The 69101-nt window shown below is 41.5% G+C and overlaps 6 protein-coding genes across 17 annotated transcripts in view; 4 read left to right on the plus strand and 2 right to left on the minus strand.

Moving 5' to 3' along the window:
• Positions 1 to 2510, plus strand: part of uap1 (UDP-N-acetylglucosamine pyrophosphorylase 1) — a 12983-nt gene extending 10473 nt beyond the window's left edge. The window contains exons 8-11 of one of the 2 annotated variants that reach the window (XM_007576749.2): positions 318 to 506; positions 725 to 766; positions 2248 to 2314; positions 2418 to 2510. In XM_007576749.2, coding sequence (XP_007576811.1) covers positions 318 to 506; positions 725 to 766; positions 2248 to 2314; positions 2418 to 2510 — 391 coding nt within the window. The remainder of the gene's footprint in view (positions 1 to 317; positions 507 to 724; positions 767 to 2247; positions 2315 to 2417) is intronic. The other variant, XM_016663356.1, reaches the window with a different exon arrangement.
• A 1925-nt stretch (positions 2511 to 4435) lies between these two features.
• Positions 4436 to 36419, plus strand: ddr2a (discoidin domain receptor tyrosine kinase 2a). Of its 2 annotated transcripts, none has more exons than XM_007576751.2 (17): positions 4436 to 4939; positions 17224 to 17342; positions 24065 to 24167; positions 24677 to 24908; positions 26352 to 26499; positions 27202 to 27304; positions 28562 to 28745; positions 28836 to 29076; positions 29164 to 29208; positions 30544 to 30704; positions 30812 to 31028; positions 32256 to 32488; positions 32596 to 32723; positions 32853 to 33050; positions 33128 to 33362; positions 34007 to 34156; positions 34243 to 36419. In XM_007576751.2, exons 2-17 carry the CDS (start codon positions 17258 to 17260, stop codon positions 34372 to 34374), a joined length of 2595 nt encoding a protein of 864 aa, XP_007576813.1. In that variant the 5' UTR covers positions 4436 to 4939; positions 17224 to 17257; the 3' UTR covers positions 34375 to 36419. The 2 variants fall into 2 exon arrangements, with proteins under 2 accessions (XP_007576813.1, XP_007576815.1); XM_007576753.2 differs by having other exon boundaries at positions 30568 to 30704.
• Positions 36420 to 36467: 48 nt separating this feature from the next.
• On the plus strand, positions 36468 to 41579 carry hsd17b7 (hydroxysteroid (17-beta) dehydrogenase 7). 2 transcript variants are annotated; one of them, XM_007576754.2, is made up of 9 exons: positions 36469 to 36887; positions 38415 to 38621; positions 38771 to 38863; positions 39094 to 39208; positions 39882 to 40076; positions 40158 to 40271; positions 40379 to 40435; positions 40520 to 40618; positions 40720 to 41579. In XM_007576754.2, exons 1-9 carry the CDS (start codon positions 36853 to 36855, stop codon positions 40834 to 40836), a joined length of 1032 nt encoding a protein of 343 aa, XP_007576816.1. In that variant the 5' UTR covers positions 36469 to 36852; the 3' UTR covers positions 40837 to 41579. The 2 variants fall into 2 exon arrangements, 1 of the variants encoding a protein (XP_007576816.1); XR_001659387.1 differs by lacking the exon at positions 40720 to 41579 and having other exon boundaries at positions 36468 to 36887; positions 40158 to 40292; positions 40520 to 40541.
• Positions 41580 to 44145: 2566 nt separating this feature from the next.
• Positions 44146 to 50143, plus strand: serbp1a (SERPINE1 mRNA binding protein 1a). Of its 7 annotated transcripts, none has more exons than XM_007576755.2 (9): positions 44146 to 44525; positions 45816 to 45999; positions 47003 to 47143; positions 47277 to 47348; positions 47461 to 47535; positions 47647 to 47818; positions 48765 to 48812; positions 48931 to 49134; positions 49222 to 50143. In XM_007576755.2, the coding sequence occupies exons 1-9, from the start codon at positions 44267 to 44269 to the stop codon at positions 49276 to 49278; spliced, it is 1212 nt and encodes a 403-aa protein (XP_007576817.1). In that variant the 5' UTR covers positions 44146 to 44266; the 3' UTR covers positions 49279 to 50143. The 7 variants fall into 7 exon arrangements, with proteins under 7 accessions (XP_007576817.1, XP_016518839.1, XP_016518838.1 ...); XM_016663353.1 differs by having other exon boundaries at positions 47280 to 47348; XM_016663352.1 differs by having other exon boundaries at positions 44147 to 44525; positions 48768 to 48812.
• A 2944-nt stretch (positions 50144 to 53087) lies between these two features.
• Positions 53088 to 64344, minus strand: il12rb2 (interleukin 12 receptor, beta 2a). The gene is made up of 16 exons (XM_007576760.2): positions 64168 to 64344; positions 63769 to 63898; positions 62193 to 62459; positions 61656 to 61779; positions 61393 to 61562; positions 61010 to 61155; positions 59854 to 59998; positions 58437 to 58507; positions 56816 to 57020; positions 56534 to 56710; positions 55529 to 55630; positions 55258 to 55404; positions 54716 to 54847; positions 54392 to 54488; positions 54103 to 54190; positions 53088 to 54009 (listed from the first exon to the last, which is right to left on the minus strand). Exons 2-16 carry the CDS (start codon positions 63830 to 63832, stop codon positions 53548 to 53550), a joined length of 2397 nt encoding a protein of 798 aa, XP_007576822.1. The 5' UTR covers positions 63833 to 63898; positions 64168 to 64344; the 3' UTR covers positions 53088 to 53547.
• Positions 64345 to 66901: 2557 nt separating this feature from the next.
• il23r (interleukin 23 receptor) overlaps positions 66902 to 69101 on the minus strand; it is a 15868-nt gene continuing 13668 nt past the window's right edge. For all 3 annotated transcript variants that reach the window (XM_016663338.1, XM_007576763.2, XM_007576762.2), the window contains exons 17-18: positions 68068 to 68158; positions 66902 to 67771 (exon numbers count right to left, since the gene is read on the minus strand). In XM_016663338.1, the coding sequence (XP_016518824.1) occupies positions 67169 to 67771; positions 68068 to 68158 (694 nt within the window). In that variant the 3' untranslated portion in view covers positions 66902 to 67168. The remainder of the gene's footprint in view (positions 67772 to 68067; positions 68159 to 69101) is intronic.

Here is a 69101-nt window from a genome sequence, read left to right on the forward strand (position 1 = left end):
TTTGTGGCTTAATTATTAACCACAAACAAGGAACACTTGTGCAAACCATCGATTTCTTATAAATGAGCAAATGGACATTCATACCAGCAGTACCTAAAACATAATAACCGACTCCAATTATCTAGTGGTACAACAGATGAAATATCCTTCAACTATTCCCAAAAGGTAGTTGCAAAAAACACAAAAAAAACTTGATAATTTTCATCCCTTGGGTTCAGAGCTGCTGAATAAAAGTCCTCCGGGTCTTTTCCGGCTGCGCCCTGCTGCTTCCCTGTTGTGCTTGCACGCTGAAGTGACGCCGTGTTCTCCCACAAAAGGACGTTTGTGGTGTACGAGGTTCTGCGGGAGGACGAGTTCTCCCCGCTGAAGAACGCGGACGCCCAGGACGGGAAGGACACGCCCACCACAGCCCGACACGCCCTCATGTCCCTGCACCACCGCTGGGTCCTGAACGCCGGGGGCCACTTCATCGACGAGAACGGCAGACGCGTGCCCGCCATACCCAGGTAAGCAGCCGCGGAGCATGGAGCATCACAGCGTGGCACGAACACCAAAGCGGGCTCTTCCTGGTCGTTCCCGCCTTCCCGACACGCCAACTCTGCGCACCGGCCTGGATGTGTTTTGTGTGTTTAGACATCTTGTTGTTTTTAGCTTCACACTCTCTCCCCCTTCCCCTTCTCTCATGCTCGGTGTTGCACCTGCGTGTCCTGTACAATATTTCCAGAGACGGAGCAGCGGGCAGTGTCACAGATGATGGCAACAGAAAGTAACTATTCCCCTGCTGTCCTGAGTGCATGGTGACGGGATTTTGGCTTCTTTTATCCTCTCTCGCTCAGATGTTAACGCTTTTGATTCTTTATATCAACTTCCTTCATTTCCACTGATGAGTAGCTTTATTCTTTTGTATTTTTATCTTTGTTCCTTGTAGAAGTACTTGTACCTCTTGGACATTGTTTTTATTTTTTACATATTGTTAAACTACAAAAAATGTATTTTATTGTGATTCTTTTTTTATTTCTTGCACAAAGTAGCTCATGATTGAAAATTCTAACACAATTCATCATTTTCATTCCACTTCACAGTCATGTGCTACTTTATGTTGATCTATCACAAAAAAAAAAAAAAAAAAAAACACTCCCAATAAAATACACTGAGGATTGAGGCTGGATTATTTAGCACATGTGAAAACGAAAAGGTTTAAGAGGTGTGAATACTTTAAGGGACCATATCAGTTGTTATGAAGGATTTACTTTAGTTTCGTAGCGGCTGGTATTCTGTCATATTGATCTGATGGCAGATAATTTATCCTCTGAAGGCCTGCGCTGAGACCCTTGCGTGCGTAAAGGACGTATGCACCTGTTGCATGCTGGGTAATGGGAACCACTCCTCCTGTCTGTCAAACCTGAACCTGCTGATTTGTTTATAAGATCATTACAGGCTTGTCTGTTTTCTGCTTGTTTTAACTTCACTGGCTTGCTCAGACATATAGAGCCTAAAAAGGTTTTCAACCCCTTTGATTTTTTTCCCCCTCTTTATTGCTTCTACAAATCAGTCCTGATCAACAAAGTCTGCCTTATTTGAGAAACAAAATTAGAAAAAAACTATATGACGTCAATGCAGTTGTTTATTTTATATTAAATATTTTATTTTCTAGGTTTTTTTTCCCCGTAATCTTATCAAAAAAAGACATATTTTGTCAATCTTGACTCATTTGTAGAAGCAATAAAGAGGATAAAAACATCCAAAGAGTTGAATGCTTTTTATAGGCAGTGTGAAAACACAAGCATGTGCCTCTTTGACATTCATTGGTGTCACGAATGTGTTTAAGGATCCTAATGCTTCTCTTTTAGTCATTCACCTTCTCTTGCAGCTCAACCTCTGACTCTCCAGATGTGGGGATCTGTGATTGTTGTCTGGAATAATTACCCTGAAGCGGGCATGATGAGTGAGGGTTTGTGTGAAATGCCCCCAGTATTTCAGAAGCACTGGGTGGAGACATTGCCAGGCACTCATCTGTTTGCTTCTGGAGGATGTGTGTTACGGGTCAGAGGACTAATCACTGGTTGCGATGAACGTCTGATTATCTACCTTTGATCACTAATCACAAGCCTTAGTAAAAGCCCAGCTGTTTTTCAGGATTTACTGCCGCTTCTCTAAGCTACCGTCCCTCTTGTCTTTCACGAGACGGTCTCTCATTCCGCTTCTGTTTTTCTCCTTCCTCTGAAAACGCTTCTTTCTCCGACGCAGCCTCAAGGACGGAACCGACCTTCCGATCAAATGCGAGATCTCTCCGCTGGTCTCCTACGCAGGAGAGGTGAGGCCAGGAGAGTTTAACAGAAAATCCAGGTGTTGTCCCAAAATCTCTCCTTGACAGTGTTTTCCACTTTTTTTTTTCTTTCTTTTTTTTTTTTTTAAAGGGTCTCGAGAAGTTGGTGAAGGGACGAGAGTTACAGGCGACCCTGATGATCGACGAGCACGGCGTCCACGAGCTGGTGAAGAACGGCGTTTAATCCAACCAAGGAGAGACACGGGAGAACAATCCAAAGATCACCTCGTGTTTTTTGTTGTCCTGAGTTTGTTTGGAGAAACTGTGATGCCATCGTCGTGCAATAACAATCGAGTCTCCCTGAAAGGTTCTTGAAACTGTCTGAAGTGAATGAGGCTAATGAAGTACGCAGTCTTTTCTCTGTTTGTATGCCAACACCATACTTTACCTTTCTTTCATAGAGCACTTGAACACATTGTGAAATTATGAATGAAATCCTTGTTGTCTGGACGATGCATTCGGCAAGTGCATCTATTTATTTTGCTTATGAGACTTATTTTTATACGTCCTGATGAATGCTGTTTAGATGGACTTTACCATCTATTTTAACTGGTGATTTTTGTACAAGAATAGGCTGAGATGAAGTAATCGGTATGTCATGAGGATACATGGATCGGGATGTGGGGGGTATTTATAATATCTGCTTCTTTTGGTTGTGTAATCATTAAAGATTAGATGGATACAATGGCTTCTATCTTTTACTAAATGCACTTTCTATGTGGAAACCAAGTTGTTTTGTCAATACCTCTTTATAAACTTTCAATTTGCACAACATTGGAATATGCATTTCATGTTATGACTGCGGAGTGTTTTCATTGCATCATAGTTCCTATAGTCACTAATCAATATCTAGAGTTTGTCTGATTTTCAAGATCTACTGGAGGAAGTAATGCAGATACTACAGTGCCTTTAAAAGGTATTCACACCCAGGGAGGTTTTACCCTTTTTATTGCTTTTGCAAATCAGTCACAATCAACAAATCCCAAAGTGAAAAAGGTTTTCTGAAAAATAATTAAAAGAAAACATTTAACTTCAGTGATTGCATAAACATCCAAGTCCTTCAAAGTTACTGAGCTAAGTCAACAAAGGTCCAGCCAGTTGGTGCTTGTAGGCTCACGGTGAATGGACGAATGGCAATTCAATCACATACGTACATCAAGCAGTGTGCTCTATCAAATAAAACCCAGTAGATTTTATTGCATAGAGTTATTATCTTGCAACATTCACTCCCTACGAGAAGCTAGCGACAACAGCTAATCACTTCTGTCATTGTTCCTAGCGTGGAAGAAAATAAATGACTCTTCCTTACAAACCAGTCAGTTGTCTCTCAAATAACGCTCTGAGTTGTTAGTTCAACTTTCCTAGTGCCATTTTATTTCAAGTATTGTAAATATACCCTTCAAAAGAAAATTCCACAATTAGGGCAATTTTTCACAAATAATTTGTCCCTTTAAATGTAGGATGAATTTCAGTTTTAAATTTGAAGCGATGTTAAATATTTTAGAATTACTCTGTTGCTGCTCAGGGTGTATTTTAAATAAGCTTAGCTTTTTAAAAACAATGTTTAGGTAAGGTAAGGTAATTTTATTTATATAGCACATTTTCAGCAACAAGGCAGTTTAACAATATTTATCTCGGTACGTGCGAATCCGGGTGCTCTAGAGCTACTTACAGCTGCTTCAATAAAAACCAACTAAGTTTAATATTTAGCTTTTTGAAAAATGTTTAACTTCAGCTTGAGTTGAATGAGTTGATGATCCTTAGTTGTCAGGGAACTGACGGTACAATTATGACATAAAATTATGACAAACTGACATTTTCAACCAGCCCCATTTCTGCAACTGGTGAAAATCTCTACATAAGAGGGCAATAAAATCAAATCCTTCTGCTTTTATAAATCCTTGTCTCCGGAGTTACTCTTACCACAGGCTAGAATGACGTCATCATAAAACAACTTTGCAAGTCAAGTCAAGATTACCAGAATATTGTAAAAGAAAAAAAATACAACAAAAAAACAACAACTTTTCCATATCAGATAGTTAAGGTTTGTCTAAATCTATCCGGACAAAACAGCTGCAGAAGTTGTAAAATATCAATAAGGGACTCCTGCCTGATGCGTTGACTCACATCTTTCTCTTTCTGTATTTGTCGAACTGAGACCCATGCCTGGACTCAGTCCTGTTTCTACGCAAGGCAGTGAATGAAGTGATTAAAGCGCACACGTTACTTTCTATTAAAGTTGCTTCAGTCTCTGCTTGTCAAAAGAAAGCCTCTTTTCAGGTGGACGAAAGCTTTCTGATTGAGACTTGGATTCAGCCTTAATTGAAACCATATGTGTGGATTTCTGGGACTTTGGCACATTCCCAGGAATCCACAGAATGTGAGGGTTTTTTCCTCCTTCTCTCTCTGCCTCACTCCCTCTCTCTCCCTCCTCTGGTTCTTTTCTTTCTTTTTTTCCACAGTGCAGAGGCGTCTTACATCAGCCGAGTGAGTCCTGCTGAAGGCAGCTGACAACTGGACGACGGAGGACCGAAGCATTCAGCCGCCACGCTCCTACTGGAATAAACTAAACCAATCTTTGAGCAAATGGTCTGAAGACAAAGAAAGACAAAAGTAAGTGGTCTCAATTTCTTGGTTTTAATTTTTGTAAGTTTTGCCGTTTTCTCCTCCGCTTGAACCTTCACATTTTGTATCAGCCTCACTGAAGCCTCCATGACAACTTTAAGATTTGATTGATGCATTTTTTTTTAGTCTGGGGCAGCTGATGCGTCTGAACCTTTTCAGTAAACGAGAAAGCGATGCAGAAACTCATCTACTCCAGATGCTTTCCACAGAAGCCGTTGCATACGGTTTCACTTTGTTATGGTTGTCACAAATGTGATTTATGTTCATTCCTGCTCTCAGTTTTTCTCTTATTTGACTAAAGAAAAAAAATGTTCTCATGGCTGCAGGCCTCATCAAATCCTAATTTATTTCTTTACTCTGAAAACACATTAAAGTTTCTTTCTTTTGTGAACAACAATGACATCGACGACCAACCCTCCAGAGAACTAATATAAAATTCTTTGTGTTTCAAATAAAATCTCAAAGTCTCAAGCCTGGAAATATTTGTGCTGCTTTATTGTGGCTTAAATGTGTGTGGTTTTTTTTGTTTTGTTTTGTTTTGTTTTTGTTAAATTTAGTTAAACACTTTCAACAATAGCTCCATAGAATCTCATAAAGATTCCCTGTGGTCTGCTGAAGCTCTTTGCTCATGTCTTTGTGTTGGCTGGTGCGCTGTGGGTGTTACACGCGGCAGGTATGCGGGTATCCTCCTGTGGTATGTGGCTAAAAGACGTCCAAACAGAGGACTCTTTTGCTGCCCGGAGTCCTGGATTTGCATGAGCTCACGGCTTTGACATCTGACCCGCGTCGCTCGGTGAGCTGCAGAGTCAACAGCAGACCCCGGAGAGATGGCTCTGATCAATGGAAATATTGTTGCAGGAAGGTCGAGCTGAAGAGTTTGTCCTGCTGCCTGCCTGCGTGCGTCCGACTCCGTAGGGAAGCGCAGTGGATGCAGAAGTTAGTCCAATCTGACCAGCAGTTGGCAGAAAATTAAAAGCATCCTGCTTTTAATTGTTTAAAAGTGATCCCCGCCCCCCAACCCCCCGTTGATTTATCTATCACAGATAACACTTCTAGACTTTTTTTTCCCGCCTGATCACCGAGAGCCATTCTAGCACACGAATACACGTCGATCTGAAAACATTATGTTGTAGCTCTGCCAAACCTCTGGCTCTGTCACATGCCATTCTGCAGCTTGTGGAGGTTTTCCTACTATGACCAGCCTCTCTGTCTCTGTGTCTTGAAGAAGCACATCCCTACAGCACGATGGTGGCCTGACTATTGCCTTTATGTGAAATTTCTCTCGAAAAACATTGTCGCTTCCAGCACGGCCCGGGCTTTCTCCCCTTCACTTGGATTGTCTCCGGTTGACTTTTGACTGGGCCAAACAGGGAACAGAAGGAGAAGTTGTGAACGATGATTTGATTTATTTTTTTTTGTTGCGCTGTTTTGGAATTGTAGTTCATCTGTAGTTTTAGCTCCAACAAAGGAGGAAGTGAAGGAATCTGTTCAGTCCGTGTTGGCCACGATTACAAATATTAGATTAACTTTGGGATCGGCGCTTCTCCGAGGGATGCGTTGCATCAAACTGGCGCATTACATACATCACAGACAAATGTTAGCAATTGGGTAAAATTTAAAACACAGTCCGAGCCTCTCGGAATCTTCTCAACGGCCTGATCAATATTCTTTGTTTCATCAACAGATTTAATTTAAGGATTTAACCACAAATTAATCCCAGAATGTCTTTATCTGTCGAAACTAGTTATTTAAGCCTTTCTGATTCGTGCAGCTTTGTTCTCATTTACCCTTGTTAATATTCAACTCTTTCTTCTCGATGACGGATAAAATAAAAAGGTTTTTGGTGAAAGCTGAGTTAAAAGACTCTTGTTCATGACAGATAGGTGAATGTACCCAGAAACCACACCGATGGGTTGAATTTAAAGGAACAATCTTTTTTTTGATGGTGTTATCGTGATGTGTCTGTTATTTTAACCAGCCATCCCATCCCTCCACGGCCTGGTGGCTGACTGACATCCTCTCATGTAAGCCTTAATCACGCACAGCAAAGGCTGCAATTTCAGCCCCACATTCAAAACGCTGCACCACAGCTCGGCTGTAACTCAACACAGACGTCTGTCTGATTGAGAGCATTCTCAAATCAATCCTTCTGGGAGCAGAGAGCCAGCTGCTCTCTGGCTTGTAATTTGGTATAAATAGTGACATTTTCAAAAAAACATCGAGCCTAAAATACTGCAGTGTTTTTGTTTGCACTTTAACCTTATTTGGCCCATACCGTAATCACACTCATCAGCGACGTTGAGATGGATAGGGTTACATGTAGCCTGAAGGGTGTTTTGTAATTATTCCAGGTTTGAGTTTGGGGAGTTTTGTTTAACCTCCGTCCAGAGATTCAGCTCAGGTTGCACAAGATGTTTGATTCCCTGCTGTAATCAGTTCCCTCATGTTACAGGTTTAATCTGTGCACACAAATGACCGTAAGACTAAATATATGAAAAAGGACGTTGTAATCTAAGTCATCCATAACTCACACTAGTTACCGACTGTGTCTACGTCTGTTTGTACATGTGGCCTTTGTGTTTCATTCTCCCTGTCCTGTTTACACGTGGCACTGTGTTTCTGTTTGTCTGTTTGATTCTTGTTGCCTGGCTCCACCTTACTCCACCTTACTGTCTCTCAGTTTGTCTTCCTTTGATTATGGGCTGTCAGCAGTCGTTTGAAGAGAACAATTTTTACAGCGAGCAGCCACAAGAAATTCGATCTTAGGTTGTGATTGAATGGATTTATCGGGGATATTCACCGCCGGATCAATTTACTAGATGTGCTTTACTTGTATCGAGTTGGACTTGCTTAAACCATAAGAGGTGCCTCGGTTCTCTGTTGCACAGTTCGAACAAGGTGTTGGAAGATCTGCGGTGGCAGCTGAAAGATTTGATGGCTGCACTTCCACAACGTGAGTCTCCGGTACACCCCAAAGTGTTGTTTCGAGAAGTGGTGACTGTGGAAGTCAATGGAGCGAAGTTCAAGAAACCAGTTTGGGATCATTTGTGACATGGTGCGTTACGCTGCTGGAGTTAGTCTTAAGAAGATGGACACATTGTGTTGGGATGTTGAAATGATGGGCACTACAGGTCTCAAAATGAGCAGAAAGAAAAAAACATCCCCCTCATCACCACCAACTTGAACTACTGATACGATGAAATTCTCATCGTCTTAATGTTGCAGCCGATATTCAGGCATTTCCATCCTCACGGCACGGCTCACTGGATATTTTCTTTTTTTCTTTGTAAACCTGAAAGAGTTTGTGCTTGGAAACTTTTAGTCCTCTTCTCCTTTACATTGAAGACCTATTTACAATGCTACAGAAAACGCATATGTTCTGTGACATACATTATCGCATGTGAACCAATGCCCTGTTCACAAGTAACAAGAAGTTAACTTTTGATGGAGAATAAAAGAAAAATATACAATGAAACAAAACTTATATTGATGAAGCATTAAGTATCTTCCTTCACAGATAGAAAGCTAACAAAGTAGCCAATATGGCTCCTTGATCAGCATTTTCCGTCCACTAGACAGCATCCGTGGTCTCTATGGTGACCAACTGCTATACCGGCCAATAGGAGGCGGTATGGTCACCTCTTGGGCTTTGGGCTTTAGGTCAGGTATTCACATCAGTATCTGGGTACATCTTTATCCTATCGAGTGGATTGAAACGTGTTACCTGCCAGAACATCTCGTACACCCAGCTTGGATTGAGACAGGTTGTGATGACGAAAAAGCTGAAACTGAAGCTGTTGCTTACATTCAAGTTTTCATCCTACCAGTGTACCTGCAGTTGTAAATAATCTATCCTGTCTTCCTTAGATTATTTCATATTAGCAACAAAAAGCAGTGGAATAGTTGTTTCCTGCCTCACCGGCAGATGACTCCTCCACATTTCATCCATTAATATCCATTCAACATTACTCTCCTTTGTAAGATAAAAAAAAATATATTGCATCATAGAGTGTACAGCTTAAAAATTAACATCAAATAAAGGGTGAACATACATACATTCTTTGATATTTAATAAGCAGCTTTAGATTATCTAAAAAGCAAAGATTTTGAAAATGAAAGAAAGTCATCACTGCTAAATAGAGAAGATACAATAGCATATATGCAAAAAAAAAAACCCCGGGAATATTTCTAAAACTGTCAACTATGTCAACAACAGATGTGACTCTTCAGAGTGTGTCCTTACACACCAGGGTAGTCTTAGCAGAGTGATGTAAAAATGGGGGGGAAAAATGGAAAAATTAAGCAAAGTGCAGCAGAGAGAAGTCTATCTTAACAGAAGAGATGGAAAATAAAGGGGGTTTTCTTGGCATCGGTTTGTGTTTTTCTCAATCTGAAAGTGTAACTGTAAAATGTTTGAGCCTGGAAATTCCATCAAAATGAATCTCCAGAGAAAGATTTCAGCCTCCTCTCCTTACATAACAAACACAAGCTCCGTCTTTGCACGGTTCTGACGCTGAACACTTTGAGTCTTTGTGAGATTAATTTGCTGGGTTTTACAGGATTGAGATCGGCTTTTCCGGGCATTTTTACAGGTGAGCTGAGCTGGCGGGTGTACAGTTTCTCGTTTTCTGTCTCCCTCAAGTCTTCTGAATATCAGCTGGCAGCCTTCAGCGCCCGCCTGTGCTCTGGCTTAAGCGGCTAACGTCCTCAGGCAACCCGACGTCTTCAAAATAAATCTTGAAACAAAAGACACGCTATAAAAATCAAATTTGGAAAAACTCAGAGAGGGTAAATAAAAAGGCCTGACAGACACTGATTTTTGCCATGAGACCCCATTGCGCCGCCCAGAGAGTGTAACTTAAATTTAACTAACGTTGTGTTTACATGGCTCCACCTGGGTCTGATTGGGAAATGTGGTTCATATTTCATCCTTTTCCCGTAAAAATGAAACGTGTGATGCTTTATTACAGCCTTAAGGTAGGACTGAGAGGATTTAATAGGAAGCACATGTGAGGGGTTTCGGTGCAGAGCGCACAAGCAGACTGCATAACAACGACGACACTGACAGTCCACAGTAATACTCATGGGCAGAAACGTGTGCTCTGAATTAACAGGCTTCCTAAACAGGTATAAAAATAGGTGAATGGGTGCTGATGTTTATAGGAATCGTTAAAAGAAAAAACCCTTACAGGAAACGCACACTTAAAAACCAGAAGTTTACATATGGCCCTCTTTTCCTCCCCTTAAGCGTTAACTGCCATTTGGGTGAACCACATATTACCTATGAAAGCGTTTCACGGGGTATTTCGCAACATTTGAGTGAACGTGAGCCACAGCCTCGGGGCGTGTGTGACGGTAACACCTCAAACATACCGCCTCCTTGTGTGGCGTCATTAAAGGAGTCAAAAGAGACCGACGCAGATACTACGAAGAGAAACGTGGACCTCCACAAGCCTCGTCATCAAGATTCAAGCTCCATCTGTTCAAGCAATGACATGGTATAAACCTTATGGGAATATCCAGCCAGCACAGCTTTCTGGGAAGAGTTTCAGTGGATCAACCTCAGAACAAAAAGCAAAAACAAAAAAAAAAAACAAAAAAAGAAAAAGAGAAGAAAGAAAAAGAAAAAGAAAAACCCCAAAAAAGATGTGAAGATGTTGAATGAAGCAGGTTAGTGATGGTCATTGTCTGTACTGTAATGAAACAGACTGAAAGGCCACCTGGTTAGGAAGAAGCTGTTACTTCAAAAGCAACATAAAAGAGACATCTGTCTGTTTCCAGACTGAAAATCAGAGGCAAATATCTTCATTTTTCAGGAGACATTTCCTTTGGTCACAGGAGGTTAAATTTACTGTTTTTGGCCAAAAATAACTGTTGTTACATTTGTAGGAAAAAGGAGAAACACCATACCTTATTGTATTATTTTAGTATTGTATTATTTTAGTATTGTGTTATTTTAGTGTTGTGTTATTTTTGGCAGTGATATGTATGTATTTTGGCTTCAAGTGTTAATGGGTTTCATTCCCGGAGAGAAAATCAACATTAATTGAGAGCAATGGTTATACAGATACGAGGGAAACTAGTCCAGAATCCAATATTTTATGCCTAATTTGGAAATTAGACTATCCTGTTGCCGTTTGGATTTGGTGCAAATTTTCCAACTATGTGCAATTTAATGGATTAACATAAATTCTAATTCTATGTTGTAATCTCTCCTCTTTTTGCTCGTCTCCCGGTATCTGCTGACCCATACCAGTTCGTGGTGGACTGATGGTCGACTTCACACTCTGCTCTCTCAGCCTCTGTAATTTCCTCTCCCTCCAAAGCCTCATGTAAAACCCCTGAATATGTTTGCGTGTGCATGCGAAGAAGAAGAAAGAAAAAGAAAAGACAGAGGCAGGGAGTAGAGCTAAGTAAACCTGTGTGTTTACTTTGCAGGCTTTCCCAGGCTGCAGGACCTGGCTAGTGCGCCGCTTCTGCTCTCCATCACTCCTGAGAAAGTCATTTTTATCTGTACAGGCATCGCAGTAACACGGCTTTGATGAACGCTCTTTATTAAAACTCCAGACTGAGTTCTCTGCGAATGCATTGACTGTGCTTACAGCGGAGCTCCAGGGAGGTTGGTGTGAGCTCTGATACTGAGGTCCGGACAGTGATTCCAGCAAGCAGTCAAAATGTGAAACCTCATCAAATTTGGATGAGTCCAACATGAAGGTACACAGTGTGCATGCTTATTCCCTGCTTTCTGCAGGCCTGTGGGCAAGTGAGGGGAGTTTCTGTCTTTCACCACTTCCTGAACGTGTCTGCAGGGACCTAATGTTTTTAGAGAACAGAACTCCCCCTCTCTCCACTCCCCACATCAACCCACAGAAATTAACATTTGATAGTATCTGCATTTATAGAAACATCTCTGATAGACTCTTCACATGTCCGTTCTTCCTGGCGTTCATAATAATCTGCTAGAGATCGGAGTCGCGCTCCATGAGAAATGGTCAGTGTTGATGCTGCTGTGATTCGATACTTTAGCCCAGGATATCTCGGACTGCATCTGCGCACAGATGTTATTCTAAGGTGGGAAGCTGATGCATCAAGGATTGTGGTGAATGTGAAAGGGCGTGCAGCAGCTCCCGCTGGCTCCACATTTACAAACATCAGCCGGAGGGAGGACGCTTTTGTCCTCATTTCTGATCTTTGCTGAGAACACGGTGGCTTCCGCAATCCCACAGTCGTCTTGTTTCACTGCGTATGCTCCACGCTTCGTGTACATACGTCACCTTGCAAGCGTAATAACAGACCCTGGGCTTTTTACACTTTTGCTACTTGTAAATACAGTGAACTTGTGTGTAATTTAATCTTGAAACTCTGGTATTCGTTTTGAAGCGGCTCTTTTCTCAGAATCACTGTCGTATTTTGTGTTTCTCTTTAGTTATTAAAGTGACAAATCCCAGAAATAAGCAAAACATTTTTCCACTTTTCCCACATAATACAGAGTTGTAACTCAGGATACAAATGACATTTGGGCCTTTGTGAAAGCACGTGTTTTTACACCCCAAACTTGTACCTGTAGCAAAAGAGAGAAAAGGTAGGAAATTTTGGTAACACTTTATTGAAGGGATGTGCACAAGACTGACATGATGCTGTCATAAACAGGAGGGAGTCTTCATGAATGTTTATGACACTTTTAATGCAAAGTTGCTCTGAAAGTTGCATTAAAAGTCCATTACAAGTGTCAGCTTTTCTTTAACTTTGCTTTGCTTTAGGTATGCCCTCTATCTAATAGTTACAGTAATTGAAGCAGTAATATTTTTTGACAGATCCAGTTGGTCTCCTCACTGCAAAGATGACACTGCATAAAGCCAGAGCTCCTTTTTGAGGTCCTGCAGGAACAAAATCTAAAACTCAACCAGTGTTCTTTTTGAACAAACGTTTTGCAAGCACACACACACACACACGCACACGCACACACACACCGGTGAAGTAATGTTCTTTTCCATCTCTTTTATTGTTCCATCCGGTCTTCCTCTGTTATGTAAAGATTTAGCCTTTTTTATTTATTTTTTTACAGGGACTCTTAAATGAGTGTTTAATAAAAAAATGATCCCCAGAACAAACTGAAATTTGTCTGACATAGTATATGACATTAAAGGGGACGGGGGAGTATGTTTTGGTTGCTTTACTCTCATTCTGCTCCGGTTTATTTGTCTGGCCCTGTTCTGAAAGCTCCTAAAGGTGTCAGTGGTTTATTATCTCATATGTGACCCAGAGGGAGAGGTGTGTATGAGCAGCAGCCTTGAAAAACAATAGATGAGAGTTTAAAACATTCCAGCAGTATTTGCCATCACTAGAGGAAAAAAGGGCTGAAATGATCCTAGCAATACGTTTGGAAGGTCCAGTGAGGACAGAAGAGGTCATAACAAAATATTCTTTTTCTCATAATTTGTTGTCCGAGTGAAATTTTTAAAGCGCCACCTTCAATAAATGAATGTGTTCGATCTGTGTTACTCCCGTTGCAGCTTCACTTCCAATCACACCATTTTTCTGAGTTTAAGCTCTCTGAGTTTTCCAGTCATATTAATATCCTCTCTGGCAGCTATGGGGGTCAGCTATCAAGCACACTGTTCCTGGAAGGAGATATTATTTCCATTATTAAACCATTTATTTCAGCAAAAAATCACTTCTCTGAAATGTTCTGTGGTCTGCTGAGGCGCTTTAGGTCGGAAGAACTCGGGATCTATGAAGTTTATGTGCAAATATGAGAACGGCCTCCGTTGCAGCTCTCGTACTTCTAAGCACCTCTCAACATCTTTCTAGTTATCTACAACACATAACAAAATGTCAGATGACAAACAGAAGATGATCAATGGAACTACCACTACGTTTCAATAACATTGATCTTGTAACAGACAAAATATTTTTACGAGGTTTAGAGTTTTTTTCCCTCCACAGAACTTTTGTACTTTTCCACATTTTGTCACAACACTACCACAATCCACAGAGTTTATTGGGATTTTATGTAGACAAAAACTACTTAGCATATAATTGTTAAGTGGAAGGAAAAAACGAGTTATGGTTTCCAAAAAAAAAAAAGAATAAACTTGCTTTAATGTTCAGCCATTTTACTTTGACACTGCTGAATAAAATCCAGCGCAATTATCTTACTAAAGTTGTCGTCAGTAATAATCTGATTCCTCTGTTAAGGCTACGAAGCAAATATCACTGAATAAACAAAGTTGTTTATCACGAATTTTGAAAATTTCATTAAGCACTGATCAGTTCATCTGGAAAATGTGTAAACTATTCAGTCCAAAAGAGCGCGGCATGACAGCAAACCTACAAAGATACGGCCTCCCACCTCAACTGGCAGGAAGCAGTCGGGATAAGCATGGTTACTCTGGAGGAACTGCAGAGATCCACAGCTCAGGTTGGATTAATCTGGGTGTAAACTCCACAAATCTGACAACATGTTGGCAGGAGCCAGAGAAGGAGTAGCGCCAACCAGAAGGAAGATGCTCTGCTCAGAAAAGATGTACATTTTCCTCTGCTCAACAACCTCCCACTGAAACATGGTGGTGGCAGCGTCATGCTGTGAGCAGCTGTTCAAAGTTGACAGGAAGATTGATGGAGATTATTGTAGAGCAACAACTGGAAGAAAATCTTTAAAGTTTTAAGGGCCTCAGCTCCGTTTGGATCTCCACCGCTGAACACACAATCAGAGCTTGAATGCTGACAAAAGTTCAGGCAGTGACATTGACGTGTCAGAGTGGTGCAGTCAAAGTCCCGACTGAAATTCACGTGTAGCTCAGTGGCAAAGCGTGAATGCTGACGGTGACGGACGCTCTGTCTGACTGACCTTCGGATATTTTTCAGAGAAGAACGGACGACACATGTGCAAAGCAGGCAGAGAAAACGTCCTAAACTTACAACAGCTGTAAACGAAGAGAACTGTTTTCCTTTAATCTATTGACTCAGGCTGCCGAAAACAGGCGCACCAAACTTTTCCGATATTTATTCACATAAAACTTTATACTGAAAACCAGTTTTTATGCCTCATGTTTTTCTCACTTCACAAATCCTAATGAAACACATTGGAGTTTGCGGTTGTAACGTCACAAGCTTTGGTCAGAAGGGTGTGAACACTTTTGCGAAGGCCCGGCTTTTGCAAGTGAAAAGCGCATAAAGTCCCGTTTGACTCAGAAGCGAGCTATGAATAAGTTTTTCCTGCGGCTCCATCAACCTGTTTACTGATCTCGTGTTGCTGCAGCGGAGAACAGATGTGTTGGAGCAGCTGTTATCTTCATACTGAGAGCACAGCTGGGACATGGAGATGCTGCATCACAACACATGGGAGGCAGGAAATCCATTTCAGTACAACACTGGCACAAACAAACGATATTCCAAGACGAGAACATATTTGCAAGGAAACGTTACGGATCCCGGAGCAGACCTCGTCGGATTCGTCATTATTTTCCCTGTTTTTTTTTCTGGATCAGAATTTCCAGAGATGCTTGTCATTTTATTGTCATCTGAGGTTTTCACTGTGTTTTTGGATATATTGTTTAGGGCATTCTTAAAATGATGGGAAAACAACCACATGTACTGGTTTCAAAGTCAGGGAAGTTGTCGCCTTATTTATAGCGATGCCAAAGTGACTACATGAGGCCTTGGACTCAAAAAGTCACTTGAGATGCTTGTGTGTGAGTATGAACACACCTGTATGTGCACCGCTGAGTCTTAAAAGGAGCAAGTGGGAAAGGGAAATTTTAAACTTTGGGCGATCGGTAATGAATGTTTGAAGCAGAGGCAGGTCTCTCCAGACCCCATGTGCAACACAGGCTGTTTTTAACGTGTAATGAACATGATAAACATATGTTTGACTTCCAAATGCAAAAACATCAGCTGCTTGTGTTTCATCATCACTGAAAACAGAGGAATTTGGCTTGGTAGAGGTTTCTTAGTGGTAAATACTTGGGATGAGAGGTGGCAGGAAAAGGCAGTGAAAAAGCAAAACAATTTTGTGGAAAGTGGCAATAATGGAGTTAAGTCAGAAATGTTGCGAAATCGAGCAAGTTTGAGATAAGAATTCAAAAACTTAGAGATCTTAACTGAGTCCAAGAGCTGAGACGTTTCTTCTTGTGTTGACCAAGAGATTCTTCCAGATTATAAATGTTCCTTGTATGAATGACAGAAACCCTTTTTTGACCCTCAATATTCATTAATTAATATAAGGACCTGTTCAATACCATTGTTCAGTTCTGGTTTAAGCTTTATTTTAGATTAGAAACAACTTTGGGTGCTCATCCTCCACAAAGCTTCCCGAAAATCTAAAAACAAAAAGCATGACTAACAGTTTTCTTTTTTGAGCTGCTAATGCCACCCTCCAAGTCATGCCACCCTGTGTTGTCAGCCATAACAAAAAAGTGCCAGTAGTCTGAAGATGAGTCAGCCAGAAAGTCTGCAGAAAACAGCAGTGCACATAGAGACTCATCCACATGTATCCATTTATGTTCTCACGTTAAAAAATTGTGCATAAATTGCAGCTAAACTAGCAAACAGACAAACCAGATTATGTCTCATTCCCAGTTTATTTGTCTGCTCAGAAATATCTATTGGAGTTGTTTTTCTACAATACTGAAAGTGAAAAAGTTGTTTGTGAGGCTCCAGCGGATGACGGCTTTTACGTAAAAGACTCGCATCACGAATGAAACGCGGACACAAACCGGTTGTAACTGGTTTCCGAGCTGCTGGACCGAGTGGTCAGTCGGAGGTGGCTTCTTGGCTCCGTGTCTGTCCGGCTGAAGTCATGTCTGTGATTTAAGGCCTCGGCGTCTCCTCCTCCTTCCCTCTTTCATTCATCCAGGCGTCCTTTACTTTCTCAGCTCGGGTTCATATTTGAATATCAAGAAGCTAACTCACAACTGAGCACGCGGAGCTGTTTCGTCTCATGTGGTTGACGGCGCGACGTCACTGCAGTTTTGGGTTTAATCGTTTTTTGTTTTTTTTTTGTTTTTTTTTTCCCCTCATTGGATAATAAACTGGTTGGTTAATGGAAATTCCACTGTTTGCTGGTAATTACTGCGCTTTTTGTTACTGGTTGTAAAAAAAGCATTATTCTATTTAGGCTCCCATGTATTCTAAACGAAAGTCTTGTTCCCATGAATACCAAAAAGTAAACACAAATGGGTGGGATTTTTTTTTTTTTGGCTTAAGTGGTTAAGTAACGCTGGAAAATCCATCGGACATGTCTGACCTGCTGTTTTCATCTTTTCCTCCAGGTTGTGGACGTCTGTCTGTTTTCGTGTGTTCACGATGATGAGGCACCTGTCGGACTCTCTCTTCCTCCCGCTCATCGTCATCCAGCTGCTGGGAACCGTCACATCGCAGGTCAACCCAGGTTTGTGCCGCCACAGGAAGCCGTCGGAATTGGACTCGGCATTTGAGTCACGCAGGAAGCTCGGATTTGGCACAGGTTGTGCTTCGTAAGAGTCCTGCGGTCCTGCGTCTCGCTGGCTTTGACTCCTCTGATCCGAGGACGTTCACCTTCCTTCCAGCTCTTTCGAGCATCTGCGGTTGTGGTTTTCTTGGAATCAAGTGAAATATAGATCAATGTTTTTTAACAAGTAAATTGAGTGGGAAAGACGGAGATGGAATTAAATTGAAACCGAAATGAGTTTTTAGTTATAGCTGACAAAATGGAAGAACAGGAGATATTTGCCAGTGAAAACCTCGAGCTGGCAACACAGAGCCTCTCTCATTAGGGTGAGATTCCTTTACTGTTGAACAAAAATAATATGAGACACATACACAGATCTGAACTGCAACACATGGCTCCGGAAAAGTGAGATGATACAGTGATCTGCAAAAATATTCATAGCTGTTGACGGGTTTTGTTTTGTTTTTTGTTTTTTTCTTCACAATTTTTGTGGTTTTACGCGACACGTCATTTTCCGTTTCTCTAACAAATGAAAATCTGAATGTATTTATATTAAGCCCTCCTGAGTCGGGAATTTGTTGACTCAGCTTTTGCGGAGTGACTCTACAAGTTCTGCAACAACTACAAACCAATGCGACTCCCTGGGAAATGGCTAAAGCTCAGTCAGACTGGATGTGCTGAGTCTTTAAAAAATCAGTTCTCAGGTCTTGTGGCAGATTATCAATCAGATTTCAGGATGGACTTTGACTGGGACATTGTGCTGAACTCTTCCACTGCAGCCCTCAGTGAATGTTTTAGGGTTTTCTTTCTGCCGGAAGGTGAACCTCCTCCTCAGTCTCAGCTCTTTTGCAGTCTTTCCCTTAACTCCATTCATATTTTCATCAACCCTGACCAGCCGCACCACGGCACACTGACGCCACCACCATATTTACAGTGGGGTTGGTGACTTCAGTGTATAGTTTCATATTAGTTTTCAGTGACATTTTCCTTTGACTTTCCTTCATCACATAAACCCCGATGAAGAGTGTGCACTAATGCGAAAACAAAAAGTGCCCTGAGGCACGAATACTCTCTTCGCCATGGTCACAGAGGAGACACATAAAAATTAGCCCATTGCCTTTGCCAGCTAACTCCACCTCACTTTTACTTGTAAAGATTTGGCTTTTTACACCCCCACCATTTTAATAGCCAAAACTAAAAGCATTAAAAAAGGGTTGTTTTGAACAAAAGCAATTCTTGACGATAAGATACTCTTTGTGTAGATAGCCACTGGTTTATCTTGGATTCAATCTTTGTGCCCAATCCAAGATGGGAGCACAATTAACAAGGAGATGTAGGGGAAAAAAAGAGAAACAGTGCCTGTCCAACGCTGGGACAATTCGATTAGCGAGCCTTTTGGCTAGCAGCCTGATATCCCGTAAATATCATTCATGTTCAGACATCTCTGCATCATAGACAGTTATTACAGCATACACTTAATTCTTTGATGAGAATGGTTACGCTACTAATATAATTTTGCTTAGAAAAAGCTCTGACTACAGTGTTTTTATTTTTAAAAAAAATATTGTGTTTTGTTTTTTAAAGAAAAAACTTTTGCCATTTGTTCACACAAAAACTTTGTAGTCCTGACTCGCATGAGGAATATTATTGTTTTCATTGAAACTCCACCAATTGATAGCAGCTGCTTAGTTTGCTTTGCCTTGGCGTGACTTTGGTATAAATGTAAAAAACAACAACAAAAAAATGGTAGGATAGTCAAGTTGACGCTAAGCTGAGCATGCTACCGCTAATTCTTCTGCCTGTATCTCCATCCCTCTATATGTAAATGTTTCTGACCTATTTGGCAAAGTGTGAACCGTAGTCTTGTTTGACTCTGGTGAACCCTCTTACTTTCACTCTTTGTTTTTGTATGTTGTTGCGTGTGTGCGTGTGTGTGTGTGTGTGTGCGTGTGTGTGTGTGTGCTACTACGCCTGCTTGCATGGATTTGCCCTCATGCACATGCATGCTGTGGATCCAGCTATCCCACTGGAGTCTGTGGCTAATGCATACCAGACATTCTGACAGCAGGAAAGTCCATTGAAATTCACTGTCTTTCTTCCACAGTGTTTATGTGTCTTTTTTGTTAGTGTTTCTGCACAGGAGTGTCCGGTGCGTGATTCCCCTTGTTTGACCACTCATAAGTCATGGAAAGGACTGTTTGCGCATCTAATTGTGGTCACGGTTCAACGAGGTTCGCCACTCGAGCAACGTTTCGCGTGCAATGTCCCACCCAAGTCTGCATCCACGCTTTTAAAAAAAAACAACAAAAAAAAAAACAACATCTCTCCCCCTGTGGGTCTCAACCTGCTCTGATATATTGACGCACCTATAATTCTCTTGAATGCTTCGGTTCTGCTGCATTGAGAAGATGGTAATTTTTCCACAGTCTGGAAAGATTCATGGCTGAATTTAGCAGAGCCGAGTTGTTGAGTGATGCCAACTTTCCCCTATTTAAAATTCCCTAGCAATGGAGTTATACCATCCCTGTCTTTCCCATTTTGCTTGTGAGTGGGCGAACTTTATTTCGCTGTGGAGAGAGGCAGGCTCCAGGGCAGGCCCCGTCCCAGCAACCAAATATTAAGCAATGGCTTTACAGACTAGGCCTCTTGAGGGGAGGGCGCTTAGAGAGCATGCTGACTGAATGCCTACATTTACTGGCTGATTCTGATCCCAGCTAATATTGGATTTTTGTTTTTTTCTTTTTTAGATATCGTATTATCTTTTATTGCTTTATAAATGGGACCAAAGTCACGTTCTGTCCTCTGCTGAGTTGAGGAGACTCAGCTTAATTTTCCTGATTTATCTTCATAATCTGCTTCAATGCCGCAAGAGGACATATCCGGGTCTGCTTGCGTTTTATTATATTAATTTAAAATACGTTTTTCTTTTTTTTCTTCTTTTTTTTTACTTTTGCAACAGTGTGGGACAGAGTGTACCTCAGATGATATACTTGCTAGAAGACAGTTGTGCTTCACTAAATTAATCAAATCTATTCAGAAATATTGTTTCCATGTGGGGAAATTGTGTCGTGTCGGGGCTTTTACTGTGAAAGAGACTTGGCATTTATCACCCTTAATAAGTTTTGATGTTTAGCCACGAATCAGAAGAAGAAACAAAATGCTATTTATCTTTATACTGCTGCCACCTTTGGTCAAAATCTGTTTGAAGAAAAACGATTATGGACACAAATCATGGCAACATGACACGTTACGCGTTTGGCTACACGTCACTTTGCCCCTTTTCCAATTTCTACCCCCGTCCCTCACCTCTTATAGTTTTTCCCCTTTTATTTGTAGCTTTTCCTTTCAGTTGTTGCATTGTTATAATTAATGAAATTAAAAAGTGGAAAATGTGCAAAGCTCCCCTTTCATTTGGCAGGGGGGGATGTCATGTATTTTCCAGGCACTTTTGTAGCAATATTATTTCACAATCAAGTATGCTCCCCTCGTTTGTTGTAAAAATGATATATAAATCAAGCATGACTCAAAGGAGACTTGACTTTCTCATTTATTTGAAATTTATCCACAACACAAGGCGTACACTTTTCCACCTGAGAGGATATTTTTAGCTGGTGGTTGAGTAAACCCACATATGTGTGCTTGCCTCCAACCAGGCACTCTCTGATGCCCCCACAACTCGCCCCCAGAGTCACCTCTGAGCGGGCCGGGTAGGTAAATAAACACAGCGAAAACCAACATTTGGAGGAGCGGTCATATATCCTGCACAACATCCTGAAAACCACCTCCCTCTGCCTTTGACTTACTATGGGATGTGGTGGCCATGGCGACCGATGACGGGTTTTATGGACAGTCGTGGGCAAACAAATTTGAGTGTCGCAGCTTTAATGTGAGCCGAGAGGGAAATTAACTGAAAGGTCCTGGTAGTCGAATCAGATAATTAGTGGATCAGCCAGTGTGGCAGCATTTTATAAATGCAGACGTTCTGGCAGTTTGTTGATGCCAAGACGGAAAGACATCAGCAGTGACTAAGAGGTTTTTCAGTGAAGTGGTTGGAAATAGCGTTTTTATTGCCACAGCTATNTATGTTTAACAGTAGAGATAACAATTTACCTTTTCCTTTATAAAACGCCAAATTTAAATAAAAATAATAATTTTTGAAACAGGAAGTTACCCGCTGTTTACAATGGATCTGCCGTCTTTTCAAAATAAAAGCTGGTACTATTCAGATGAGTTCCTACTGGAATAGCGTTGCACTTGGCAATCTAGTGTAATAACATCACACTGCTACACTGGCTCCAACTGTATTCTTTTTGCAATGCCTTGCAAAAAAAAAAAGTTGCTTCTTGAAATTTTTCACATTTTGTCATCCTAATAGAAAACTCTAATGTTTTCTCTTAGATTTTATGTGACAGGCCAAGACAAAGCAGGAAGGATGCACAGTTTTTAAGAATTACATATATGTTAATAAAACATTACTAGTCATTCAGAAGTGCCTAAATGCTTGTTCTCACCAAGCTCCTCCTTAAATTTGCAGTTTCCAGTCGAGGCTCCTCCTCACAGAGCTCGACTCCTCCACTCAGCTCCTCCAGACTAGCGGCAGCAGCAGTGAGCAGTCACCTGTTGGATCTGAATATCTACGGAGCTCATCATAGGAACTACTTTTCACTTCAAAGCTCCTGAAAACGGTTTTAACGGCATCATGGAGAAACGTGGTGATGACGCTCCGAAGGTTGGAAAGAGCACAAGAGCACTTCTTAAAGAGACAGAGGCCAATTTCAAGGTGTTAAATTGCGAAATCAAATTTCTTTTAAGTCATGTTTGATATATATACAGGATTTTTATAACAAACAGGTGACATGGTCACTTGATGGTGCTATAAAATGACATTATGTGCCTGGAAAATACATAATGCCGCCCCTTTAATTAAAATCAAGTGCATCCAACTGTCTTCAAAAGTCATCAACATAGTAAACAGCACAGAATACAGCTGTTGTTTGAAGGTCTTGTTACAGCAGGCATGTAAGTGATGAACTTGCCAAGAAATTTAAATCAAGATTTGGACATAAAACAACATCGTCCATCTCAAGGTGCCCTATTCAAACTATTATCTGAAAATGTAACTATTGTAAATCTACCTGGATTCTATCCTCACCTAAACTATCAGAGTGTGCAACAGGAACATCCGTCAGAGAAACCGGCAAGAGGCACATGGTAACTCTGGAGGAGCTGTGCAGAGTCACCACTTGAGTAAGATAATGAGATAATGCTCATGTACAGATCCAGTTGCAGCAGAAAGCTAACACTTCACATCAGCCAGAACACACCACTCCCATTGTAAAACATGGTGGGTGGCAGGATTGCGGTGCCGAGATGGTTTTGTTTAACAGGGACAGGGAAGTTGATGGGAAGCTAGCTGAGGCTCAGTGCAGAATAGTCCTGGAAGAAAACCTAATACAGGGAGCAAATTACCCATGACTGGGTTAGAGGTTCACTTTACAGCCAGAGTTTGATTGATTCTGTTTATAAATATTTATGCCTTTATTAATCTGTAGAAGTAAAGAAAGCAAAACTAGGGTGGGTTATATATATGTATATATATATAAAAAAAACAAAACAACGGCTGGAGTATTCGGTCATCAGTCCAAACTGTGTTTCCACAAAGTAAAACTGTAAGCAAATATTTGGAGGAGGTCAAGAAGAGAGGAAGAGATGATTATAGGGTGAGATTAAGAAAAAAAAACAAGAAAAGGAGAGAGCTGGAGAAACAGAAAAGGTCTTGAACCTCAAGTTCTGCTGTTGCTGGCATCTTCTCAAAGGCTTACTGTAACACATGGGGCCAGGCAAACAGGGCCACACTCCCTTTCACCGCCACATGCAGCTCAGCTGTAGACGTCAGCCCAGGCCAATCACAGCTATGTGAACCAAGACTTCCCAAAGGCCCTTTCATCTAAAACATCAAGTTTCACTCTGCAGAGCTCACACCCTCTGAATTTCAACTCCTGAATGAGGCTCTTTTGCTATTCAGCCCGACGACATTTGCATTCACCGTTGACCATGTTTGTCTCACTTAGCCGGTACTTTAGAGAGTCCTAATCAGTGGAGGATTAGGTAAAATCACAACTTTCGTTTCAGACTTACTAAGAGACCACACAGGAGGGCAAGAGACAGAAAAATGGAAGATGAGGGTGTGGGATGGCATGCAGGAAATGGTGGGGGAATATTGCTCCTATTGACCACAGAGCAAAGCCACAAGGTAGCTGCACCGGTCTTGTTCACCCAGCACACTTACTTTCCCGCTAACTTCATGTGTCTGAGTGCTGGGGTTTATGTAAAGTTTATTATGAGAGCTCAGAGTTTGGCTCGACCCCTTCGTCCAGCGTTACCCAATCTGTGTTGGTGGTTTTTATGTGCACGCAAACTTGGATGGAGTGAATGTTTGAGTTAAACTTCAAAAATGTCCCTGCAAACTATTAATCAGAGCAGTGCAAAAGGAGAAATGTCAGGGAAATAATAACTGATCATATCAGGTGTGGAAAAGCTGCTGTCGTCACGCGTCCATTGACTTGTTTTGAGGGTGACAGATAAGGGGTTAAACACTGATCATCTTACGTGTTTTTATTAGCAGTCTGTCTGACTTTCCACAGCGGTAACCCTTGCGTTGATGCATATTTTTGATGTTCCAGGTGTGTGTCGGTACGCTCTGGGGATGTCGAGTGGGCAGATATCGGATGAGGACATCTCTGCCTCCAGTCAGTGGTCTGAATCTACCGCTGCCAGATACGGCAGGTACATCTTACACACACACGCTCAGACACGTGTTTCTTAGCATGATAACGAATGCAACTTGTCCAGCAAGGTGCCTGTGCCTGAGTATGAGACATAAACCACAAACCGGGGTACCGGTTCTGCTCACAGATGTGGTATTAGGAGAGCACGCGTGGGGGGATGTGTGCTAGAGCTGCATGCCATAGAACTTGGGTGGCCTTCACTAAGTATTGGGATCTTGATGTCGTACACTTTCCGCCTCAACTCTGGGTTGAATTTCTGCCTTGGTACCCTTCTCCCTTCCCAGCCCCTTCCCCTAAATTAGCATTTGAACGATTTACGACGCAGCCTTTCACCAGAACGTCTATTTTACAACCGGCTTTAAGAGCTCAAATCCTCCACTCCACCCACTTTTACATTTCTTTCCACGTTTCCTCTTCATCCTGCCGTTTTTTCCCCCCCTCTACATCCTCCATTCATTGGCTCCCTCTTCTTCCCACGTTTTCAAATCGCTTGTCTTTACCTCCAAGATTGGACGGTGAGGAGGGAGATGGCGCGTGGTGTCCGGAGATAACTGGTGAGCCAGACCACCTGAAGGAGTTCCTCCAGATTGACTTGCGTTCGCTCCACTTCATCACCCTTGTGGGCACCCAGGGCCGTCACGCTGGAGGAATGGGCAACGAGTTTGCCCAGATGTACAAGATTAAGTACAGTCGTGATGGCAGTCGCTGGATCTCATGGAGGAACAGGCAGGGGAAACAGGTAACTCCACCTGCTGGCGAGAAATCGAAGATGATATGATATGAGTTGACCCTTCTAACTAGTAGTTAGGCGAGCTGCACTGACTTTATGACTTTAAGTAAGGTAACCCTGGACTTTGACTGGACCACATGGATAGGGTTGTGTTTATGGTTGTTGCCCTGCTGGACAAGGAAAATTTGCCAAGATTTTCTGTCTGTCAGGTTTCCTCATTGAATGCCCTGAATTTAACTCGGTGCACCTTATCCCTGCTGAAGCATCCTCACAGTATGATGGTGCCACCACCACATTTCACCTTGACACATAGCATTTTGGGTTTAATCGGGGGATTAAATAGCACAAAGAGTGACTACTTGAGGCAACCAGTCTTTAATGGATTTTACTGTAGGGTTTCAGAGTAACAAGGGAGCAGGATGAAAGAAGGGTAAAAATAGATCAATGTCTCACTTTTGAGTTTCTTTTTTTATTTTAAAAGTGTGACATTCAGCTCATCAGAACTTTGAACATGTTTGTGCTGGCCCGTGAGATGGATTTTCATTAATCTAGGCCGAAAGTTGTGATTTTTTTCCAAAAATATTTAATGGTGATGTACTCACATTTTGCACATTTATGATTTTTGCACATTTATGATTTCTACTGCTTCTAAAAACAACCCAAGCACTTAAAAAATCTGCCCAGCTAGTTTTTGGCAATAAGTTAATTTTTTTGGTGTCTGAAAAATTACCCGTTTCCAAAACGAATGTAATGTCACAAATCAGCAGGCACGGCCCCTCACCTAGCAACCCCAGCAAAGCCCGGCCCATCGCCTAGCAAACCCAGTGGCGTTCAGCCCGTCACCTAGCAACCCAAGCGGAGCTCCAGCCCATTCGGTCAGCTGGTCTTACTGCTGTATGTGCTGTACAATGGCTGCTGGAAAAGACAAGTGGTTTGTTGATGACTCCAAAAATCACTTGCTGCACTCTTGTTGGTTGTGCAGGAGGTCTGCGTCTCAAAGATGTACGGTTGCGTAATTGCGCATCTGTTTGCAGCCATTTTCACATGCGAGTGGAAATGTTGACGTGGCCAGCAGCAGCTTATTTGAATTTAAAGTGATAAGAGGCCCCAAAACGTCTGATTCTGAAAGGAGCTCAAAGTAGACAGAAGTGAGGAGACGAAAATCTCGTTATCTAAGAATGATTTTGTGCAAAAAATAAAAAATAATAATAATGTAATGAACATGTTTTGTGTAGCCCATAGGCCCTTCCTAACCTGTTTAAGGAAGTATTATAGGTCACCTTCAAGAGGTGGTTAAACTTTTGCTAGGCATTAGTCAATAAGTGACTTATTATTGAGCTTTATTATTTTATGCTTTATTATTGGGATAAAATTCTTACAAAAACAATATAATGACGATCAGATATCAGTTAGTCTGATCTTGATGTCATAAAATGTTTGCTTCGTCTGCAGGTGATTGAGGGCAACAGGAACACGTACGACATCGCACTCCGGGACATGCAGCCACCCATCATCGCTCGTCTGGTCCGCTTCATGCCCGTCATAGACCACTCCATGAACGTCTGCATGAGAGTGGAGCTCTACGGCTGCGAGTGGCTCGGTGAGTTTGAGTTCAAGCACAGAGAGAAACACATTAGGATGCATTTCAAGAAGCGCAACCTCTTAAGGATGATCGTAAAACAGCGAAAGCAACACTAACCTTTGAGCCTCTTGCGAAATGGAGGAACAGCTGATTTCCAGTTACCATTGCATAACAACGCGCTGCGTAAACTCTAATCCAGTAGAGAAGATAAGGATATTATGATAATATAGCACTGACTTTATGGAATGTAACGTCTGTCCCCAAACTATAAATTCATACTTACTGATGTCCCGTTAAGTCTGGTTTCTGTTGTGCAAAGAAGAAAAGCTGCGTTTGATGAAAGAGGTGACGATGTTCATTTCACGCTTTCTTTCCCTAAACCGGGCCCACATTCTTTGATAAATGAAACTCCGCAGGCTGCAAACAAGTTGTCAGTCTGTGGAAAGGACTTTGTTTAAGCTGTTTAAGCCATTTTCCGTTCTCTTTTCCGACGTAGCATAAATATTTTCCATCTCCTTGTTCTGTTTTCTGTTGCTTTGGTAAGTTTTGTTTGAAATTCTCAAAATGGCCTTTTTTTTTTTTCATACATCCTACCTGCATCTTGGTGCATTTGTTACCATGGTGACCTTAAACTGTAGAGTTTAAAACAAACTTTGTGGCTTTCTGAACAATGTCAATAAAATCCCCACAACTGAAGGGCAAGTTGTCATTTCTTCCCAGATGGCCTGGTTTCGTACAACGCTCCTGCAGGACAACAGATGAACCTTCCTGCTTATCCTGTTTACCTCAACGACTCGGTCTACGATGGAGCCATCATCTACAGGTGAAAAGTGCTTTTCCTCCTCATCTTTTGCTTCCTGCGCTAGTTTGATGTAGCTCTCATCACTAATAATCGCTGCTTTTCCTCCTCACCATGTTAATTCGCGTTGCCATGGTAAAAACAAAGAAACAGAGCGTTGTGACCAAGTGGGTTGGGGTGTTTTATTGTTAGGCAAAACCTCCCAGGAATAACTGAGTCAACAGGACCGAATAACTTTAAGACCCAGAATGGACCGATCAGGGCTTTTGTTATGTTTGGATTACAGGGTGAATAATGTCCCCCGTGACACTGAAACACTCTGTTACAGAAACAGTGGAGGAGGAAAGCAGCAAAAATGAGGAATAATAGAAAATCTGACAAATACCTGGAACAGAATGGGTTTTGTTTGGTAATGCTGCCACCTAGTGTTCGGAATGAATTACAGTTTATATATGAGCCAATTTGTTGAAGCGCTGATGAAATCAAACAAGATTAAAGTTGCATTAGGTAACTTTTTATGAAAATGCTTCTTTTATATTTGTTTTGGTCTTTACAAGCATGTAAAAATCATCTTCATAAAAAGTGCAGCTTTAGAACAAGAATACAAATTAACATAAAATATTATGTATGGGAGACCATTCAGTGCGGTGAAAAAAGTATTTATCCCCTTTATAGATTTCTTTATTATATTTTTATTTTCATTTTTTTCGGTCACATTTATGCTTCAGATCGCCAAACAAATTTTAATAGCAGACAAACTTAGTCAACACAAAATGCAGATTTAAAATAAAACTTTATGTATTGAGTTTTCAAAAGTTATCCAAACCATACCTTGTTCTAAGTGAAAAAGAGACAACCTTTCTTGTATTATTGAATTAAATGTAATTAGGAACATTTCTTGATTAGTAGAAATTAACTCTACTTCAAACAGAACCCGTCTGACAGCATGAAGAAGGCTAAAAGTATCAGGCCTTGACCACAGATGGATATGTCTCCCGTCACTGCGGTTCAGCTTCCTGGTGGTGAAAACCACAGATGCTGTGCTTTTCTAAAAAATAAAACAACAAAAGTTTACTGTTTTGTTTGTGTAACCATGGTGAACAGAATCATGACTGGTTTTGTGATTAGCAACTGTGTAAATAACAAACAGGGACGTTTCATTAAAGGACTTAACAAGGAGTTTAATATAATCTTCAAAAGACTGAAAATGCGTCTGACTGGAGTTCATTGGCTCCAGTCAGATTTCATCCCTTTTTACAGATTTGCTTCTGTGTTTCTCAGTATGACAGAGGGCTTAGGCCAGCTGACCGACGGCGTTTGTGGAGAAGACGATTTCACTCTCAGCCACGTCCACAACGGATGGCCCGGGTACGACTACGTAGGCTGGAACAACGACAGCTTCCCCGGTGGATCCGTCGAAATCATGTTTGAGTTTGACCGCATACGAAACTTCACCTCCATGAAGGTGAGAATACCGAGCCGACGCGGCAGCGGCGGCGTTACAGTCCTTGGCGTCGTTCTCCGTCATCACAGAGAATTACCCCCGTGTGCGCAGGTCCACTGCAACAACATGTTCTCCCGGCACGTCAAGGCCTTCCAGCAGGTGGTCTGCCACTTCCGCTCCGACTCCGACTGGGAGACGACGCCGCTCGCCTTCAGCCCCGTGGAGGACGAGAAGAATCCCAGCGCCCGCTTCATCACCGTCAAGCTGGCCAACCACATGGCCAGCGCCATCAAGTGCCAGTTCTACTTTGCTGACGCTTGGATGCTGTTCAGCGAGATCACCTTCCAGTCAGGTACTTGGTGCGGAGCTGATTTGGTGCTGGAGGGAAGTTGTTGAGACGAGTTTTCAGCCTAAATAACGATTGGTGAAACTTTTTCAGATACAGCCATGTACAACACAACACCGCCTTCCACACCTAAGCCAGGTGAGGAACTACGTCTCACATACGCATGCAATGCTTGGTTAATAAAATGTGAGCAACACCTTCAGTGATTTCTTTAAATTGGTTCCTGCTAAAATTGGAAATAGTGTTTGTATAAAAAGGTTTTTTTTAATCTATGTTATTTTTGTTATTTGTGATATATTCAACTAGAGAAATTCAAACTTTTTTTGTGTGTTTTTTTCCTTTGATCGCAAAAAACAAAATTTAGAATAAGTGGGACTCTCCATGAAATATGCTTCCTTAAGAGAGGTTCAGCTATCCATATCTAATCTCTTTTTTTATTTGATGAAAACTTAACCGTGTATTACTCATTAAACGGAATGAACTAAAATATTTTTTTCTAGCTAGGAAAAAGTGAGGACATTGTGCAGTAAAAAGTAATGGCATCCTCTTTGGTTGAAATAACTTCAATCAGAAACACAACAAGCTAAATATCTAAGGTTCTAACAACTTAAACCTCCAAAGTGTTGGGTTTTAATCTTCAATATTTGCAACTAATGTCACACATCTGTATGTTTTATTTAGTGGTTTTAAGTTTAGTAGATCTGGCGATGTCTTAATTTAATCCTTTCAAAAATTACAACTTTTATTTTAATTTATAGAAAAAACCAACATGATATATATAGATTTTGTTTATTTATATGATTTGAACACCTCAACACTGTGAAATTTATACTAAATGTTAATATGTCAGGTTATGTCTCCAATGGCATTAGCGGTTATGGAGAAACCAAATGCAGGCAAGGGGAGGCAGAACAGAAATGAAGCAAAAATAAAACTGTTTAATAGTAAAAGGGAGCTTTAAAAAAATAAAATTAAAGTCCACAAATCGGAAAAGGCTAAAGATAGTTAAAGTAATCAAATGCCAGAGCACAGATGGTGTGTAGACTCTACAGACGTCCAGACTTCAAATGACCTTCAGATTATCGCATTGCCACTGTAAAGTGTGCGTCCCCTTAAAAACACTCCTAAAACCTGTGGAAAACCTTTCCAGAAGAACTAAAGCTGGTACGTCTGGAAACTGTGGACTGCCTTGTGTTTCTAAACTCCATGGATTGAGAATGGGACGTCACCAAATATGTTTGGTGAAACACTGTGGCTCCATGTCAGTTTTGACCTTTTTCACAATAATTAAATAAATAAATAAATAAATAAATACCTGGTTTGTTATGATGCAGGCAAAGCGATATCTCAGCTGGTTTAAAACATGAACGATAAAATGTCTGTTTGATGCTCACACACTTGTGTCTTTTCTTAAAATTCTCATGTAACCGGGAAGCGCGTGAAACTAAAGTCTCTTTTTAAAATCTTTAAAAGGCACCTCTCCTCCTCCCTCACCAGAAGATGACCCAACCCATAAAGTAGATGACAGCAACACTCGCATTCTGATTGGCTGTTTGGTGGCCATCATATTCATCCTTGTTGCCATCATTGTCATAATTTTGTGGAGACAGGTGTGGCAGAAGATGCTGGAGAAGGTGAACGCCTCCCTTTCTTTTTCTTTTTATATATCGACACAACTAACAAACGGTCTCCCTCTCGGAGACGGTCAGATCTGCTCCCTGACACGCGTGCTTTATTCCAGGCCTCTCGTCGGATCCTGGACGACGAACTGACTGCTAGCTTGTCGATACAGAGCGAGACGTTCAGCTACAATCACACCAGCAACCGGCCGGGCACAGCCGGCGAACAGGAGTCTAACTCCACCTATGAGCGCATCTTCCCTCTGGGTCCAGACTACCAGGAGCCGTCGCGCCTCATATGTAAGCTGCCGGAGTTTCCACAGAACTCAGAGGAGCCTGGTAAGCCAGCAAATCTGCTCACACACACATGGATATTAACACACAGTGTTTTTTTTTTTGTTTGTTTTTTTAAAGGTGTTTCCTCAGGAACTTGCTAATTGCAAATTGGAAGTAAAAGCAAGCAGTTTTGATTCTTTTTTGCAAATGAAAATGCTAAAAGTATGGCATACATTTCTGTTCAGCCTCTCCTGAGTTAAAAGTAATTATAACCACAATTCACTGGGTCTCTCTACCACTTTTGCAATACCAATCACTGACATTTTGTCAACTGTATTTAAGTTTGGACTTTGACTGGGTCGTTCTCACAGGCTAATCTTCTTTCAATTGATTATTTCCATTGTAGCTATGGTTTATTTATAGGCTCATCATCTCTCCAGGCCGGGTCTTTTGTAGCCTCTCACATGGTTTCTTCCAGCCCTATTTTTAGCTCCATCTGTAATACCATAAATTCAGAGCAGCTTCCCCGTCCCTGGTGAAAAGAAACATCCCCACAGCATGATGCCGCTGTGGGAGAAGGTCAACTTCGTCCACATGTTTGCTGTCTACCCTTTATGACTTGTAGGAAACAGGACTTCTTCTTGTGCCTCTCTTATCCTCTCTTTCATAAAAGGCAAATTTTGCTTCCTAACTTAACCCTGCTTTAAGCAACACTGACCTGTCTGTTGTGTTTCTTGGTCTTTATGATGCTATTTGTCCACTAAACACTCTTTTAAAAAAAAAAACACGGAGACCTTTATATTAAACTGAGATGAAACCACACATAGCAGTACTGTATTTATCAATGAATTGACAAATGGTTGCAGGGGATTTTATTTTAACCATATGCAACTTTGATCAAAAATATGCTTAACATACTTGTTAAGCATATTTTTCTCATGGCTCTGATTGGCTCTTTCTAGTTAGCACAGAGAGAAGGCAGAAGAGCTTGTTTTTTTATGTGAAATATGGAAATAAAAAATCATTATTTTTCATAAAAGTTACATACTGCAGCTTCAAAGGCGCTGGACAAAAATGTACACCACACTTTTCAGATTTTAAGATGTAATATATGTATGCAAAATACTTCAATCATACTTCACAAAAAAAATGTGTGATGTGTTTGTTACATTCCAATCAAATACATTAAAGTTGGTGGTTATAACGCGAAAAGGTTCAAATATTTTCCCGTGAGAAAACAGCGTCCGTCCTGTTGAGGTTTCAGCTGCTGTGTCTCACGATGTGTTGCAGCTTCGGCCGCCGCTGCAGCTTCAAAGTCCACAACTCAAACTGTGGTGCAGGACGGCGCCCCCCACTACGCAGAGGCAGACATCGTCAACTTGCAAGGCGTCACCGGAGGCAACACGTATGCCATCCCCGCGGTGACGATGGACCTGTTGTCCGGGAAGGACGTCGTCGTGGAGGAGTTCCCGCGAAAGCTGCTCACATTTAAGGAGAAGCTGGGAGAGGGCCAGTTTGGAGAGGTGCGAGTTCTCTACTTTCCTTCACTTAGAAAACAAAAGCACGAGCAAATGTTAAACCCCTTAATTGTTTTGTTGTTGTTTTTTTTTTAAACCCTTTGCTGGTTCAGGTGCATCTTTGTGAAGCAGAGGGAATGCAGGAGTTTATAAATGAAGACTACTTGCTTGACGTCCCAGAGGGCCAGCCGGTGCTAGTGGCTGTGAAGATGCTCCGTTCAGATGCCAACAAGAATGCGAGGTGCGCTGCCGTCGTTGCAGGAGCTGGAAATATAACGACAAAAAAAAAGCAAGCATGAGGTTACGATTCACCTGATTCATATGAAAAATAAACTTAAGCAACTTGCGCGAACTTTTTCTGTGTGGACAGGAATGACTTCCTGAAAGAGATAAAGATCATGTCGCGTCTGAAGGACCCCAACATCATTCGCCTGCTGGCCGTGTGCATCTACAGCGACCCGCTCTGCATGATCACAGAGTACATGGAAAATGGAGACCTCAACCAGTTCCTGTCCCGCCACGAACCCGAGGGACAACTCGCTCTCCTCAGCAACGCATCTACTGTCAGGTCAGCCAGCGACCGTCGCATTTCACTTGCAGTTTTGTCTTCCCACCACATGGTGACGTCTCTCGTCTCCCCTTCAGCTTTGGTGATCTGTGCTACATGGCCACCCAGATAGCCTCGGGGATGAAGTACCTCTCCTCCCTGAACTTTGTCCATCGAGACTTGGCCACACGGAACTGCTTGGTGGGGAAAAACTACACGATAAAGATAGCTGACTTCGGCATGAGCAGAAACTTGTACAGCGGCGACTACTACCGCATCCAGGGCAGAGCGGTGCTGCCCATACGCTGGATGTCATGGGAGAGCATCCTGCTGGTGAGGGCCGCACAAGTTCTCAGTTCCACTGCTTGAGTGGAAGAAATTTTGCTACTGGTCAAATATTACTCCTGTAAAAGTAAAAATAGCTCTGTCAAGTTACTATCTAAATTGTAGTATTGTCGTATGTGCTTTAAGTATTTAAAAATGTGAATATTTTGACACTAGAGCTTAGTGGTATTCTTGACAGATCCCAGATCATCAATAATAATGCAGGAGTCTTACATTTTTCTAGCTTTTTTGGATGCTCAAAGACACTTAGCAGTTTTATGTATTATTCATTCACGTCATAAGGCAACACCACTAGGACAAAAAGGGTCCTTCTTCTTCTTGCGACAGGTTTAAAGCTGCACATTTCCACCCACCACGTAGGGGTGCTGTGTGTAAATTTACTGCGTGTCAGAGTAACAAAATAGATACTACGCAATAAGATCAACATGAAGAAGTAACTCGATGGAAATGTAATGAAGCAAAAAAAATACAATTCTGCAGAAAAATATAATGGAGTGAAAGTATTAAGTTTTCCACAAAAGTTCTTCTCAAGTAAAGTACAAGTTTTCAAAAGCTGTACTTAAGTGCTGTACTCAAGTAAATCCGCTTTGCTACTGCCCACCGCTTACAACGCAGCGTGTCTGTTTGCCCAGGGTAAGTTCACCACGGCGAGTGACGTCTGGGCCTACGCCGTGACACTGTGGGAGATCCTGAACTTCTGCAAGGAGCAGCCGTACTCCCAGCTCACCGACGAGCAGGTGATAGAAAACACAGGGGAGTTTTTCAGGGACCAGAAGCGGCAGGTGAGGGCGACTAAACGGTTTTAATTTCACGAGTGGGATAAAATAATTTGGCGATGTATTTCATGTCTCGCCCTTGGATCTCGCAGATCTACTTGCCTCAACCTGTGCTGTGTCCGGACTCGCTCTACAAGATCATGCTGAACTGCTGGAGGAGGAACGCCAAGGAGCGGCCCTCCTTCCAGGAATTACACAGAGCCCTGTTGGATTTACAGCCTTAAGCCTGCGTAGTGTTCAAGACACTTTAGAGTCTGCGCGCATCTCTGGAGACAAGGGATGCCGCAGACACAGTCCAGGTTTAAGCTACGCTCCTATTCAACAGAGAGACGGGATGGGAGGCCACCTGCTGGCTCCAAGCTACATTTTCGGGGACTGAATACTCTCTCTAAAGGTTGATCTGTATTCCAGTTAATGCAAAAGTTTTATTTTTATGAAGCATAAATTTAGACAAAGTACTTTATCACAGTTTGAAAAGAGAGGCACGACCTGTCGGGTGGGTGTGGAGGAAACCAACATTTAAATGTAGCAAGAGACATCTGGCACTTTCAAAACTAAACACTAAAAGTAGGGACGCTTGTGTCTGGACATTTCTTTCTTTGTTGCAGAATTGTTCTTGGCAAAAAAAAAAAAATAAAAAATCTCATACCTGTTTATGTCCCCTACAGTGGTGCCACATTTGAAAGGAAAATGCTTTTATGGCCAAAGTCACCAAAATAACCACATCGTCCAATTTAAGACATGACAAGGACGTGCCAGGATGCTTCAGTGGCAACATGTCTTGTTTTTTTCAAACCTCCATTCTCCAATCCAATAGATAACAAAATATACTGAAGGGAAGATTTAACTTGTTTTTTTTTTTGTTTGTTTTGTTTTTGTCTTTTTCAAAGTTCAATCCCACAAATTCATAATTCTTACAAATGTGGCCCCCATTTGAGGTGAAATAAACAGGCAATGGAGTAAAATAAGATTTGCAGCCAATGTTCCAGCATTTTTACAAGAAAGCAACAATCGGCCAGACATGAATTTCCTCACTGTTTCTGTTTGGTTTATGTGTAAATCCAATGTGTAATAAGTGGTTTATCTATCCCATGTTACAGTGTTGTTTGAAATACTGCTTTCTTTATCTTTTCTTTTGGAAGACTGCTTGAATGTAGAAAGGGAAAGTGCAGAGCCAACGGTTACTTTCATATTTTATTATATTTTAATAGTTTCATCGTGTTCAGAAAACTTTATAAGTAAAAATAACAATGAGTGCATTTTTTTTCACCTCCCTGCCATTTTCCTGAAGTAGTTTTTTACAAGTGTACATGACTGTGTATGTCCGATAGACATGTTTAAATTTCATGTATCTTTTTTTTTTTTTGTATCAGTATTTATATATTGACTTGTGTTTATGACTTGTTTATAGATGTGCATAAGAGTAATGCGCTCAAACCAGAGCGTCACATTTGGTTTATTGCAGCATTTCTTCTTCTTTGATTTGTGTATGTTTTCTTTCTGTTGCAAAATCTTTAGGGACATCCTTTTGTCTGCCGCTGAATATGCTTTGAAGAAATCCCGTTGGAACTTCGTGCCGGGTCGTTGCCACGTGCCGTGTGTTGATTCAAAGCGTGTGTGTGTGTGTGTGTGTGTGTGTGTGTGTGCAGCAGGTGTGATTAGAGAGACGTTGGTACGTGTTTTCTGCAGGGATCCTAGGCAGTCAGGAAAAGAGCAAAGTTTGATCTAAGTATTTTCCAGAGGAAAGGCATGAAAAGGAAAACTCCTTGGGACATCCATCCATTCTTTTTACAAACACAGAAAAGGGTCACAAGTGGAGAAAGGTAGGAAAATATCATGAAAGATTTACAATAACTCTAGTTCTAGATGTCTATAGCTCTTTCTTGTTGTCAATGAAGCAGAAAAAATTTGGAGTTTCACCATAACAATGAATTTTCTTGGATGGTTGGAAAGGGTACGGTCGATGAAGATCAATTTTAAATACATTAGTTTAGAGCTCATCTTTTACTGGTGCGTCTGGACTTCGTGCTGCATTTGTCTCATTGTTTTTCTCTACTTGTTCTTGCTTTATGTTTTTAACTTTAAACACAAGCCCCAGTCGTCTCACCCGGACCGTGAAAGACAAATGCGTTTCTTTTTCTGCTTAGCAGGGTAAAAAGATAAAAGATATCGAGCTCAGGTTCAAATTGATACACGTTTATGAGTTTCATTGCATTCATTCTCCTTTCAATATTGTTACAAGTGCAAATAAAAACTATGCAAAAACATCTGAATAAAGTACTAGTTTCTTTCATTTTTAGGATATTTTTGTCTGAAAATGGTTGCATTTCTGCAAAATTTTGTCATAGATAGATAGATAGATAGATAGATAGATAGATAGATAGATATGTTGTAAACAAAAGTTAGACCTTGATGGCGACAACCCAAATAAAAGTCCTAACATGTACTCTTTGTCATGGTCAGGACTCTTTGTTTTGCTCCTGTGATCCAATTTTTCAGTGTCTGGAGTGGGCGGGACCTTTGCGGCTGGGCTGAGGCGTAATAAGATCTTATTGGCTGGAGTGCTGCCACAGGATCCAATCAGAACGTGGGGGGTGGAGTTAAACTGTGACTCCACAGAAGAGGAAACCAGTTCCTGAACCAGACACGCAACCTTTTCCCTCCAGTTCTCCTGTCGCGCTACAGGTTTTGGCTTTACCAAGATGAAAAAGGTGGTTTTGGTGACTGGAGCGAACAGGTAACAACCCAGTTTATAACCTCTATTATGAGAAGCCCCGTACTTGACGATACCAATTAAAAGTTCAATCATTTCAGGCAGAGTAATGAATTGTTTCATTAAAGATTGATTATATCAGCTGTGTTGTCATTTTTAGTTAGATGTATACTGATCTTGTTTTTTGTGGCCACTTTCTTTTCTTCTTTTAACCCTTCTGTTATGTTGTTGCAGGTCAAATTGACCCGTTTTAAAGTTTAAAAATGTTTTAAAAATAGTTGGAAGTATTTTTTTTTTTTGCATAAAACCTTTTTCTATTTGTCTTAATAGGTGAACTCTACATATAAATTGAAAATTTATTCATTTTACACATTTGTAACCCCCCCGCCCCCGCGTCTACTTGTTACATTGCTACTGTTCGGGTCAATTTGAAAAAAAAAAATTAATCACTTTCAAGGAAATTATTGTTATTTTTGTGTCTAGATTTTTTTCAGTGGACATAAAAAAAATGTAAATTCCATTTTTATGTCCAAATGAGTAATTGAATAAGTTATCATCATTAATCCTTAATTTCTGAGAGATAAAAAACATCATTGCACAAATATTGATTGAAATGGTTAGTATTGGAGTTAATAATCAGATACAAAAATGTTTTAGAGGATTTTTTTGGTTTCTGACACGATAGCATGACTAAACACTCCCCGGGTCAAATTGACCCACGGACATTATTGCTGTACCTCAGAAACGAACATAACAGGAGGGTTAAGTGTTATAACAGCTTTAAAATATGTCTTTCTTGCGTTCTTGCTGTGAAAGGTCATAATTTTTATAAATCAGGAGCAGAGGAGACGTCACACTGTGTGTGAGAGAGAGTGGTCAGTGTGAAACAGGGTTTTGCTACATTTAGCATATTTGCAATATTTGCATTAAATATTGTTCTCTGTATTTCTAACAAAATTATAATATCTTCCCTTAGATTTGGGGTTTCCACAATCCTACCAACATGTCAAAATCCTACATGTCCCACAAGCAGACTGAGGTTTACAGCCCAAAAAGATTAAGCAACACAACCTTGCTTTAGTATATTTAGTCTTCATGGTATCTCCTGAATCACTCAAGATCCATTTCACACTTCGGTGTTTTAATACACAAAAAAATCCAGGCATGAAACCACCAAAACTGCAGCAGTACGATATGATGGAGCAAAATGACCAGAACCTCCTGGTCTGGTTGTGTTGTGGTAGCCTGAATGCACAAAAGTTGCTGTTATATAAAACACTTTGAGAAAAAAAAAAAAAAAACATCTTCCTATACCATATGTGCTTCCTCTGGCTTCTTTTTTAAACACCCCACTGATCGTGGAAATAGATCACCTTGAGTTTTCTTCACTCAATAACAAGCACAGGTGTGGTGCTTCCACTTATCGGGAAAATCTTGGATATAAGTTTGTATGACAAGTTGAAAATTTCATATGTGAGCGTGTTATTATTATGTTATTATATCCTAATTGTATAGTTGTAATATCAAAACGGTCTAACGGTTCCCCTGCAGCGGCATCGGCCTGGCGCTGTGCGAGCGTCTCCTCTCACACGATACGGAGGGCCTGCATCTCTGCTTGGCCTGCAGGAACGTGCAGCGAGCTCAGGCGGCGCGCGCTGCCCTGCTCGCCTCTCACCCTGCAGCCCAGGTGGACCTGCTGCAGATGGACACCAGCAGCGTCTCCTCTGTTCTCAGGGCGGCACAGGAAGTCAAAGTCAGGTGGGAGGATGGACTTTTATTTTTTTTCCTGCTTAAAGCATTTTCAAAAAAAAAATTGCAGCACACTTTAGTTTACGTCTGCGCCTCAGAAAAGTACTTCAGGATTACATTTTAAAAAAAAATTATTATTATTATTTTGTTGTTTTCAGGTACAAATGGCTGGACTACCTCTACCTAAATGCCGGCATCATGCCAAACCCAGAATTTGACGCAAAGGCCTTTTTTAGAGGCCTCTTCTCCAGGTAAATAACTGATTTCAGTCACTCCAGACTTCAAAGTTCGTATATTTGTAAGTAAGGATGTGTAAAAAAAACAAAACAAAATAAATTAATTAAATTCAATTAATAAAATATTAATGTGTATCAAGGCCTTTTACGGAACAAATTTATCTTTCAAAATTAATTAATAAAAACAATAACTGGTTGTTTTCAAGGCTTTCATCTCATTCATTTTGTCAAATTTGTGCTCACAGTAAGGCGATCACTATGTTTGCCACCGGTGAGGGGATTCTGACTCAGAAAGACGGTGTCACTCCTGACGGCTTGCAGCAAGTTTTTGCCACCAACCTCTTTGGTCACTTCCTTCTCGTAAGTCGCTGCTGCAGGGTGTTTTGACTCCTAAATGATAAAAAAAAAATGGTTTGCTTTCAGCAAGTCTCTGGTTTTCTGCAGGCAGCCTGTGTGTCCTTGATGGAAACAAGCAAGGCTGACACCGAATCCATTTGTCACTTAGCAACTGTCCTCATTAAAAATTAACAGCACATTGAGAGCCTAAGGTCACGGCAGACATTATTCAGCTCAATTTGCTTCTGCAGGGAAATTTATGATTGTGTTAAGTTGCCATCAGTGAGTGAGTTTTGCGAGGTTCATGGTTGGATGTCAAGGAGTCACTGGTGCTATTGGTGCAGTGTAAGATCTGTTTTTTACCCTTTAAGGCTGAACTGATCAAAGACAAAGCTGAAATCAGAGTTTTTCGGGATGATTCTAATTTACGGTTTTCTTTAATCGTTTTTAGCGATTGCTAGTTTTAATAGCTAACAGTGTTCTTTGATGGAGGTAGCTTTTTTTTTATTTTTATTTCTGTGCATGCACTAAAGCATGTATCCCTAATATTTATCCAGTGTTTATTAAACTCAGAAAAGTGCAACTTCATGCTTTTGGTTCATAAAAATAAATTTCAGTTCCTAGTTTGGATAGAAATAACACGATTCTGAAGTTTTGGGGATGCACATCCAGAGCTGATTCTTTTGTTTTGACCCAGATTAGGGAACTGGAGCCGGTTCTGTGCCAAGAAGGACGAACCTCGCAGCTGGTTTGGACCTCCTCCAGTAACGCTAACCGTTCCGCCTTCAGTCTCGAAGACATTCAGCACCGGAGAGGAACTCAGCCTTACAGCTCCTCCAAATACGCCACAGACCTGCTCAGCCTGTCTCTCAATCAGCACTACAACAAGCAGGTTGGAAAATAAAAAAAAAGAAACACATTTAATGTCACTTAACGCTAAAACAAAATTAAACAATGCGGGTCTTTGCTTTAGGGTTTGTACTCGTCTGTCGTCTGTCCTGGATTTGTGATGACAAATCTGACCTTTGGCATTCTCCCGTCGTTTCCGGCCTTTCTGTGGACACTGCTCATGCCTGTCTTTTGGCTGGTGGGTTCAGCTTCATGAAACGTGACGACAACACGAAAAACATCCATGATTTTTTTTTTTTTTTTTTTTATTCTGTAATGACAAACATTTCCTTCTCCTGCCAACAGATCAGGGTGTTCACCAACACTTTTACCCTGACACCTTATAATGGATCTGAAGCTTTGGTGGGTAAAACAAAAATGTTATCACTTAAAAAAAAAAAACAGCTCTGCGCAAATTCACGTTCTGATTTCTACCCTTCTTGGCAGCTTTGGCTATTTAGGCAAAAGCCTGAATCTCTGGACCCTTATGCTAAATACCACAGCTTAACATCAGGGCTTGGAAACAACTACACCCAGCCACACAAGGTGCAGCAAGTAACTGTAGATGTATTTTTTGTTTGTTTTTTTTAAAAATGTGAATTATGTTAAAAACAGCTAAATGTTATGTGGTGTTTTCCCATTTGCAGATGGACATTACTTTTGAGACATCAGAGTCATTATACAGCAAATTACTTCAACTTGAAAGTGACATGAGGAAGAAAGTGGCAGAAACACAACCTGCAGGCCCCTCGCTGAAGACCTGAAGGACCTGAATGATAGCATCTTCTTTCCTTCAGTGTGGAATTTTTTATTTTATTTTTCCCAACCAGCAGCTTGCAGGAAAATTCACACCCACTGAACTTATCTGCCTTTTCTATGTAACCTCAAACTTTAATGTATATTTTATTAGGATTTTATTTTATACAAAAGCGTTAGATAATTGTGAAGTGGATGGGAAAGGATCTATGGTTATCGAAACAACTCAGAAATGTGGCTAACAATTCTATTTAGCCACTCTAGGTTGATAACTTTGCTGCAATTTGCTCCTGCCTGCAGGTATTTTTTTGGGGGTACGTCTGTGCTTCCATTTTTACTCACTCTGTTTTGTAAAATAGCTCAACCTCAGGCATATATTCAAGAAAACTCATCTAGTTGGTCATAAATTGAATGAAAATTATTCATCCCAAAACATTTTAGTGTAGCTTTTGCTGTATATCAAGCAGGAAGGTGGGGCGTTGTCCAGCTGGCAGGTGAACTTCCAGCTCTCTCTTGCATCTAAAAGGTTTTCTTTATATTCAAATTCTCCAGTCAACTTTGGACTCTAAATACTTAGGACATGGCTTTGAGAGGCAATGGCTTGTACTGGATTTTATTTAGGGGCAGAAGAGTAAACTGAGGTGAATGCTAATACCTGCCATCCTGTTAATACCATGAATCATCCCCACTTTACAATGTTAGTCTAAATCCCAACATTAAAGTTTTGTGGTTCGAAATTGACCAAATGTGAAAATGCTCACGGGTTATGAATAACTACTTCAGCAAGGCACTGCATGAAGTTGATTAATTCCCCTTCATTTAGAAACGTGTGTGTGGGACTTTGCAGCAGAATGGATTTTAAGTGTTTTCAAATAAGAAGCTCTATTCTATTTCATTCTGGGTCAGGTGTGATGTAGCAGCAAGGTCATGCATTTTCTGTTAACTGCTGGAGGGGGAAAGAAAAGGCGCAATGCATCTACTTAAATATGGAGCAAATTATAAGAAAACAATAACATAAGAATATTACCGATTTTCTAAGATGTTGGCGTCCAGTCATCACATTGCAATCCAGGAGGGACTGTTTGTAATCTGGTTATCAATCCCCAAATTATCCAGACAAAACGCAGCGCTGTCCGACAGCAGACTTTCATCGTCATCATCATCATCATCATCGTCATCATCATCATCTTCCCAGAAGTTGACATATGTGCTCTGTGTGAGCGTCTCCGCGGTGTACGGCGGCGCGGCCACTTGCAGAAGCCCGGTGGCGCACCTGACGTCCCGCTGTGGAGAACCTGGTGCGCACATCCAGCGGCGCTCTCTCGGCTCCCCGGCTTGGTTTCCAGCGGCGCACTCTTCCTCCTCCGCTTCGCTCACTTTGGGGTTGCAAAAAGCCCACACCATTCCGCAGAAGTAGACGAAAAATGTGCCCATGACCATGACCATGAGCGCATAGGACTCTATCATGGCTTTAGTAACTGGAGACGTCATTTTTCTTCATGGAGAGCAGGAGCATTGATTGTGCTCAGAAGCGGCTGAGCGGGTCATCATCATCATCATCATCATCGTGATCATGAATAAAGGGGGCCGGGCCTTATAAACAAGAGAAAATCTGCTTTCAAAGTAAACTATTACAAGTAACGCTTCTTTTTATTATTATTGTAATGTAGAAACTGAGGGAAAACATAAATAAACTATTACTGAATAGGCCCACCAATTTTTTGAAGTGAATACTTTTGTTCAGTGAAGAAATATTCGCAGGGTTGTAAATCCTCTTACTTCATTGTATGACTTTATGTGACATGGAGGCCAGTTTCACACAGCCACTGATCAATACTGGAAAGACAAGAGAGCATCCCATTCAAGTGTCGATCTTAAAATGGAGACATGGGGAAGCTGCCTCCTTCATGTTGATCAAACCTACAATCAGAGTAATAATTAAAAAGTTTCAAATTGTCTTCACAACAGGGAAAGGTGGTCATAATGGAGGTTTCTACAGAGAAGAGCAGAAAAGATGGACATATTTTGTTACTGCTTGTTTGCATAAAGGGAACCAGTTGTTTGAAAGAAATGCAAGAAAGGTATTTTCTGTCATACCATCACAAATTTAAACGTGTGGAGTTTGTTCATCTGAGACTTTGACTAGAACCTTGTGCTTTGGTCAGATGAAACTATAAGATTTAACTTTTTGACCACAAACACTCCAGATGGTTTTACTGTACAGTGAGAACTTGGGATGCTGTGGGCCTGGTAGGTCATCACTGGGTCCTTTAGTAGAATTATTAACCAAACATACGGGCAAAATCAACAAAATTTACTCACTAGACCACCTTACCAGATCTTAATCCAGTAGAAAAGCTTAACCTCTTAAAATAAATAAATGACTGAATATTTTGACAAATTTTTATGATGGGGAAAAACGTGTAGTAAAGTCTATTAAAAAAAAACTGGAGTTTAATTAATCTATGCACAAGACAGTCATGTGATTGTAAAAAAAAAGTGTGCATTTCTTAAAGTGTGGAAAATGTTTTGTTGAGCTTCTTTCATTACTCCAGATGCACTTCACTGGCATGCTGCATAAGCCTAAGATTTTCTCTCAACGGAACTCTCCAATTATGTGTTTCAATCACATAAATGTGTTTTTGAACCAATTAAATTTTTTCCTCAAAACTCAATTGAGAGTAAACATATTCTATAAAATAAGCAAAGTAAAGCTCCTATCCACACCAATAAAAAAATGTGATGACAGTGAAGAAATACACATTTCTGCAAGTAAAAAAGTTAGTGATTCTGTAATTGCCAAATATAAACGTGCACAGCTGTAGATTAAAAATTACTGCCAAAAGCAAGGGCGTAGCCAAACAAGAGTGAAATAATTTTAACCTGCAGCATAGTTTAAACATCTAGATATTAGTGTGTAGACGTGTTTCTGGGGTAATTTCTTGTGAACGTAATAAATAATTAGGCCCAACTAATTTCCTGTCCTTTTAAAAAACAAATTAACCCCTAATATTAAGATATTTCTTCCTCTGTGGTCTTCAATTATATTAAAGAACTAGCAGGTCATCTTGCTAATGTAAGTTTTAAAATTGACAAACTGCGGAGTAAAGCACTCCTGACAACTAAATAGTTTTTCCTAAAAGTCAAAACAACAACAGAGTGCAGACCGGGGCGACCATGCTTTCCTTTGCAAAGCATTCAAAGAATTTGCATTGTGGGTAATTGAGTTTTTCTTTCATCTACTCCCTAGCTGCTATCATGGCTACGGGTTTCCACGGAAACTACACAACCCACCCGCGCAAAACCCCGAGGTCCCGGATGTCTACCGTGCCGGAAGAGAAGAAGGTCCTTTCCCAGCCATCTTGTGGCTTCATCTAGCGAAGTGCTCGCACCAAGCCTCGTAGAATCGGAGGAAAATCCTGCTGAAGGGGCGCCATCATGCCCGGACAAATGCAAGAAGGTTTTGGCTGTGCCATAACCAATCGGTTCGACCAGTTATTTGACGACGAGTCGGATCCGTTCGAGCTGCTGAAGCAAGCCGAAGTTAAGAAGAAGAAGGAGGCTGCAGCTCCTGGTGCCGCCAAGACTGCTGCGCAGGCTGCCAAGCAGCCCAAGAAGGAGTCCCAAAAAGACAGAAAGATCCCGCTGGCTGATAAGAAGGAGGAAACCCAGGCTCCAGTTCCTCTTAAGAAAGATGGTAATATTTAATGCACGTTTTGGGCTCCAATTAGTCAAAAGAGCAGCCTAGAAATTTAAGCTAACAGGCTAAGTTGCTCGGTTACCAGCTAGCCGTTATAACTGGGCTCAGTGACATGAGGTCGGCTTAACTCGTTATTTTAGTGCCTTAAGATGAGTGACATTTGCAGGAACAACGACTTTTACCCAAACTTAATTTACGACTGGAGACTCGAGGTTGCTGCGATACAAAGATAAACAGTTTGCGGCCCAGCTAGTTTTAGCTTTACACCCCCTAAAGGGCCTGGTTGAACAGAGAGCCTAACTAACAGCATGCTTCAGTTAAATCGTTAGCTCTGCTCAGGAGCCACTCGAAGCCAAACTACTTGTTGCTGCATACATCGGGAATCATTTAAAAATCGAACTATTATTGGTTAAAGCGAAAAAATAATCTCCGGAACATGTGAGAGGACGGTAACACGTGTAGAGAAGATAGGTGTGAGCTTCAGTTTGGGTTTTTGTTTTGGCGGATTTCTCTGCTGACATGCGGAGCTGTCCGCTCCTGCGGAGCTGAACCTCGTGGTTGTAGGGCGTGTTAAGGCACAACCTCCACACTCTTACTTCCTACTGGCGCACAATAAACACTCTGCACGCGGTCGATTTGCAACAAATCGCATACTCTACACGATTAATCGTTTTTGTATCAGCCGGTTTTTGCCCTGCGCTCAAAGTAAGTCGTGACTTTTAGGTGAAAAGGCGCTGGCTGCAAAGCGTAGACTGAATCAGATTAGAATTTTTTTTATGCGTAATTGAGGTTTCATCACATCGAGCTGACAAGTAGGATCATATTTATCTGCCTGAGAGAGAGGATGAGACAGGTGCATTGATGGTGGTTCCACCAGCTGCTGCTGCTGCGGTGTAGTGGAGCGGATCTATTTCTGGATCAGGCGATTTAGTCAATGGGAGGGACTTGTGTTACACTGGGCTGGTGGCTCTGACTCAAGTAGGGGAAAAAAAAAACTGGGTCACCAGTAATCCCAGTAGATCTGGCAAGGTAACTTTATCACAAATTGAAAGCAAATTATGAAACTCACATTAGGGCTGAGAAATAACCTTTCAGAGAAATCCTGAATCACTAACTTGCCAACAACCCCACCCACCCCCACGTTAATTGCAATTATTTGCTCCACTTGTGCAGAACAATGTTTCTTTTTCTTGTCTCCTGACTCAACGTTTGGTGTGGATACGGCGATGCTGCAGGTCATCTAATCACTTTTTATTTTGTATTTTTTATTATTATTTAAATTCCTAGGTGCTGGCATGAAGAGAATGGGCAGAAAACCAGAGGGCGAAGGCTCCAGACCTCAGGGCGGACAGGGAGACGGACGGCCACCCGCAGACAGACGACCCGTGGACAGGCGGCCGCCCCGCCGCTTCGAGCGGCCTGCCGGCGAAACCGCAGAGAAACCCGAGGGCGGCGAGTTCTCCGTGGAGAAGTGAGTTTGGACTGATAACATACCAGCATGAACCATAACTAGAGGGAGTCCAAAAACTGATGCTTCAGTTACAGTATTTTCTTTATTTCTTTTCAGCTAATTACATAAAAGTTTTATTAGTTATCTTTATTCTTAAAAATAGCATAACAGTCATAGACATAAGTAACATTTTCAGTTTGAAATGGTGCTTATTAAATCCTACCCCAGTTGTCTCACCTAAATATGTCCAACATTATGCATATTTACACAACTGTGGTTTTAAAATGCATGCTATATATTTATATATTTTCAAAAGCCCAATAAATCAGAACTTCACGTCGCTGTGTCTGAAATTCATAAAATAGATGATCAGATTGTAGACCATTAGTTTGTTTTCTTTTTACCCTTTTTAATAACTGCATCAAAACTACAAACTCCATCTATAAATGCGACATTTTTTAAAGTTTATTACAGATCAGAAGAAGGTTAGGGAAATGTGCTCTGATGCATATAAATAAATAAACAAATGGGTTTAATCTTGTAGTTCTTAGATTTTCTGTAGGTTTTATAACTACAGCTTCTCACAAGGAACTGGTTTTATCTCTCTTAGAAAAAAAAATAATCTTCAAATCAGATCTTAGTAAAAACCAAAACATATCAGTGAGGAAAAGCTTAGTTTCTTCTATGCTTTTTTTGTTTTTGTTTGCTGAAAGTAGTAAAGACATGAAAAAGAGCTTATTTAGCATTTAGCTGCTGAATTATGAAGCAGATGAACTGCTGGATATTTTATTAAAGACTGCAGGAGCAGGTGTTGGAGTCCAACATAATTTATCATTTAAAGTTGTTCCTGTCGAGATAAGACAGTGAAAGACATGAACATTTAGAAAACTTAGATCCGTAGCAGATAAGAAGCAAAATGTTATTTCCACAAAACTAAATATTGAAGGCAAGTTTAAATACAAATCTCCATAATTACTTGCTTTCTCTTCAAATTGTTGACTGTGTTTTTTTCCCTCCTCCTCAGGCCCGTTGGTGATAGGCCAATGAGGGGTCGTGGCGGCGGCAGGGGAGGTCGCGGCGGAAGAGGCCGTGGCATGGGCCGCAGCGACGGATTCGACTCCAGAGGAAAACGGGAATTCGACAGACACAGTGGCAGCGACCGATCGTAAGTGTTCCTTTGACTCCCCTCATGGTCTGAATGAAACCCAAATCATTTGTGCTCAAGATGTTTGTGCTCATGTTGCGCGTGTGTCTTTATCACGATTGATGTTTCGGGGGGGATTTCTTTCCCTCTCCAGTAGTCTGAAAGGTGAGGACAAGCGTGGTGGGAGTGGATCTCACAACTGGGGCACAGTTAAAGATGAACTGAAGTGAGTGCTTTGAAAAGACGGATACAAAAACTTTACGTGTTTCTAGTTTCTAAGGAAGCCGGAGCCGTGACAATGCAGGACATTGAGTTTTTTTCTCCCGTTTTCTCTGCAGTGAGCTCGACCAGTCTAACGTCACCGAGGAGAACCCAGAGGGAGAGGAGCATCCACCCGCCGACTCTGAGAACAAGTAAGTTGTTGTTCCGATGAAGGAAGACAATGTGGAACGAAAGACACCGATGCTAAACATGTCGACGCTAAACATGCCCATGCTAACATTGCTTTGTGTTTGTGTGTGTTGAAGGGAGAATGAGGTTGAAGAACAGAAGGAAGAAGGGCCTAAGGAGATGACTCTGGACGAATGGAAGGCCATGCAGGACAAAGAGCGGGCCAAGGTCGAGTTCAACATCCGCAAGGCCAACGAGGGCGCTGACTGGAACAAAGGATTTGTGCTGCACAAGTCCAAGGCCGAGGTGAGGCGTTTCCCACAGCTCCTAAAGCCCCACCTCACATTTTAACAGAGGCAAATACTGTTTGTGTTTCTGAAGTCGTTATAAGGATCCTGGCTCGACTTGAAAACTAAACTGCAAACATGATCCAATTAATTTTACTTGAAACTAAATGCAATGCTGCTGATTAGCGCTGTAGTTAGGTTATGTGTACTATTTATTTTTAGCTTAATGGTCAATAAATGTAATAGTTTTTATGAAACATTCATAGTATGAACAAGATTATTTCTATTCACTATTCTGTTATGACACTAAGACAAGTAAACAAGCTGACATTAGATGGTTTATTGCTACAAAACAGATGAGAGGAGGTGAAATTGGGCTTCAGGAAAATCTTGAAATGCCAAAGTGTTTAGCAGGAAGAAGAGTTCATTGTCGGTTTGGGTGACAGGAACGTAGTTTTATCACAATATTTCGTGGTAATATGATAACGGTAAAAATGACCATAAGAAATATTACTTCTCTTTTAGGTAACTGTGACAGCAATCATATCCTCACAAGCACAAATAATGTTCTTGAATTTGTGATGCCTCTTCCCTAGGACACCAGTCACATAAAGAAGTGTGATTTGTATCACTAAACTGCACACAGTAATGACATTTAATCATAATTTCTAATTTATTGATATTTATCAGTACTTTAATTTAACAAACTGTGGAAAAAATGGTAAAACTAGCAGCCCTGACAATACAGACAGTTTTGGGGAGTTTTAAACATCAATTGAAATTTATGACAATAAATCAGATTTCTGATCAGACTAAGAAGTTTGTCATGATAAATAATACAATAAATATGCTTCCCTAATGTGCCGTCGCTGTGCATATTAGACTAGCTGTCAAATGTCTCTAACATTTTAGTACACGCTTATGTTTTTCTGTTGTGATGATTATATTCTGAACTTCTCTTAAAGCAGGACAAGAAAGGTGACCTGCCTGAGCTTGACATCGATGATTCCAAGGTAAAATGTTACCCGTTGCATGCAGCGGCTCAATCTAAACCTGTGTGCAGACGGGGTTAGGACTGCGAGAGCGCGCTTCTAATTAATAAAACGCTCTTCGTTTTTTTCTGTAATTCAGGGCGACGAGGAGCACCACTTCCGGAAACCAGCAAACGACATCACGTCCCAGCTGGAGATAAACTTCGGAGACCTTGGCCGTCCTGGCCGCGGGCGCGGAGGACCCCGCGGCGGCCGGGGAGGCCGCGGGCGCGGAGGGGAACGCGGCGAGCGTGGTGAGCGTGGCGAGCCCACCAGGCCGGCACGCGGAGGAAGGACTGACAGGGTAAATAATCCAGAGCAATGCTGCTGCTTGTTAGCCGTTTAGCAAATTCCCATCCTAACCGTGTCCTCCGTTCGCTCTCGCTTGCAGTCATCTACGTCTGTGCCGAACGTGGACGACCCAGAGGCCTTCCCAGCCCTGGCTTAAGCTGCGGCTGTTAAAACCCCTCAGGCCTTCAGGAGCCTCCTGAGCACCTCCACTACGAGGCTTGCATGTTCCTGGATCCTTCAGCAAAGTCAAATGATGGCGAAGACTGTCATAGCTATGACACTCTGTGAGGACTGAGTTTTATTCAATAAAAACAAAACAAAGATGGAAAAAAAAACAAAAAGAAATTAACAAAAAAAAACACATAAAAACAAAAGGACTTCTTGCTACTCTGGAGCAACTTATTGGTAGAGGTTTTGTACTTTGAAACAAAGTAGCAGGGATGTTTTCATACAGTATTTTTTTCAGAGGTTATGCATCGTCCATTAATAAAGTTTTGTAATTGCTGCTTGAAAATATGCATTTTGAAATGTAAGCATAAGGATATATTTTGGCGTGGTGAGTGCTGTTGCTTGTTTGCTTTAAAGCGGGCGCCGCCGGAGCTCCATCACGAGCTCCGCCTCACCTGGCCGATTTCAGAAGTTACAGCTCCACTCATTGAGATTTATGGGTTTATTCCCCCCACCCCCCCATTCCTTTAGCACTGAGATATTGTTTTATATTTTATAGAGGAGGTCTATTCTTGTATGATCTTCAGCCTGTAAATCAACTATTTTCATAAATTCTTTCAGAGACTGTATTTCACATGGTGCACATAAAAAGGAAAAGAGAAAAGAAAAAACTGGTATTTGAAAGAGATGCTGCCTACATTGGAAATGTATGTGGAAAGGCACGCAATCTGGACTTTTCATTTTATTTTTTACTGAAATGTTCTTAAAAGCTTTTTTTTTTTTTTTTTCTGGTGGAACACATTGGAAACGCGTCCCAAATTTAAATCCCGGTTCAGTTCAATTGAAGAAAAAAAAAAAAGGCTGTGTCCATGCGTTTTGGATTTGCTCGTATCGGAAGGATAATCTTCAGACGTCTCTTCCTCCCACGCTCATTTAATCTTAGGTCATCATCAGCCACGTGCAAATCAGTCGCTGCCTTCCTCTTAGTTCTGAGTGACGAGGAGAGGCGTTTCTTTCGTTTCCTCCCCAACAGCTGAGACGCGACCGGAGACCGCTGGAAAAGCTCCGACCCTTTGTCGTTTACACACTCCGCTCAGCGTTATAAGCTCTGCTCGGCCTCGGGTTTCTTTCGGTCTGCGCTGAATGTTTTTCCTCTGCTGTTGACTTGCTCTGTAGTTTCCACGATGGCGCCACTGCATAATTGCTCTGAATGAAATACAGTTGTCCATAGTGTGGAACAACTGAATTGCTCTACAAATGTGTGAATTCCAGCCCTGCTATTAGACCTCTGTCGGTAAATAAAGGTGGTCAACAAAAAGCTCTTGTCCTGTCGTCGTCGGGGGTTACGAACTGTTGCTCTAGAAATGTTTGCAAATGTTCAGACCGATTTTAATACACCTGCTTCCTGATGAGATTTACCTGAGTATTTTTAAGTTAGGAGTGAAGAACGCTCATTTGTTTTTTATACAGTCTCCTGCAATTTTGAGGTAAAAAAAAGAAAGACTTTTACACATTGGCAACCACTTCATTAGTACCATCAACGGTTTAGGCTTCAGACTTTTTATCTTGTGCTGTTTTAATTATTAGCTGGTTGCATTTCAATCAATCAACTATACTGATGGTTAAAAGGGATTATTGATCCTATAGGTAGCTTTGCTGCCAAAATGGAATTTTGACAAATACAAAATATGACTAAAAGTGAAACTTTGTGCTCAAAATATTAAAAGCCACATTAATAAAATAAAACAGTACCTCAGCACACATGGGCAAGATTAAGATAAATATGTAAATTTTTTTGGCTTTGAAAATTTAAAATATAATTCAAAATCAAACTTCATGTTTTCCAGAGTTTCTTCCCTTTAATTTGGACAAAATATTGTTTAATCTATCGAGTTTCAATCTCACTAAACAGAGCCTCTAACATTCTAATAAAACCTTGAATGACCTCCAGAAATAAAAAATGTTACAAGCACCTCTGGCATGTTGGAAGAAGAAAGTGAAATATCTACATGGTATTTGTCCAGCGTCTTCAACTCAAGCTATCAAAACTTTCGCTGTTTTTGCTCAGATCAGTTTTAAATGCGGCGCCTACCTGGGGCCCCTGGGCTGGAACCAGTTTTGGGGGGGAGGGGCTAGTAGAAGAAGCTTTCTTCTACTAATGAAAATTACAACGCAGTAATATGTAATCCTAGACATGAATTGGTGCACGGGAGGTTTAATAAGTCTGCCTGGTCACTAGCTCCATGTTGTTGTCCCCCAAAAAATGACTATCTTCTTAATTTTCAAATATTTTATTGTTTATGTTAATAGAAATCCCCAAATTTTAATACATTTCACTTGATGTAGGCCTATACGTTTATAAGTTTTATGGAATTCTTATAATATGTAACCCCATATAAGATTATTATTTTTTTTTTTGCATTCATTACACACAAAAAAATGTCTTTGGGGCCTCCAAAAAACTGAAGCCCTGGGCAACTGCCCCTGTCAGCTCTTTTACAGGGGCAGTGAGAAACATTATTTAATTGAGGACAAGCGTCAGAATGCTACACTTTTACAAGCCAGTTTTTCCAGCAACGTGCTAGTTATGTCACATCCCAGTTCTGTTCTCAGTAATATCGTGATTTAGGAGGGCGTGGGGGATTTGACAGCTTCACTTCATGTCTTGTTATTTTAAGATGTTTCACCGTCCATTCAAAAGCCTGTTTCAGTTCTAAACATGGGTTGGAAACATCACGCCTGTAAGTTACACTCACAAGAATGAGCCACATGAGTCACTGAACCTACATGTTTGGGTCGTTGTCACTTAAAACCCCCAAAATGCCGACACGTGATTTGATTTGGCTGCATTACGCACAGTATTTTGAAGACTGGTACTTTCCTTTTCTACAATCTGAGCTTAGGCTGAGGAAGTTTAGACCTGGACAGAGTTGTAATAAAGTTGTTCTTCTTCTGCTCTGCTGCTGTTCCTTGTGGCTGACTCAGTTGTAGTAAAAAGCACCTGAACAGGTATTTCTTGTGGAGAAGTGATGAAGTCAAGTCCATTGAGTAGAACCGCTTCCTCGGGTTGTGTCACTTTTTTTTTTTTTTTTTCCAGTGGGAAACGTGGGAAGTTTGTGTCTCAGCGACATGTTGCATTGTCAAGCTGCCGTCATAAGTAGTAAACTAGGCCTGAAGGGATCATAATGAAGTGTGGATGTGGCACATTAACTTCTAACAGAGCATTGATGACTGTACTTTTGCGAGTATAAGGGCAAACAAACTGGAGTCTTTGTCTATTAAGAAGGATGTCATCATGACTCAAACGGTTTTGGTCAAACTGACCTAAGTTGCCCAAATACACGTTTTTATGTTGATGTGAAACTCTGCTTTTTTACATTACAAAAATCATACCAAAAAGTTTTGGTCTGGCTTTCTAGTGCAAATATCTTAAATACAATTGAAATAATGACGAAACTAACTTGCATGTAACTTTTCAGTACAATATGGGAGCTTTTTTGAAGTCAATAATTCCTAATAGTAATGGAAAAGTATTACCTATTAGTGAAATAATTAACTTTTTTTTTATCAGTATTTCTTGTGATTTAGTTCTGTTTTATTTCAAGTGTATCCAAGATATTTCTACTAGAAGTTACACTTAGAGTACTTTGTGTTTTTGCAGTGTGTGTGTGTGTGTGTGTGTGTGTGTGTGTGTGTGTGTGTGTGTGTGTGTGTGTGTGTGTGTGTGCGTTATACTCAGCTCTGAAACCTGCATGAAAATCTTGAAAACTTCCAAAAGTTTTACTGTGCTCACAATCATTTTAGTCAGACAAAGGATTCGGTTTTAATTTGATCAAATTTGCATCCACATTGAGGTAGAGTGAAGAGCGTAGCAATTAATATACAGCAGTATTTAAAAAAAACAAAACTTGGACTTTTTTAAATAGAAGACATCTGCTCATGTAACAGGAAGAATAGGTATAGATCCCAAAATTCATGGTGGACGATGATGCTGTTACGATACCGTCTCCTATGAAGAGAAGTCAAATCTGCCTTTTAGAGATTAAACCTTAGTAAAATTCCTCGTCTCTTTCTTTTAGTTCTGCTTAGTGTGTCCATAGACGTTCCATTGGAAAACAATTGTAATGCCTGAGAGGATTTCTGCTGAACTGAAGCTTGGCTTGCAGAGAGACAGTTCTTCATGATTTCTAAAAGCAAAGGAGGTAGTTCATGCACGTCTCGGCTGAGAGTTCAGTTTGAAAAGGCTCGGCGGATCACTCTAAACGTTCTGAAAGAAGTCGCCGCAGTCGATTTTCACTGCGTCCAAGGTCAGCTTCCCTCCAAACCCCACGGGCTCCATGAGGATGCTGAGGCTGGGGAAAAACTGCATCCCTGGAAACTCCTCCTCGTCCTCCTGGTCGTAGTTGTCCAGATTGTCCTGCCCGTGGGACGAGATGTAGTCGATGGTCGTGTTCGTGTCCAGGGAGGTCTGCGTGTGGCCGGAGCTGTCCGAGTCGTGCGAGAGGCTTTTGATGTAGGTAGTCAGAGGAGGATAGAGCAGGGCCGACAGCTCGGTCTCTTGGCCCTCGCCGCTCTCGGGAGGGAACGCCAAGCGGTCGCTCTTGGGCGAGGAGGAGTCCCCCATCCGCCTGCACAGCTCCTCCACGTCCACCAGGATGGTCTCTTCTTCTGGGTCAGTGAAACTGGAGTTGTGAGACGGGAGATGCAGGTTCATCTTGCCCTGAACGGAGAGAAGGAGGACGAAGAGGGTCAAATCGGAACTGTGGCGGGTTCGACCAGCGGTTGATCCGTTAAAGTTTTGCTACATTTTTACCTTCTCTTTGGTGCACTCTTTTGCCCACTTGCTGTTTGCAGGGTCTGGCACAACATCAGGCATCAGGCACTGGAAAATCTCTTTGAACCTGAGATATGGAAAACTGTTAACCAGCAGTTAATCATCCCCCACCCCACCCCCCCCCAATTTAGATTTAAAGTATTCTCTACATCCGGCTAATTTTAAGGTTTTGGAGAGACCTTTCCAGAGTGCTGACTGGGGTTTCATTGAAACTCTTTGGATGAACCTAGAGCTGACAAAGTGGCTGGAAAACATATCACAAACATACCTGTGCTTTACTACTGAGCTCTTCCACAGAAACAGAGTAAACAGCACCGTCACGGTGACGAACACACACATCAGCACAGTGGAGAGATGGTCGTCTTCTGCAAAAGCAGCAGGATGACATGTTACACCACGCGCCAATCAAATCAGCAAGAAGAGTCACAGCTGTCAGCACAGCCAGTTTAACGATCAGACGATGCAAATGGCAGATATGAAGATGCTCAAACTTTTCAGTGCAAGACTATGTTAATGGAATAAAAGCTGAATTTATCGTAATGTGTTGCACGTCTTCGCAAGAGGTGCCGGTAAATGTTGAAAATCTGCTTACCCTCGATGTAGAACTTGATCTTCTGACCGGTAGGACCTTCTCCTTTCGAAGTCGAAGCGCTCATCCACAAGCTGTAGGAATCAGGAGGAAGACCTTCGATGGGATACGATGTCTGCGATGCTTCTGCTGAGTCTGGTCGGGACAAAAGGAGGCATTCACCGTGAAACTATTCATGCGTCTGTCAGCCAAAAACCAACATTTTGTTTCAGTTTTTCTGCAGCTGAATGCTGGAATCTCATTTTAGTAACACTTCCCTGCCTGATGGACTTAAAAAAAAGTTAAAATGACTTAAGATTCTAATAATCATGAATAGGAAGCGGTTATTAAATTAACATGGCTGGCAGCAGCGTTCTGACGAGCTTTGGCACCGCAGTGTTTTTAACCCCAACCACATCCTCTTCACATGGCAAAACAAGACGCCAAGTGTTTACTGGATAGCTGCGTCTGCTTTCGTCGTGAGCATTAAAGTGAAGCAAAACGATTAAAGTGGCACAACGCAGCACGACTGCTTTAGTGAGACTTTACAATTAAATTGTTCTTACAACGCGTCTGGACTCCGTGGCTGTTCTCCAGGTAGATGGTGAACTTTGTGATGCATCCCCTGCGCTGCACCCTGCGAAGCTGCGTCCAAGACACCGTCACCTTGTTTCTCTCCACCTTTTCTTGGGCCGACGGACCAATTTCTGGAGCTGCAAGCGACACAGAAGAGCCGCACAGCGATGTCGATTAGGTCAAAATTACACGACATGAAATATGTGTGACCATTTCGACTAAGATCTTAAGCTTAGTCGAAGTTACGCCGTCAAGCCCTACCTGCTTCCAACGTGGCGATCCCTTTAAAGCTGGTCCTGCTGACGGAGCTCTGGTTGTAGAAAACATACACCGCTCCTTCATAGCACTCCCATGGATTAATATCTGCAAATGTAAAAAAAAAAAAAAAAAAAAAATATATATATATATATACTTAGCATCTATTAAGAAAAACATATGAATATGAAGCTCAACATGGAGTGAAAAGGCTGCACAGTAACAACAATCAGGCTAACATCACAAAAAATTGCTGGTTGAGTCAAGCTGAGACTTTCAAACCTGAGAAAATATCAAATGTCAAGAATGGCTATGGTAGCATCATTCTGAGGGCCTGTTTTGTTGCCAGCAGCACCGCTGCGTTGCACAGAGAGAATGAAATATTGAAGAAAAGGGACTGTCTTCAACATTTCACGCTTGCTTTAAAGCAGGGCTGTCCAAAGTGAGGCCCGGGGGCCGTCTGTGGCCTTTTGAATGACTCTGTGCACCATTTGGCTGCAATGTTGAAAGAAAATGTATAATTTAAATAATTAACCAGGCTTCAGCATTCATCTTAATCTCGAAAGAAATAGCCCACGACCAACCTCCCAAAATTAGGAAACAGCAAGCCTTTCTTTTTAACAGCAACACTCTTTGTATGGTTTGGATCTGCAATGATTTCCTTCTTGTGCAAAAGTCTCTTTTGTTTGTTTCATTAAATTATTATACATTTAGTTCACTATCGAGCAGATACGATAAAATAAAAAATCTTTTTCAAGCTCAAAAGAAGACACCGCTGATTCAAATCAACAGGTAGATGGTGAAAACATCAGCTGGGTGTGCCAACAGGACATTTACTCCAGACACACATCAGAACTGGTTTGGAAAGGAGAAGGCAGGCTAACATTAACATTTTGGACCCGAAGTTCATTGACAATTTTGTGGCTTATGTCAAGCATTTCAACTATTCTGGAAACATCCAGCCTGAACCTAACCGGTACGATCTTTTGCAACTTGGCTCTAACTTTTCACCTGTGAGGGTGACGACGATTTCATTTCCTTCCAGTCTGGCCCATCTGAGCTCGTCCAACACGTGACCCTCCGGGTACCACTCCACCACGTAGTGGGTGGGTGCAGTTTCAGCTTTTCTCCAGGAGATGGCGACAGTGTGGTTCTCCGCTGTTACTTGAACGTCAAGAATCGGTTTGGCTAAAAACACACATACACGCACACAAACACGCACACACGTATGTATGTGATAAAAGTGAAGCTCCAGTTTCAGAACCACCAGATGAAGATCAGACAAGGTTTTACCTGTTGTGTGACGCGTTGTCATGGTTGCAGGAGGCGACGAGCCTTTAGAGTTCACTGCCTGCACCGTCACTGCGCAGTCGGAGCAGAACGGGACAGAGTGGTTCTTCACGTCTGCGCTGACGTTCGTGACGACCGTCAGGTTGCTGCTGTTCACTCTGATGGTGTACTGAACGATGCTCCCTCTGCAGACGGATATGCTGGACTCCTGAAACGTTTGGAAAACATTAACTTTAACTCTGCAGGTGAATGCGTTCTTTGCCTCGGTGAGTGATTACTGTCGCCAAGGATTTACAGCCAAACCGCAAGATGAGTGTGTAAGACACATCATTTCTGTTCAGCTCCTCTTTTTCTTGTAAACTGAAACTGCGGTGCGTCTACTGTCAGGTTTCAGTTACCCCTGAGTGTGTCCTGAGTGTGTGTGCGTGCGTGTGTGTGTGTGTGTGTGTGTGTGTGTGTGTGTGTGACATTAAAACAGTCTAGGTGTGTGTTTTTTAACTGTATTTGGCAAAAGGGTGTTCATCTCTCTCTCTCTGTGTGTGAGGATGTCACAAGATGTGGTCAAGGTTTGACCTTTAGTCTGTGCAGAACAAAGCAGGGAAACAGAAAGAAAATGTTACTACGGTAACAACACCGTGATCATGCAGCAGTGCGAGAACAATGGAGTTGTGAGAATCCTCAAACTCATGAGGCTCCAGTGAAGTCTGACGTGGAAACAGGCTCCTCATCCAGAAAGTACACAGCTTCTGAACATGTTTTTTTCCCCCTGAGTTTTAAGTTTTATGAAGTAGCAGTAGTAAAACCAAAATAATCAAATACTCATATGAAAGTGTATGAATCTCTTAAGATTGGTGGCAATTTTTAAGGTTAAATTTCAATGTTTTCAGTGGCTTTCAATACATATTTTTTGGTATCTGGAAGCAATTTGTGTCGATATCGTACATCTGAATGTGGAAGTTTACTATTATTAGAAAAATGATGAAATATTACCATTGCTCTTCGCTGACCCAATTAGAATAAAGTCAAGGTTCTCCAATCAGTGAATGTCCACGTAAGCCGAAATGTGTGCAGAGATGTGTATCCACCTTTTGAGGTGGTTCTAAAATTGTTCACTCTGTGGGCGATAAATACATGTATGCCACAATATTTTATATTTATTTAATTTATAGAAAACAGTGACATACTTCCTGGTATTGGCTTATTTCTCTCTGTTCATCTCAATAATCAGCATTAAAGTTGGTTGTTGTGACAAAAAAAAAATGCAAAAACGTTTCAGAAGATATGGGAGTTTTTTTAAGGCTTTGCAGTGAAAAACATTAAAGAGCAATTTTATGCATGTGTGTGTGTTTCGCTGCCTAAAGCAAATTGTTGTCCTTGATAAAGATGTGTCATACCCAGAACTGGGTCAACCAAACTTCCTTTCTTAGGCTGAGATTTTTAGTTTTTCCTGTCGAGCTGCTGTCGTCCAGTGTTCAGTTCAAACTTACATTCAGTTATATCTGTGCAAACTATACTTTTTAAGGAGTTCAATAACTTATGTACACTATTTCAAAAATACTACTACTACTACTAATAATAATAATCAAAAAACATATTTAGAAAACAGGTAGTTTTCAACACTTACGTTCCAGTAGACTCTCATGGATCTGAAGTCGGGGCCTGCAGCGAGCCACACATCCAGATGTTGGGCAGGAGCTTTAAAACCAAACATTAAAAAGTTACTTTTTAACATCTTTGTTTTTTTTTATAGATACTGAATAAATGTTTCTCTTTAAACTTATGAACCTACAAGACGTTCTTTTGTCGTACATTCCTCGATAAGTTTCACTAGTTGGTGACGAAAAGCTCAGAAGTCTTTTTAATTAAACTGAAAAACCCTTCAGTCTGATGCTTTCAAAATCTACAGCTTATGACAATAAAACATGGATCGCACATCTGCTCTTGAGTCTGGTAATTTATTATGAATTATTTTTAGCAGGTGTTTGACTGTGCAGCAAAAACAGGAAGGGATATTTTTGCACAGACAGCAGTTGGCAGCTGTGTTTGACGCCCCTCCGCCCTGCGTTATGTTCAGCCGCGCTGTCTGCGTTCACATAGAAAAGACAGATTGTAAATGAGGAGGCCTTCCGACCTCAAAGCTCATCACAAAGAATGAACAGTCAAAGATACCAACGAAGACATGCATGATTTCTGTAACAGCGAATAAAGGGGGCAAGTAATTTTGAACATAGACTATAGATAAAATGAGAATTTTTTTTTTTTTTTAACAACAGAGCCTTTTGTACTTTCAGTGATGTTTTGGGAGAGCTTTGTCTTATTTCCAACCATAAGACAATAGTTTAGTTGGTGAAAATAACTATATATAAATCTCCTGGGGGTATGAATAATTTTGGCCTTAGCAGTGAAGAATCAAGGGGGAAAACGAAACAAAAAACGATGTAGAACAAAATGAACTGAGCCCCACAAGGTAAAAATCTGCACACGACCTTCCCGTCATCAATAAAAAAAGCAAGGCAGCACAAACCGGTGCAGCTGATGTTTTCGATAACATCTTTAGCGCTTGCTGTAAGTGGAAACTGATGACATGTCACTACTGCTTATTCATAGGTCATGCATTTTTATAGAGAGATATCCATATCTTCACACCATCAGAACTACAAAATACACTCCTGCATTTCTTGTAAGGCGTAGCTTTCCTCTTCACTGGCTTCCTTCACTCTCAACCGATGCAAGAGCGAGTGAAAACCAAATTTGCCCAAATCGACTCAATAAAATCTCAGCAGGGATATGGCGCACTGGTCGCCTTATCTGCACAGGCGGTTTTGTTCTCGAGATAAAACGCAAAAAAGGTTTCTCTTTTGGTCGTCGCCGTCGTCTTCATGGCATCAGTGAGTGGTGATCTGATAGCTGCCTCACAAACCCAGACTTTAGGAAGCACTGCTGCACTGTCTGATGGCCTATATTGATAAAGTCCCTGAGAGGTTAATTAGCCTGCAGACAGAACGAGCGGAGCTTTAAGTCAGTATTGGCCTCAGACTCACCCTCTTCTTCAGTCACGCTGGAGACTTCTGCGCTCCACGGGCTCCACAGGCCAGTGCTGAATCTGGACTGCACTCTGAAACTGTACACACTGCACGGCTCCAAAGAGGGGATGTGCTTGGCCTCGAATGAAGTCGTCAGTCCAACCTGCAGGTGATCAATGCACACAACGTATCTGATCAGCTGTTTGAGTTCAGATGCAAGATATTTCAACATTTTTCTTTTTTTTTTTTTTTTTTTTTTTTTTTTTTTAGGAAGGAAGTTCAGGAGATCCTTAAAACGGGGTTAGATTGTAAAACAACATCCTGTGATTTTTCTTTTGGAGAACTTTGAAACCCATTCCACAAAAAATATCTATACCCTGAAAATGCACACTGAAACATGGCAGTGGCAGCATCATGCTGGTACAGCTGGTCAGGGTTGATGTTCACGGCAATCTTGGAGAAAATAAAATCCTACTGGAGGGTGGAAAATACTTGAGGTTGGGGTGAAGGTTCATCTTCCAGGAAGGCAATAACTCCAGAGATACAGCCAGAGCCGCAATGCAATTGGTTATGTGAAAGTACATTTATGTTTTAGAATGGCCTAGTCAAAGTCAAATAGACAATCTTTGGCAAGGCTGGTCTCAATCCAGTTTAACTGAGCTTGAGTTGATAGCAACGTACCACCAAAGACTCGCAGCTTTAGCTGTTGTGGAAAAATACAAATGAACAATTTTTGAGTATAAAAAAAAAAGTTCCTCCCACTGAATAATTATGCACCACTTTGTGGTGATCTATCACTATCACATCTTTTTATCTCTTAATGTTTTTGTTTTTTTACTTGATGCAAAAAAAAAAAAAGCCTGAAATGGCTTGAATGTGCTTTTGATGGGCTTGTGTTGATGAACAGAACGCACAAAGGAGCCTGAAAGGTCAAAATTTCATCTTATTCCTGAGACAGGTGAGTCATCTCGAATTCACTTCTTCACACGTCGACCGAGAGACTCATATCTGCCTCCAACTCTGAATCAGCAGAAGCTCAGAGCAAGATGATCATTCAGCAGCCAAACATGTTCAAAGACCTTAAATTGCCTTTTGCAATTTCTGCGCCTCACTCAAAGCCCCCCGAAGGCTTTTCAGAGAGTCAAGGGTTAGGGGGGGAGTTAAAACTTCTTACAGAGTCTGGATAAGTTGTCCAGTTGCACTGCCGCTCGTCCCGGTACTGGATCTGCAGATGCGGAGTCCTCACAGGCTGTTCCACTTTGATGGTGCAGTTCCTGGAAGAGCACTCGACTTGATCAACAACGGGCGTCGATGGCATCACTGCTCGGATCAGAACAAAGTAATGGGACGTGTTACGATCAAAAAGTAATAGCAAGACTTACAGGATTGTGGTGCAAAGGGGTTTGAGGAATGAGTGATTGGAAACGATTGCTGGTGACCAGCTGCAAAAAGTCAACGATTTCTGGAAATAAAATGACTTTGAATTTCTCTTGACTGTACACGGCGTGATTCGTCTGCGTGGAGCCGAACCTTAACAACAAGCGTTCAAAGTCTTACCGATGTCACTGAGGTTGTAGCTGACGATGGAGGAATTTTCAGAACCCAGGGAGTTGTGGGCTTCAATCTGCACCGACATGAGCTGGACAGATCTGGGCAAAGTGAAATTGGCAGACGTGCCGGACACGCTCCACACCAGTCCTGTTTGGTTTCCACTCGCAGTTCCAACCCTGCAGCCCACACAGCAAAGTTTGAGTTCAAAAGCATCTGCACGGCTCTAACTTTTACAAGCAGAATAACGTGGGAAGAGAGCGCATGCTCACCGCACCACGAAGCGGTTGTTAAGGTAGGTGTCCCTTCCTCTGTCCCAGGAGCAATTCACTCTCCTGGTGTCATTTTTCAGGATCCTGTAGGTGCATGAGATGTTTTTGGGCTTATCTGGTGGGTCTGGACAGGAAAGGAGACAAAACATTGCTTGTGAATGTGCATCCTGCAGAACCGGATGCAGTCTTTAAAAAAAAAAAAAACACACAAATTTATGACTAATAGAATCATTTTTCTCTTTTTCAATGTTCCGTTGATCAAACCGTCTGGTTGCATGTGTGAAAACAAACAGCCACCCTACTGAACTGCGAGTCACCAAGCAACAAAGAGAAAGCAGAACAAGCTTTTTTTTTTGTTGTTTTTTACAAGTTACTAAAGTTAACCCCAGTTTAGGTCAGGAAAGCTTTATGTGAACATGTTCTGCGGTTCTTCCCAACAAAATTCAGTATAAACAGGAAACAAACTCAGTTGTGTCATCTGCAATAAAGCTGCTTCATAAGCAAACTCATCTCAGCCAAATAAAAAGTCCCACGTACATCCAGCCGTGATGTCCAGTCCACAGTCGTCCAGCGGCGGGTTGCAGTCAGACGTGCAGCTGTATGTCCTCTTCTCCGTAATGTTCTCCACCCTCAGGGATATGGTTGTGTCGTTGAGCCATTCGTATGGGGGTTTGGTGCGCCCGTCGATGTACATGGACCGGTGGGTCTTACATCCTGGGAAGAAGGTGCAGTACACCACGAAGCTGGAGCCTCGCTGCACCACGGCTCCGGCGCTGGACCACAGCACGCAGGACGTCTTCTCACCTGGAAGCAGGAAGGCTCGTTATTTCCCCGAGGACTCTGGAGGATGGACACACGTCCACGTTTTGGACACGTCAGGAAAACCCTGGCGAAATATTCACCTTCTACCTCACAGGCGCATCTCAAGGAATTTGAATGTCAACAGAAAGAGATTGATATTAACAACAATTTGATTGGAAAAGTGGCTTTGATTCCATTTTGATTGACTGTGCTCGGGATTTCTTTTGCATGAATTACTGCATTAATGCGGAGTGGCCTGAGGCTCTGCTCAGGAACCCCAAACCGCTCTGATGGCAGCTTTCAGCTCGTCTGCGCTGCTGGCTCTACAGTTTCACGTCTTTCCTCTTGACTAGTGGCAGGTGGGTTTTTGGTCTACGTTGCGCAGTGATACCAGGCTGTTCGAAAGCAGGTATTTGTACTTTTGTCAGTGCTGGAAAGTGTCACGTGCAGCTGGAAAATAAAAGCAGCATCTCCATGAAGCTCGTCAGAAGAGGAAAGGGATCAACATTTTCCCAATAGACAGCGCTAATTCTGGACTTAATAAAAAAAGATTTTAAAAAAACCCCAAAAAAAACCTGAAGTTGGTAACTTCTTTCTCTCCGCTCTCTCTTGCCACACTTTGGGGTTCTTGATTTTTAAATGAAATGCTAAATTTACTTTATTTAGAAAAGAAAAATCCACTTAGCCCATGCAACAATATTTCACATCTTGTTCTGGAGTGACCTAACGCAAGAAGCGTGACAATTTCCTGCACGTCATCGATGCGTCTGTGTTTGGTGGTGTTAATAGAGCAGTTGTCTTGAAATTGGGAAAGTCTGTCTTCCTTCAGTCACATATTGATGTGCCCCTGTGCAAGGCACCAAGTCCCAGGGTGTTTGTGTGTGTGAAATGTGCCTCAACTCTGACTCCAAACATAGAGTACCTCTCAAACTAGATGGGATTGATGCAATTTCCGTTTACGGTGATTTTCCCTGTTTTTTCTGTACCATTTTTTTTCTTCTTCCACTAAACTTTCCATCAATAGGAACAGACATCTTTCATTCACAATGACCTTTTGTGGCTTGGCCTCCTTGTGGAAGTGTCAATAGCTGTCTAAAAGGTAACTCAGCAATCTTCCCCAATGAGGACTGAGGAGGCCACAATCTTTCTACATTAAAACTCAAATTACAAATGTAAAAGTTTGAACCATAACTTTAAGAGAACGTTTTAGATAAGTGTAATATATATATATATATTATTATTTTTTTTAATTTATTGAGATGAGACGCCCCAGACAGTTATGTTATGTTAACCATGAGTATATGGGGTTTACCTGCGCACTGCTGCACGACCAGCAAGGCAACCGCGACGACCGTAACAGACCATGAGAGGAACATCGTCGACGTAAGTCACCAGAAACGGCATATATGAGTCTCACATCGCCGCCAATGCTGTTAGTTCCTCTTAAAAACACATAGCAGAAAAGAGAACAAAAATTAAAAAAAATAAAAATAAATAAAATTAAAAAAAAAAACGGCGCACAAAGTTATTTATGGCACGAATGATTCTAAACATTTGAGGGAAATTAAAGTTATGGAAACCACTTAGATTTGAAAGGATTACATTCTAATTGTGTACTTATGATTTATGTTGAATCATAAATACAGCGACAGTGTTATGTTAAAAGAAGGGAGCGATAAACGGAGGGGTGGGATCCGTCCCTAAAACTCACCAGCGACTCGCATCCCAGCGTCCCGGCCACGTTCAGCGCCTCTCTGAGCGGGTTGAGGTTTTTATCCGTGATCGCTTCTGTTTCCACGCATCTTCTTCACTCAGAGCGGCTTCACCGCGGGGAGACTGCGCGCTGCCTCTGCTGAAGTGACGAACTTCAGCCAAATGCAGTGTGTGTGTGTGTGTGTGTGTGTGTGTGTCACAGTTCATCAGTGACGACACACTCTGAGCACACCCAGCCTGAACATCGACAACACTTCATAAAACTATTCCGCAAATAGGAATGGGCTGGTGTTCCTCCACAGTTAACTAGATATTTAGAGATTTAGAGGGATTTTTTTTCTCCACATTTTTGGATAGTTTAACTTTCAACTTTTAATAAGTTAAATAGTCATTTGAAAACTCCAGTTTTTGCTTCTACTCTATCGTTTTATTCACGTTTTTGTAGTATTTACTGAAATAATTATTACTAAATTGTTAACATTTTTGTTTTATGATCTGATACACTGCGTGTATTTCTGCGAGTTATTCAGGCAGCTAAAGTGGTTCACATTCTTTCTTAGCATTTCTATTTACTTAACATTTTTTCAGTGTATCAAACCTGCGTTCTCACATTTTCCACCTAGCCCATGTCTGTGGCTTTCACAAACACATGCCCATGTGGTGCAGTCTGGGACTTTCCCTCAAAATCTGCACCACAGCTACACAACCGTACTTCAGAACCTGAGGTCAATTGAAAAGCAAGATCAGGGATCAAACTTCTACATGGAGTGAAGTGTGCGGACTCCATTTGTCGGTTACCCTGGTGAAAATGTGAGGAGGAACTGAGACGACTCTCAGGAAGAGATAAAAACGTGTACAGTGCTGCAAGTGGTGCTTGTTTGAGTAGGACTGAAGGTTCAGGGACCCGTCACCGTATTAACCATGAGCCACGGGGACGGGGGGAAGTCCCAACTGACTTCTACCTGAGTGTGTTTTGAAATAATTTCCCTCTCTGTGCCACTTCATTGATCACTAAACACAGGGGCCACCAACACACACACACACACACACACACACACAGAGGTCACACCCCAGTATAAAAGTGACAGTGAAACAGAGTGGGTGCTGTCCAAACGCTAATGTAGAGCAACGTATGACACGTGCTTCAAAATATCAAACTGTTACGGTTGCTGCAGGATGCAGATCACTTTTTGTGGTGCTAAATTAATAATATTGATGTTATTAGCTGACGCTAGAAGACAACACAAAGTGAAGTTAATTTCTTGCATGTTTTTCACATGCAAGTTAAGAGGACATCAACATCAAATACATTGAAATGTTAACCAAAGAAAAGTAAACACAAAATGTAGTTTTTAAATGAAGATGCTCATTGCTATGGGTGGAAAAAAAAATCCTAACCTACATAGCACTGTGTGAAAAAGTGATTTTCTGCACCGTTACTTAGCTGTGGTTTATCACACCAGAGTTCATTGTCTCTCTAGTCAAACGGACCTAATTGCTGCCACACCTGTTCTCAATCAGCACCTCAGTTAAATGCGACCTGCCTGACAAAGTGAAGGATGCCAAAAGATCCTGCAAAACTAGACATCATGGTGAGATTCAGAGAAATCAATTGAGATTTACCAGTTTGGGAAAGTTACAAAGTTGTTCCTAAAGCTTTGGGACTCCAAAGCTTTGGTTCTCCAGCGAACAACAGTGAGAACTGTTATCCAGAAATGGTTTAAAAAAAATGCAACAGTGGTAAACCTTCCTAGGAGTCTCTGGCTGAACAAAATTACCCCAAAAGCGCATCAATGACTCATCCAAAAAGGTCACAAAAGACCCCACAACAACATCCAAAGAACTGCAGGCCTCACTTGCTTTAGTTAAGGTCAAAGGTCATGCCTCCACCATAAGAGATTGTCTTGGTAGAGTTCCAAGACTAAAACCACTGCCTGCAAGGCTCATCTTAGTTTTTCCTGAACACATCTTCATGATTTTCAAGACTTCTGGGAAAACATTCTGTGGACCGATGAGACAAAAGTTTAACTCTTTGGAAGTTGTGCATCTCGTTACATCTGGCGTAAAACTAACACAGCATTTCAGATAAAGGACATCGTACGAATGGTAAAACGTGGAGCTGGAAGACTCGCTGTGATAAACGGAACGATGAATACTGCCGTCTACCTAAACATCATGAAGGAGAACATCCGGCCGTCTGTTCCTGACCTCAAAATGAAACGAACTTGGGTTCTGCAGCAGAAAAATGATTCAAAACACACCTGAAAAGTTCCTCCTCTGAAGGCTGAAGAAAAACTAAATTTAGTCTGTGGAGTTGCCTAGTCAAAGTCGTATTGAGAGGCCGCGGAACGACCTTGAAAAGTTTATGCTGGAAACCTCTCCAATACGACCAAATTAGAACAAATCTGCAAAGACGAGTGGCTCAAAATTCCTCCACAGCTGTAAAAGACTCACTGCAAGTTATCGGAAACGCTTGTAGTTGTTTTAGCTAAACGTGGTGCAACCAAGTTTAGGAGGCAATCACTTTTTCACACACGGCCATGTAGGCTTGATTTATATCTACCCTTAATAATGGACGTCTTGTGTTATCTTTGACTAACATTGAAATTGGTTTGATGTTCTGAAAAAACTTAACTGTGGCAAGCATGCAAAAACAGGAAATCACGAAGGGAGGTCAACATATTTTTACATCACTGAACCGTATTTGAATTTAGGGGAATAAAGTTTCAAATTCAATCAACATCTTTGTTCATTTATTCAGACAGGTAGCACAGAACATCCATCCACAAAGATCAGCAGACTCTCACCTGAGAGTACAGCCATTAAAACCTCTCACACACTCGCTTCCACGGTAAAAATGACACTTAAATACAATCAGCAACCACGACACGGGGGTTTATTGGTGCGATGATTAAAATGTGTGCTTTTGTAATGCTTTCTCAAAATTAGCCTTAAAAGTGCAGTTCTTGTCCCACCAACATCGCTGCCACCTTGGCGTGTCAAGTGTCAACGTCAAGGGAAGCCACCTGCGGGAAGTAGCCACCGTTCAGGAAGGTGCGAGCTGAAAACGGAGAGGAGCAGGTATCGTCCGATTCGAGAGCCTCTCTCTGATCCTGCTGCAAATCCAGAGAGGAAACATTGTTCTCCGTGTCTTCCTCCGGTCTGGTCATCTCTTGCAAGCAGACTCCTTTCCAGACAGACGTTTCAACAGTCTTAGGCCACAAAAGATCCCCGGTGGAGCCGAGAGTGACCCGATGAGACGAACTAGAGCGATCCATGTCGGACAGGAAGCCTCCCAGAAATCCTTCAAATCCAAGCAAAAGCCTGTCTTCCTCTGCAATTTCTGGATCTTCCCGTTGCTCCTCCCTTGCAGCCCTGATCTCCTCGTCAAGCGGGACCAACGCAGCAATCTGCGGCTTGTAGCCGGTGTGTTCAACCAGAACGGTTCTGTGGAGCGACTTCGCCTGCTCGGCTCCGTCCGGGGACTCTTCAACGTGGATTGTGGGGTACGCCTCGTCCCTCTCCTCCTGGGAGACCACGAGGATCGGGGAAAGTGTCGGGTCACTGTCGATGGAGGAGAAGAGACGCTCACTTCTGTCATCCTAAAGAAAAGAACACAGTAGGAATTAACCAGCAGAAAAAAATATTGAGTTATCACTACAAGGCAAACATGTTTGTTGGACAAATGCACATGTTTTGTTCATTTAGATCTAGAAGAGCAAAAGAGACCATTAGCAATGGTTTCACTTCCTGTAGCGATGTTTCCACAGGTTTAATATTAGAACCATCCTAAAATGGCACGAATTTGCAGCTGTTGTAGTTGTTTTGGACAGAAGCCATTCTTTTTTTACTCACTCTTTTTTTTAATGTAGGTAAAACTACATTAAGAGTTGATTACCTCCAGCAGTCTGATGGCGTTGCTGTGTCCTGGTTTGGGCAAGTTGTGCACGAGCCACTCGGGTCCCCAAGCTATACATTTCTGTTTGATCCTACAACAAAAGAAGAATTAAGATACATTTTTTTGGACACACAAAGTTGTATAACTTTGTTTTATTGGTCTGAATTGACAAAGACAAACACAGATTATTGCAAAAAGTGCTCAAACCACAAGCATTTTCACATTTTGTCACATTCTATCGTATTTCATTAGAATTTCATTTTAAAGGTCGACATGGACCGCAGCGGAAAATTGTGAAGAGGAAGCAAATCGTGCATGCTTTCAGCATTTTGTACAAATAATATCTGAACACTTTTGGGCCCTTAAATAAAAAAAGCCTTAAATTAGAAACCCTTAAATAAAAAAGGCTCCCGGTGGCGCTGAAGGAGCTGCAGAGATCAATGTTGTCTTGCTGTGAGAAGGTTCTGGGTTCTTTCTGCATGGCGTTTTCATGTTCTCCCTGCGCGTACGTGGATTCTCGGTGGGTACTTCAGTCCAAAACCGTGCATGTTAGCTGAAACAGCCACTCTAAGTTGCCTTTAGGTCTTGATCATGTGCGTATGCATGCTCATCTGTCCTGTGTTGCAGTTCAGCTCGAGGCTTGTTCACATGTTAGAATGTCCTAGTTAAAGGTCATACCATAAGCCTATCGAGAATCTGTGCATTTAAAAACAATATTTGCATTATGCTGTCCTTCCAATCTGACCGAGATTGGAACCATTTACAAAAAAAACAAGAATCCACAAGAATGCGCTTTTCATTGCGATTATGTGGACCTAATATTTTGTGTCGGTTTAAATTCATGAAATCCCATTAAAACAGACGGAGGTTTGTGGTTGTGACGTGACGATGTGTGGTTAAAAGTGCAAGTGGAACCGACGCTTGTGCAAGGAAACGCACATAGATGCTAATGTCATGACTAACGATGCAGATAGCCAAATAGCAACATCAAAATGAGGTTTAGGTTTCTGTTCACAACAACCAAGTGGGTTTTA

This window comes from Poecilia formosa, unplaced genomic scaffold (genome assembly GCF_000485575.1).
Source record: "Poecilia formosa unplaced genomic scaffold, Poecilia_formosa-5.1.2 Scaffold415, whole genome shotgun sequence".
Taxonomy (NCBI): domain Eukaryota; kingdom Metazoa; phylum Chordata; class Actinopteri; order Cyprinodontiformes; family Poeciliidae; genus Poecilia; species Poecilia formosa.

Bases quoted from the DNA above. Each gene is read 5' to 3' on its own strand.
- ddr2a (XM_007576751.2), top strand. From the start codon at position 17,258: ATGATGAGGCACCTGTCGGACTCTCTCTTCCTCCCGCTCATCGTCATC. The intron at 32,489-32,595 runs GTGCGAGTTCTC...TTGCTGGTTCAG, and splicing joins GAGAGGGCCAGTTTGGAGAG to GTGCATCTTTGTGAAGCAGA. The intron at 34,157-34,242 runs GTGAGGGCGACT...TGGATCTCGCAG, and splicing joins TCAGGGACCAGAAGCGGCAG to ATCTACTTGCCTCAACCTGT.
- hsd17b7 (XM_007576754.2), top strand. From the start codon at position 36,853: ATGAAAAAGGTGGTTTTGGTGACTGGAGCGAACAG. The intron at 36,888-38,414 runs GTAACAACCCAG...GTTCCCCTGCAG, and splicing joins TTGGTGACTGGAGCGAACAG to CGGCATCGGCCTGGCGCTGT. The intron at 38,622-38,770 runs GTGGGAGGATGG...TGTTGTTTTCAG, and splicing joins GCACAGGAAGTCAAAGTCAG to GTACAAATGGCTGGACTACC.
- serbp1a (XM_007576755.2), top strand. From the start codon at position 44,267: ATGCCCGGACAAATGCAAGAAGGTTTTGGCTGTGCCATAACCAATCGG. The intron at 47,144-47,276 runs GTAAGTGTTCCT...TTCCCTCTCCAG, and splicing joins CACAGTGGCAGCGACCGATC to TAGTCTGAAAGGTGAGGACA. The intron at 47,349-47,460 runs GTGAGTGCTTTG...TTTTCTCTGCAG, and splicing joins ACAGTTAAAGATGAACTGAA to TGAGCTCGACCAGTCTAACG.
- il12rb2 (XM_007576760.2), bottom strand. From the start codon at position 63,832: ATGTTCCTCTCATGGTCTGTTACGGTCGTCGCGGTTGCCTTGCTGGTC. The intron at 59,999-61,009 runs GTAAGAAGTTTT...GATCACCTGCAG, and splicing joins GGACAACTTATCCAGACTCT to GTTGGACTGACGACTTCATT. The intron at 55,631-56,533 runs GTGAAAAGTTAG...TTACATTTGCAG, and splicing joins AATCGTCGTCACCCTCACAG to ATATTAATCCATGGGAGTGC.